Genomic DNA, 72,089 nt, shown 5'->3' with positions numbered 1-72,089 from the left:
ATGAGCTGAATAGGTTAGACGGTTTCACCAAGTTGTTTCTCTCTTACTTTAGTAGTGCACCTTCAGATGATCCCCAAGACTTATTGGAACGTTTCCATGAGATTTTGAGTAAATTAGGACTAATGGAGTCCAATTCACTCTTTCAGATGCATAGTTCCTCCAAGAGGTGGTTGTAGGTTTTATGAGCTGCGCAGGCCTGCGAGATCACCTCCTCTCACATGGGCTCAGTTCTCGTAGTTGTTTTTGGAGAATTTTATTCCCTTTACATAGAGAGAGGAGTTGCACAGTCAATTTGAGTGACTTTAGAAGGGTAGCATGACCTTTACTCAGTATGAGTCTAGATTTGTTCATTTATCTCGTTATGCAGCTATCTTGATCCCTGTTGAGAGCTAGAAGGTACGAAAGTTTATAGGGGGTCTTACAATGGCATTAGACTTTAGATGGCCAGAGAGGGCGAGACCGAGATTTCTTTAACTCAGGTAGTGGAGATCGCTAGGAGGATTAAGCACATTAGCGGTTAGGTAAGAGAGAACGAATTTGATAAGATCCCTCATCATTTTGGCAGATTTAGTGGTGCCACTTCTAGAGGCAGGTGTTCCTTTGGTAGAGTCCATCCTATCAGGCCGGTACATCCAGCACTATAGGTCACATTGGGTATATTAGGTACCCATGGTGCTTATGGACCTCGTTCTGAGCATCGAATATTTAGTGTACCTCCAACTCCCATTAGTGCACCATAGATTTAGAGCTATAACAGTGGTCATTCGGGTCGTCAAGGATAGTTTAAGATTAAAAAGCCACTCCAACCGAAGGGCTACTTTGAGTGCAGAGATGCGGGTCATATCAGGAGGTATTGTCCCAGATTGCAGAGTAGTATGCCACAATAGGGTGCTCATGTCATGATTCCCGAACTGGTTGTTTCACCACCCACTAAGCCAGCTAGAGGCGGGGGTCAAGTAGCCCGAAGTGGAGGCCAGTTAGATAGAGGTGGAGGCTAGTCAATGAGAGGTCATCCTAGGAGTACAGGTTGGTGGGGCTCAACGTCGTTGTTATACATATCTAGGTAGGCCTGAGGCAGATTCGTCCAATGTAGTTATTACATGTATTATCTCAGTCTGTCATAGAGATGATTCTGTGTTGTTTAATTTGGGTTCTACATATTCGTATGTGCTTCCCACTTGAGTATGCCTCTTGATTCTCTTGATGTTCATGTTTTGATGTCTGTATCGGTTGGAGATTCCATAGTAGTTGATCGAGTGTACCGGTATTATGTTGTTACTATTAATAGTTTTGATATTATAGATGATCTTATGTTGCTGAATGTGGTTGTAATGACCTGGCTGGTCATTGTGAGCATTTGCATTCAGTTTGGTGGTTTTAGGTCATAAGTATCTTCAAACAGTGCATTATGACTTGCATTTATCATCAGTTTTGGTTTTGAGCGGTTCGGGATTGATTTAAAAGAATAATTCTCAACTAGGATGCTTTAAGTTAGAAGAGTTGACCAAGTTTGACTTTGGTACATTTGACCTCAAATCAGAGTTTTGATGGTTCCATTAGGTCCGGATGGTGATTTTGGACTTGGGCTTATGCCCTGATTTGCATTTGGTAATTCCTGGAAGGTTTCGGGAGTATTTGATGAAAGTTGGTAATTTATAGGTTTGGAACGTTCATAGGTTTGACCAGGAGTTGACTTTGATGATGTCGGAGTTGGAATACGTTCATTATGCCATTTGGAACTTTTGTGCAAAAGTTGAGGTCATTCCGAGTTCATTTGATATAGTTCAACACGAGTTTCGGAAGTTGAAAGTTCAAAAGTTCCTTAAGTTTAATTAGAGGTGCGATTCATAGTTTTGATATTTTTAGGTGTAATTTGAGGCCTCGGGTAGGTCCGCGTTCTATTTTGGGATGTGTTGGAATGTTCGGATGGGGTCTAGAGGTGCTCGGGTGAGTTTCAAACGAGTTTCAGCTCATTTTGGAATATGTTGGTTAATGTTGGTCTTCGGCAGAGATCTGGTGTGACCGAACTTGCAGAACTTTGGGTGCAGGTACGTAACTACAGATATGGCACTCGAAGCGCAGAAGCGCAATTTGAAGCTGGGGGCAGAAGTCCGTAAATGTAGAGATTTCAGCGCATCTGCGATAACACAGAAGCGGTCTATTTTGCGCAGAAGCGAGTGGGGGCACATATGCAGAGCTTTCCTCACACCTATAATGTCGGAGAAACGGAAGATCTTCCGCAGGTACAAGTGGTTGATATTATATGTGTTACTCATAGAAGCGAGGTTCTTGTCGCAAAAGCGACACCGCAGGTGCGGCATTTTGTCCGCCAAGGCAGATCCTACTTATTTTGGGTTATTTTATAACATTCTGGGATCTAGAGCTCAGATTTGGGCGATTTTGGAGGGGATTTTCACAACATGGATTGGGGTAAGTATTTTTGACTCGGTTTTGATAAAATTCATGATTCTATCTTCGATTTTGGAATCTGATTGATGGTTCTAAAAGAAAAAAATGGGGGGTTTTGTCTAAACTTTCCTAAAGAATAATTGGGTTTTTATCATCGAATCAAAGTTGTATTTGTGTGAAATTAGTATGGTTGGACTCGTAATTGAATGGTAGTCGAAATTTGTGCATTTTGTCAGGTTCCAAGGTGCGGGCCCAAGTTGACCTTTTGGTTGATTTTGAGTATTTGATTAACGATTTGATCTTTATAGTTTGAGTTTGTTTCATTTGGCATTATTTGATGATTTTAAGTAGCTTTTGGCTAGTTTCGAGTCGTTGGGAGGTCGATTCGCACGAGATGGCATTTCTAGAGTATTGTTTGGCTTGATTGATTTTGGATTTGGCTTACTTGAGAGAAGTATCTTACCTAAACATGGTTGAGGCACTAGTTGCCAAAGTTATTTGTGATAGCTACATGCTATAAGTGGCGTACACGTGTGGGGCTAGGCCCATGTACGCGCACAGGGTATATTTCATGCTTGGGGTAGTGCTTGGCTATGATATGCCTTAAAGTGATTGTTATGCTTCATGTTGTGATGTTTCTCTTATTTGTACCCAAGTTGTGAGCTATTTGAGCATGGTTGAGGTTGCATAGTGGTTAATCTTCTGATTGAACTTGATAATTTCTAATTCCGTGATGAAATTGCCAATTTGAGCTACGATAGCACACTTTGCACATGCATACACATTAGTATGTCATTTATACCAGCCAAAGAGTATGAAATCTGATATTCGTTGATCATATACATGTATTCTTGCATAGATGCTTCTATGTGATATTATTTGGACTAGATGCATATGACCACACCGAGTGAATTGTATTGTTATGCTTGTGACCATGCCGGGCGAATTGTGTTGTTATGCATGGGCCCATGCCGGGCGTATTGTGTTGTTATGCTTGTGACCACACTAGCTGGATTGTGATATAGCATGTGACCATGCATGGCAGATTGTGATATTGTGCCTGTGACCCCGTCGAGTGGATTGTGATATTGCATGTGACCACGCTGGGCCGATCCGTGATATTGAGCATATGACCACACTGGACAGATTATGATATTGAGCTTGTGAACACACCATGCAAATTATAATATTGAGCATGTGACCACACCGGGCTGATAGCAAGTGAGCTTTTCGTGCTGCGTGTGCATATGGATCCATCACCCTAGGGTCACCCTCTCATGTTTCTCTCTTGATGGCGTACACGCAGATTGTGAGAAATCAGTGGGTTTCTGGTTGATGTGAGCTATGGGAGAGATGGTTATTTTTTTGGTTCAGTTACTTAGATTCTGATGCGGGCCTGAGAGCTGTGATGTGATTTCTGTTTGGATCGGGTTGCGCACCGCAACAGAATGATATTTGGTTACTGCATTTCATCTTTACTTGCAATTTCCTTGGATGTTTACCTAATTTATTTACATATCTTCCTTATATGCTGGATTGTTGACTGAGCAGAATACATTAAGAAAGTTGAAAGCACCAAGTTGGTTTTATCTATGATTTCATGATTTGATCATATTACCCATTCTGTACTTTTTGGAATTTATAAACCTTAATAGGTGATTGGTAAGTATCATTTACAATTCTTGCTTATATTACCCCGTCGAGGTCTGTTATGATATTTATTGAGTATATGGGGTCGGTTGTACTCACACTACACTTCTGCACCTTGCGTGTAGATTTTGGAGTTGATGTTGTTGTGTATGGCGGGAGCTGGGATTGAATATGTACCTTCATTCCGGATATAGCTACCACTTGTCCTTAGTAGTTTAAGATTTTAAATTATGTTTAGTATATTCCAAACAGATGTTGTATTATTTCATACCAGCTTGGTAAATCTAAGTCTTAGTGGCTCGTGACTTGTACTACTAGTCCTTGGATTATTGTGTAAAAGTTCAGTTTAATTCATTATTGATTTCTTATTAATCTTATTTGGATTTTGTTGGCTATTAGTTGGATTACCTAGTGGGTTGGGTTAGGTGTCATCACGACTATCTAGGTTTTGGGTCGTGACAAGTTGTTATCATAGCTCTAGGTTCATAGGTTCTATGAGTCATGATCAAGTATCTAGTAGTGTCTTGTGGATCGGTATGTGATGTCCACACCTATATTTGAGAGGCTACAGGACATCTAGGATAAATTTTCCCATCTTTCATTCCTTATCATGCGGCATTGATTCAGCTTGAAACGTATCTCTTGAATTCTTTCACTCACTCGTATATATGTGAGTGTTCGGTATCAGTTGTGTATCAGTGGATTGCGATTTCATGGATATGGTGCAAGATGTATTTTCTCTGTTTTGGTGATGGGCCAATTTGGAGGACTTGAGACCACGTTCAGACCACAGCTTGGGCTTGGTTTTCAATTGTGTGGGTATGTGTTTTTTTGGACTTATATGTATGTTCGTGTGCTTAGGAGTGGAACTAATGGCTCAGTGAGTGGTTGGATAGTTATATGATTAGTACTACGTCACTGCGGGATGTGCTTAGATGGTTTGGTTGTGACAAGAAGAATTTTTCTACGGATGCTTGATTTCCTTCTTGATGTGTTGTACGGTTCTGAGCTATGAGTGTGTTGAGGGATCTTTTAAATGTATATTTGTGAAACAAAGTGTATTCTCATGTCTTATTGTCGAGTTTAGACTCGTGAGGACTAAGTTATTGCATTGTGGTTGTTACTATGATAGGGCATAGTGAGATGCTACTCTAAGGCTAAGCAGGTGGGTTATCTCCTGCAGGGTAGTCAACAGATGTGTGATCTTTGTGTTGTTTCTGTGGAGAGTTTTCTTTCTACCAGTGGGTTATATGTATTGCAATTTGAGTTCGGATCTCTTGCGGAAAGTTGCAAGATTGTCACAGGATGGATATGTGCTTAGTGGATGATTTGAGGTATCTTATGATTAGGGCTACATGGGTGCATGAAAGATTTAGTTGAATTACAGTGCAAGATTATGACATTTATGGAATAAGGGTGTTGTGGGTTATCAAATGTTATGTTCTACGGCTTTGATCCAGGAGGGGTCTACTATCGATAATCAGATTACATAGTTATGTGTTATATTGGTTTCGTTCTAATGCATATTTGAGGGTCAGTTGTGATTTGAAGAGGTTGGCCTTGAGGATGACTTGAGCAAGGAAATTGTTGGATACATGATGTGCTATACATTATCGGAATACTGGGAATCTTATAATGATTAGGGTTTGTTATTCGTGATGGAGGTAATGTGCAGGGAGTAGTCAATAGGTCTTCACTCGGTTACTTAGAGATGTGGAGTACTTCTTTAGGTATTTTTGTGCTAATAGAGCACAGATCGTTCGGGTTATTTTGGCTATGCATTTGCAATTTGAGTAGGGTGGATGACTCTCGAGAAGGTTCTAATGGGATTCTCTTGCTTTCATATGATGGTATGATAGAGGCGATGCGTCGTATGGGATTGAGGTTTGCACGTACGAGGTTGCAGTTCCGTTCGAAGAGAAAGTCATCAGTTCTAGACAACATGGATGATTTCGGATATTTAGAAGAATGTTGGCACTATCTGGTACCACCTGAGAAGGGTGCGCATTTCAAAGGTGTAATGTATTTTGATTTGGCGGATGCTTGGCTGGTATTACGGTAATCACCTAGTAGCTCGACTATCGATGTTCAGATTTTGTTATGTAGCACGAAAGAATCATGAAAGTAGTTCTCATGAGATGATTGTGACTGAGGAATGTTTCAGTTTGGCAGACTGTTCTTTGGTTGTGAAGGAATGTTAATAGGATGATGGCCGATTACATATGTCATGGATTTGTTACTGTGGACTTTTTGGAGGTTGTCTACTTATTTTGGTGGGTGGGGGTCAGAATTGATTTGGAGGCCATTGGTAGGCCTAATGATAATGTGTATTAGACGTCGGGTCGGAATTTGGTTACTCAGCACTGTTGCACCCTATTTTTCACTAGTCAAAATAAAATACAGCTCATGGTTCTCTGAAGTTGATAAAAGAGAGTCGCCACCCAATATTTTAAGGTATTTGAGGGTACCTATAGGTTTGTAAGATTATTATCCTAATGGTCTACTAACCAGTGAGATTTGGGAAAAGGTTCTAGTTATTCTAAGGGAAAGGTGTTAGGCCCTCCTCAAAATCTACCTAAGGTAACTCCTTAGGCTTAGGCTAGGTTCGAGGAAAGAAATGTATATATTCTTCTTAATCATATGTTTAAAGTCTATAAAATTATTCTAAATATTATCTAAAATTCACTTTCTGAGAAAAGTGTTGTATATATACTTTGAAAAAAAGTTATAAGTTTTGAGGTTTTATAAACTAGGAAACCGCCTTTAGAAATGTGTATACTTATTAAATTGAAAACTTAATATGCTTTATTTTTTAGAAAATATCTTGTAAAGAATTCTTTGTTTGACAGAAAGTTGAGTATGTGTTTAAAAGGAAGGTGGTTACTTATTTGTAACTTGATAGAGTATGAGATTAATTTGAAAATATACCTTAAGTTGGAATGGGTGCACCTTACTTGAAAATCAATTGTAGTGAGAAAGTTTTGCGTTTAAGACTTGTGAGATTCATTGTTTTGTAAACCTGATTGCACTTGGCTTTTACTTTCTTCAAAACAGCTTCTCAAATTTATTATTCGCGATTTTGATTTTTAAAGAGAGTCGTCTTTTGCTTTTGCATCTGCAAGGTTTAAAATTTTGAAAATCGTCAGTGATAACAAGATAAGGCTTTTGCTGAAAAAGACTAAGCTTGAAATCAGTTAGTGATCAAATGTTAGAGGAATTAAAGTGAGTAGAATTTCTAATTTAGCTTTACCTAAGAATCATGGTTTGCCTATGTTCCTAGACAATCACAATATTAAAATTATCAATAATAAAGTTAGTCATTCAGAGATACATATATATATATATATATATATACGAAATAACAAACAAAAGCGAATAAGGTTTAAAAATAAATAAGGGAGAGAGGCTTGACGCTTGACTATTGGGCTAATAAGCAAACCAGGACCAGCGGGTTTTAGCTTAACAGTAGAAGACTCCAACTAAGTGGGGAGAGGGAGCAATCTAGATTTGGAACTTGGGCCTGAGTCACAAAGGGACTCAATAGGTCCATATCGAAGATTCATGAAGGGAACAGGGAAATAATTTGTGAAAATCAATAAAAGATAAAATTATAACAAGTAACAATAATAATACAGGGATGAGGGGTACAATGAAGCCAGTTTTACTTATATTAATCTTATGAGCATTAATAAGAGTTAATAACCAAAGACTTAGAGTGAAACCTTATTCGTGGATAAAATCCCTCTGTGGATACCTGACACTTCAGAGTTCACAAGATTTTCAGGGAACCCGAGAAGTGTCCTATCAGGGAGCCTAGTTCACACTCAAATAACCCTTAATCATCCATTCTTACTCTTCCTCAAAGGTTTAGACACAAGTAAAATGTCAACTTAGAAATTTTCATACTGCCAGAAATAGGCACAAATTTCATGATAAACTTTTCAAAGATTCAGATGTATATAAGTTCAGCACATTTGCAGACAACTATAGAAGATGTTGCACTACCATCAAAGTACCAAAACATGAACAGTTCATGAATAATTGTAACATTGACCCCAGAATCCTGTATCATAACACTAATACAAAGATAAATCATACCAAGTGGACTAATATAGTCCAATAACATTAGTGACCCCAAGAATAAATCAAAACACTCAGAAGGATCATTATTAAGATGTAGAAGGTTAATTGCATATTATCAGTAGGTAAGTATCATTTCTAATCAGTTCAGGTTTCAAAGAGGTCAATTAAGTGATCTCAGTATTAGTAAGTGACACAGAAAGACATATGCATTTATTTTCATTAAATCTACCGAGGATTTAATATTTTAGGATCATTAACTGGTTACATAATACTTTGGACATGTCAACAAACATTTCAGTGATCTTCAGATCAGTCCAGAGCATAGATACACACATCTGAAACCTTACTTCACTAAATACCTATTCTAACAACTTTGTTCAAACTTCCTGGAGATGATAACTACCACAGAGACATCAATGTTGATAGGAAAGTAAGATTTCACTAATGACATAATGTGTACTTATAATAAAACATGGTCTATCAAACTTTCAAATTGCCAAGTCCAAACTATTTCAGATTCTCAATTAATTTCTTCTATAAATAGTGATGTCATCAACATGTGATGGCAAACAATTACACTTTTTTCAATTTGCAAAAGGTAAGGCAAATAGGTCAAAATGAGTTTATGTGAGTAGTTCTACTAGCAAGTTACACCAACAAACCTTCATTTTAGATCTTACAGGCATAATACATGTTCAACCACATTCAGTGAGTTACTGAGTTATTGAAGCAGTCTATATTCAAATTGACAAAATGATATCTTCCTAGACAGTGTCTTGAGCATTACATGGACTTGAGAGAACCAGAAAACATAAGTGGCCAAAAGAACTAGTAGATCAATGCATAATATCACTCTAGATCAACAAACATTATTATAGTGATACCGTAGGTCAACATTTGTCTAGTATTCACATTTTTATGAGGCTATTATGATAGACTGCATTCCTTCAGCTGAACAGAACCATTATGAGACCACACATGGTTGGTTTTCAAAGTTTCTAACTTAGGCAGACTGTAACGACTCGGTCAGTCATTTATAGAGTTATAGCCCTAATCTCCTATATACTGCTTTTCCCATATCTGTTTCAGCTTATGTGACTTTCCGGAAGGTTTTATTTTGGTTTTTTGGGTGTTTTGGGACACTTAGTCCCTAAACGGAAGTTTAAGTCTTAGGACTTTATCCGTAGTCAGAACTATGTAAAGACGAACTCGGAATAGAGTTTTGTCACTTTCGTTAGCTCCGTTGGGTGATTTTGGACTTAGGGGTGTGTCTAGATTGTGTTTTGGAGGTCTGTAGCTCATTAAACTTGAAATGGAGAAAGTCAAAATTTTGGAGATATTGACTGGTAGTGGACTTTTTGATATCGGGATCGAATTCTAATTCCGGAAGTTGGAATAGGTATATAATATCAAATGTGACTTGTGTGGAAAATTTGGGGTCAATCGGACGTGGTTTGATATGTTTCAGCATCAGTGGTAGAAATTTTAAGTTTCTAGTTCATTAAGTTTGAATCGGAGGGTGATTCATGTTTTAGCACTGTTAGATGTGATTTGAGGGCTCGACTAAGTTCCTATGGTATTATAGGACTGGTTGGTATATTTGCTTGATGTCCCGGGAGCCTCGGGTGTGTTTCAGATGCTTAACGGATTGAATTTGGACTTATGCAAATTGATGAAGTTTCTGGTTTCTAGTGTTTTCGCACCTGCGGTAGGGTGACCGCAGGTGCGGGCTCGCACGTGCGAGAGGAGGATCACAAATGCGGGTTGGAGGAGTTTGTCCTGGGGTCGCAGGTGCGACATGAAGGCCGTAGGAGCAGAGTCGCTTCTGCGGAAGCTTGAACGCATGAGCGGAGTCGCTTCTGCGGAAACTTGAACGCATAAGCGGAGAGGCCTGGGAGGTTTGGGATCGCAGGAGCAGAAGGGTCTCCGCAGAAGCGAGATCTCAGGTGCGATCCCTGGTCCGCAGAAGTGAAAAGCCTGGCCATAAGTGCAATCCACACCTGCGATGGTTTTTCCACAGGTGCGACTAGAGGTCCGCTGGTACGGAAATGCTGGACAGAACACTTAAATGCAAGGGTTCGCGATTTTTGCTCATTTTAAACATTTTGAGCTCAGGTTTGGATATTTCTTGAGGTAAGTCCCTTGTGCTTATTTTTAATCAATAATCTCGCTTCCCCATTTATTTTTCCACCTAGGTAGTGTGTATTCAAGGTGGAATTTGGGAGTTTGAGGCTAGGTATTTGGACAATTTGATTTGAGGATTTGAAGGTCGAGTTGATGTTGGATATTTGTAATTATGGTATGGTTTGACTCGTGAGTGGATGAGTGTTCATATTTTGTTACTTTTACCCGATTCCGAGACGTGGTCCCTTGTCGACTTTTCAGGATGAATTTCAGAATTTTTGTTAAAGTCTTGATTTTATTAATTAGATTAATTTCTTATAGTTGTATTTATGGTATATAATTGATTTTGGCTAGATTTTGGCCATTTGGAGTCGGATATTCATGGAAAAGGCATTGTCACCAGTTGATTGAGCTTGGTTCGAGGTAAATGGCTTGCCTAACCTTGTGTGGGGGAAATACCCTTAGGATTTGGTGTTGTTATGATATGTCTATTTGTGAAAAAACCTGATTTTTATTCAGTAATAGTCTGTTTTCATCTTATCTTAGTGTACTATCATGTGTAGTTATCCTGTTAGCCTAGATTAGCATGTCTACGTGTCCTAATTGCCTATTTGAACTCTTTGCAGCATGTTTAGTAAGTCTTGTTTCTTTATTGACTTGTACTTAGCCTAAATTGTAGGTTTTCTTGTTGTAACTGTTATATTCATTTCTCTGAGTTGCATATTTATTTTGGGTCTACGGGACGGTATCCCTGGAGATTCCCCATGTACTGCATATTTACTTTAGGACTACGAGGCATTTACTCGGGAGATCCCCCACTACTGCATATTTACTTTGGGACTACGAGGTACTTACTTGGGAGATCCACCTGTACTGCATATTTACTTTGAGACTACGAGGCGATTCCTCGGGAGTTCTCCCTGCACATTTACTATTGAGACTACAATGTGGTTCCTCGGGAGTTCTCCCTGCACATTTACTATTGAGACTACAATGCGGTTCCTCGGGAGTTCTCCCTGCATATTTACTTTTGAGACTATGAGGCCTAACCTCAAGAGTTCTCCCTGTATATTTACTTTTGGGACTACGAGACGGTATCTCGGGAGCGCCCATGTTATTGTATCATTATGCGGTGTTGTTATTGCTTTGTGAATACTTGTTATTGTCTTCTCTATTTTACTTCATGTCTATTATAGCATCTGTCTTAATATTATACACCAGTAAGGCACGGACCTGACCTCGTCACTACTCTACCGAGGTTAGGTTTGGCACTTACTAGGTACCGTTGTGGTGTACTCATGCTACCCTTCTGCACATATTTTATGTACAGACGCAGGTACTTCTTATCAGCCCCGCTACTAGCTGAGAGTGCTTGCTATTGTACGAAGATTTCAAGGTATATTTGCCGCGTCCGCAGACCTCGGAATCCCCCTCTATTATATTCTATGTCATCTACTTTCTGTATTTCTTTTATTAGACTCTGGTGTGTATAGATTTTAGTTTCCTTCTATAACTTGTGACTTATGATGTTTCGGGTTTTAGGAATACCATGTATTACTAGAGTGTTGGTTATTATACATGCCGAGCAGCATTGTTATCAGTTATCTATTTTCAGTTAGTTGTTAAGTTTTACTTCCATTTGTTTATTTCTACATTTTTGTTAGGCTTACCTAGTCGTAGAGACTAGGTTCCGTCATGATATTATATGGAGGGAGAATTGGATCGTGCCAAGTTGGTATCAGAGCTCTAGGTTCATAGGTGTCGTGAGTCACAAGCAAGTTTAGTAGAGACTCGCAGATCAGTACAGAGACATCTGTATTTCTCTTCGGGAGGCTATGGAATTGTAGGAAGAATTTCACTTCTTTGATTCCTTGTCGTGCGAAAATTGTTGACTTCGAAATTCTAAACGTCTATATTCTATTCTCTCATAGATGGTGAGGACACGTACAGGCGGATCTGATGACCAGGCACCCGCGCCCCCTGCTAGAGCCGCGAGAGGTCGGGGTCGGGGTAGAGGCCGAGGACGTCCACACGGTGTAGGCACAGTACCCACACGAGCTGCTACAGAGGAGCCCCCAGTAGCTCCAGTTGGAGGGCAGACACCTGAGGTACCTGTTGCTACACCAGCCCTCAGGAGACACTAGCACAGTTTCTGAGCATTCAGCACCTTAGCTCAGGCTGGATTGATTCCACTTGCTCCTGCCACATCTCAGGCAGGGGGAGGAGCACAGACTCCCGTCACCGGCACTCCAGAGAAGCAGGCTCGGGTCGACCAGGTTCCAGAGATTTTACCGATGCAGCCGGTAGCTCCAGCTCAGCTCGAGCTTAGGGCAGCAGTTTCTGAGGCGGAGCAGCTTGGACTTGAGAGGTACAAGAAGTACTTCCCTCCTACCTTTAGTGGATTGGCGTCGGAGGATGCTCAGGGTTTTCTGGAGGAGTGTCACCATATTCTCCGTATTATGGGTGTAGCGGAGTCGAGTGGGGTTTCTTTTACTACATTCCAGCTTAGAGAAGCAGCCTATCAGTGGTGGCGTGCTTATGAGTTGGATAGTACGGCTGAGGCAGCTTCACTTACATGGACTCAGTTCTCGAATATGTTTTTAAGAGAGTATGACCCTCAGAGCCTCAAGGACTCATGGCGCATGAAGTTTGAGTAGTTACGCCAGGGTGCTATGACTGTGTAAGAGTATGCAGTTCATTTCAGTGATTTGGCCCGACATGCACCGGCCTTGGTTATCACAGTTCGAGAGAGGGTTCGTCGGTTTATTGAGGGACTCCACCCCAGTATCCGGATCAGTATGGCCAGGGAGTTAGAGACGGATATTTCTTATCAGCAGGTTGCAAGCATTGCCACAAGATTGGAGGGCATGCTTGCCCGGGATAGAGAGGAGAGAGAGGCCAAGAGGTCTTGAGAGACTAGTTCTTATTCTGGTGCTCGTGCCCCCGTAGCTCACCATGGTAGGGGTTATATGAGTCGCCCCGTTCATTCAGCACTTCCAGCTGCCAGTGGTATTTCGGTCCCTTCTAGGCCCCAGGATCCTTATTACGCACCGCCAGTATCTAGTATGCCTCCTGCACGGGGTGTTCCCAACAGCCATTCCGGCAGACCTGGCCCAAGCCAGTCACAGCAGTCACGATCTCTGAGAGCTTGTTTTAAGTGTGGCGACACCCGCCATATGGTGAGGGATTTCCCCATATTTAGGGGGGTGCACCTCCACACACTTCTCAGGCATAGCGTGCTCCACCAGGGCCTTAGACTATGATTCCAGCACCAGCTACCGCCCTACCTGCTCAGCCAGCTTGAGGTGAAGGTCGGGGAGGTTGAGGTCGCCCTAGAGGGGGAGGCCAGGCCAGATATTATGCTCTTCTTGCTCGTACAGAGGCAGTTGCTTCCGACTCTGTCATTACAGGTATTGTTCCGGTCTGTCATAGAGACGTGTCGGTCTTATTTGATCCAGGCTCTGTGTATTCCAATGTGTCCTCTTATTTTGCCCCGTATTTGGGCATATCTCGGGATTCTTTGAGTTCACATGTTTATGTGTCTACTCCTGTGGGAAATTCTCTTGTTGTGGACCATGTGTATCGGTCGTGTCTGATTGCTCTTAGTGGTTTTGAGACCATAGCATATTTATTATTACTCATCATGGTAGACTTTGATGTTATCTTGGGCATTGACTGGTTGTCACCCCATTATGCTATTCTTGATTTTCACGCTAAGGTCATGACGCTAGTTATGCCAAGATTACCGCGATTTGAGTGGAGAGGTACCTTAGAGTATACTCCCAGCAAAGTTATTTCATTTCTTAAAGCTCAACGAATGGTTGAGAAGGGGTATGATGCGTATCTAGCTTATGTGAGAGATGTCATTATTGATACCCCTACAGTTGAGTCAGTTCCAGTAGTGAGGGGGTTTCCAAATGTGTTTCTAGCTGATATTCCCTTGTAGAGATATTGATTTTGGCATTGATTTGTTGCCGGGCACTCAGCCCATCTTTATTCCTCCGTATCGTATGGCTCCTCCTGAGTTGAAGAAGTTGAAGGAACAGTTATAAGAATTGCTCGATAAGGGCTTCATTCGGCCCAGTGTGTCACCTTGGGGTGCTCCTATCTTATTAGTGAAGAAGAAAGATGGCTCTATGCGGATGTGTATTGATTACTGCCAGTTGAACAAGGTCACAGTGAAGAGCAGGTATCCTTTGCCTCGTATTAATGACCTATTTGATCAGTTACAGGGTGCCAGAGTTTTTTCCAAGGTTGACTTATGTTCAGGCTATCATCAGTTGAAGATTCAGGAGCCAGATATCCCGAAGACTGCTTTCAGGACTCAGTATGGTCACTATGAGTTCCTTGTGATGCCTTTTGGGTTGACCAATGCCCCAGCAACTTTTATACACTTGATGCACAGTGTGTTCCGGCCTTATCTTGACTCGTTTGTCATTGTGTTTATTGATGACATTATGGTGTACTCCCGGACTCGGGAGGATCATGAGCATTATCTGAGGACTGTGCTTCAGACCTTGAGAGAAAAGAAGTTATATGCAAAATTTTCAAAGTGTCAATTTTGGCTAGACTCAGTGGAATTCTTGGTTCATGTAGAATCGAGTGATGGGATCTAGGTGGATCCGAAGAAGGTGGAAGCAGTGCAGAGTTGTCCTAGACCGTCATCAGCTATGGAGATCTAGAGTTTTCTTGGTTTGGCGGGGTATTACCATCGTTTTATAGAGAGATTCGCATCCATTGCAGCACCTATGATCAGGGTGACCCAGAAGGGTGCTCCGTTCAGGTAGACAGAGGAGTGTGAGGAGAGCTTTCAAAAGCTCAAAACAGCTTTGACTATAGCCCCAGTATTGGTGTTCCCTACAGGTTCGGGGTCTTATGCTGTATATTGTGATGCATCGCATATTGGTCTAGGTGCAGTGTTGATGCAGGATGGTAGGGTGATTGCCTACGCATCCAGACAGCTAAATGTGCATGAAAAGAACTATCATGTCCATGACCTTAAGCTAGCAGCTATTTTTCATACCTTGAAGATATGGCGGCACTATTTGTACGGTGTTCCTTGTAAGATTTACACCGATCACCGGAGTTTGCAGCATCTATTCAAATAGAAGGATCTTAACTTGCATCAGCGGAGGTGGTTGGAATAGCTTAAGGATTATGATATCACCATTTTGTACCATCCCGTGAAGGCCAATGTGGTGGCCGATGCTTTGAGTCGCCGGGCGGAGAGTTTGGGGAGCTTAGCATATCTACCAGCAGCAGAGAGGCCCATGGAGTTGGATGTTTAGACCTTAGCCAGCCAATTAGTGAGATTTGATATTTCTGAGCCGAGTCGTGTATTGGCTTGTGTGGTCTCTCGGTCTTCTCTTTATGATCGTATCAGGGAGCGTCAGTATAATGACCCCCATCTGCTTGTCCTTAAGGACACGGTGATGCTAAGGAGGTCACTATTGGGAATGATGGTGCATTGAGGATGCATGGTAGATTATGTGTGCCTAATGTGGATGGTTTCCATGAGTTGATTCTCCAGGAGGCTCACAGTTCACGGTACTCCATTCATCCGGGTGCTGCGAAGATGTATCAGGATTTGAGGCAGCATTACTGTAGGAAGAGGATGAAGAAGGACATAGTGGAACATATAGCTCAATGTCTAAATTGCTAGCAGGTGAAGTATGAGCATCAGCGGCCAGGTGGATTGCTTCAGAATATAGAGATTCCGGAGTGGAAATGGGAGCGGATCACTATGGATTTCATTGTTGGGCTCCCACGGACTCAGCGAAAGTTTGACACAGTTTGGGTGATTGTGTATAGGCTGACCAAGTCAGCTCATTTCATTCCTGTGATGACTACCTATTCTTCCGAGCAATTGGCTCGAATTTATATCTGCGAGATTGTCAGGCTTCATGGCGTACCTGTATCTATCATCATTGACCGGGGTATGCAGTTTACATCACAGTTCTGGAGGGCTGTACAATAGGAGTTGGGTACTCGGGTTGAGCTAAGCACAGCACTTCACACTCAGACGGACGGACAGTCCGAGCGCACTATTCAGATACTGGAGGATATGCTCCGCGCTTGTGTGATAGATTTTGGGGGTGCTTGGGATCAGTTCTTGCCACTTGTAGAGTTTGCAAACAATAACAGTTATCAGACGAGCATTCAGATGGCAACATATGAGGCGCTGTATGGTAGGCGGTGTCGGTCTCTAGATGAAAAGAGAAGAAAAAGAGAAGATGCCGGATAAAATGACGGACGAGGAGTTTTCCGTCATAGACAAAAAGGAAAAAGTAGGTATTATTTTAAATCTTTCAAATGAGGTTTTGCGTGAAGTTGCAGCAGAAAGCTCAGCCAAAGGCATATGAGAAAAACTTAAAACCCTATATATGAAAAGAACAGTAGAAAACAGGTTTTACCTAAAGCAAAAATTCTACACTTTTCGTATGGCTTAAGGTACCTCTATACTTACATATCTTGATGCTTTTGATTCTCTTCTTATGGATTTAAGTAACATAGATGCTGAAATCAAAGATAAGGATTAAGCTGTGTTATTACTTGTTTCCTTACCCCAGTCGTTTAAACATATAAGAGATACTATGCTTTATGGAAAGGATAATATCTCTTATAAAGATATCAAATCTATTTTGAAATCAAAATAACAAATAGATAGAGATATTACTGTGGAAACTAGTGGGAACTAATGGGAAGACTTATTCATAATGGGTAGATCCAATAAGAAAGATTCAAGTAGTGAGAAACCTAAATCAAGGTCAAAATTCATATACAGAAATGTCATGTGCAAATATTGTCATAAGAAAGGTCACATTATTTCTGAATGCTTTAAATTGAAAAACAAAGAAAAGCATACAGAAAAGAAAAATGAGCACAAAAGTACTGACACTGTCGAAGCAAGTATAGCTGCTGATGACACTGAGGGAACTATTTGTTTTAGCAACTAATAATAGTTTCAAATCTAACAATGAGTGAATTTTAGTTTCGGGTGGTTCTTATCATATGTGTCCCAGTCGGGATTTATTTACCACATATGAATCTATTGGAGATGGAGTTGTCTTGATGGGCAACAATGCTGCCTGCAAAGTTATTGGAAAAGGTACAGTCCGAATCAAAATGCACGATGGTGTGGTGAGAACTCTCACCGATGTTTAGACATGTTCCTGACTTGAAGAAAAATCTCATCTCTTTGGGCACTCTAGAATCTTTTGGGTGCAAGTACACAGGTGAAGGTGGAGTTCTGAAAATTTCTCACGGCACTCTTCTGATCATGAAAGCACGCAGAACTGGTACGTTGTATACTCTTTTGGGATCTACTGCTATAGGTGCTGCTGCAGTTTCAATATCAGATAAATCAGATTCTGACATCACCAAATTATGGCATATGCGGTTGGTGCATATGAGTGAAAAAGGGTCTTTCCATCCTCAGCAAAAGAGTTCTCTTATGTGGCCAAAGTACCGAAAATATGGATTTCTATGAACATTGTCTGTTCGGGAGGCAGAAAAGAGTCAGCTTCAAATCTCTAGCGATTCATAGAACAAAAGGTACTTTGGATTACATTCATTCAGATCTTTAGGGTCCTTCACGTACCCCATCAAAAGGTGGTGCTAGGTATATGTTAATTTTCATTGATGATTATTCAAGGTAAGTTTGTGTTTAGTTCCTGAAAAATAAAAGTGATGTTTTCTTAAATTTCAAACAATGAAAAGTTTTGATTGAGAAGCAAACAGGAAAACAGGTTAAGCGGCTTAGAACAGATAATGGCTTGGAATTTTATAATGATGAATTCAACAAATTTTGCAAGAATGAAAGAGTTGCTCGACATCGTACAATGAGAATGACACCTCAGCAAAATAGTGTGGCAGAAAGGATGAATAGAACTCTTTTGGAAAGGGCTCGTTGTATGATTTCAAATGCTGGGTTGACAAATGCCTTTTGCGCAGAAGCTATCTCTATAACTTGTTATATTGTCAACCGAGCTACTTCTACACCTGCATACATGCATGTAAATGATGGAAAATTAGAACCAAGGGCTAAAAAGTGCATTTTCCTTTGGTATGCATCTGGGGTGAAAGGTTACTGACTATGGTATCCTGATCCCACGACAAAAAAATTTATAATTAGCAGAAATGTAACCTTTGATGAATCTTCTATGTTACATTCTAGAAAAGAGACTTCTAGATTTTGTAATATAGATAAAGGAAAGAGTACACATAACTAGGTGGAGATTGAGATTGGCATTCCTTCTGAGCCAAGCTCATCAACTTTGGAGCAAAATACAGTTGAAACTCCTGAAGTTGAACTAGAAGAAGAGGAGTATTATATAGCCAAACATAGACCAAGAAGAGAAGGTAAACAACCATTAAGGTTTGGAGATTATGTTGCATTTACTTTTTCGGTTGCACAGGAAACTGAAGAAATTGGAGAACTATCAAAATATTCAGAAGCAGTTTCAGGTGCTGACTCAGCCAAGTGGCTGATTGCAATGAATGAAGAAATTGAGTCTCTCAACAAGAATGGTACTTGGTCTTTTGTGAAGCCGCCATCAGGAAAATGAATTGTTGGTTGCAAATGGGTCTTCAAGAAAAAGGATGGCATTCCAGGGGTTAAAGATGCGAGGTATAAGGCACGATTAGTTGCAAAGGGCTATAGTCAGGTACAAGGAGTTCATTTTAATGATATTTTCTCACCTGTTGTTAAACATAGCTCTATTCATGTCTTGCTTGCCTTCGTTGCCATGTATGCTTTGGAATTAGAACAACTTGATGTTAAGACAACTTTCTTACATGGCAAACTTGAGGAATAAATATACATGCATCAACCCGAAGGATTTGAAGTTGAAGGAAAAAAAGATCATGTTTGCTTGTTGAAGAAATCCTTGTACGGATTAAAGCAGTCTCCAAGACAATGGTACAAAAGGTTTGATTCCTTTATGTTGGGTCATGGTTATTCGAGGAGCATGTATGATAGTTGCGTTTACTTTCGGAAGTTAAATGATGGTGCATTTGTGTACTTATTACTTTATGTTGATGACATGCTCATTGCTGCTAAGGATTTAATAGAAATTCACAATTTGAAAAGTCAGCTGAAAAGTGAATTTGAGATGAAAGATTTGGGAGCAGCTAAGAAAATCCTTGGCATGGAGATCAAAAGAGATCGAAAAGCCAACAGGCTATTCCTGACCTAGAAGAAGTACTTGGAGAGGTTGGGCATGAAAGATGCTAAACCAGTTAGTACCCCTCTTGCTGCTCATTTTAAATTATCAGTTGCTCAGTCCCCGCAGTCAGAGGAAGAAGAGAGGTACATGAAACAGGTTCATTATTCCAGTGCAGTCGGCAATATTATATATGCAATGGTTTGTACATGTCCAGATATTTCACAAGCAGTAAGCGTGGTAAGTCGGTATATGGCTTGCTCTGGTAAATCACATTGGCAGACTGTGAAATGGATTCGCAGATACTTGCGAGGTACATCAAATACACGTTTGGAGCTTGGGATAAATACTAACACTTTGGTTGGTTTTGTAGACTCGGATTATGCAGGTGATCTTGACAAAAGAAAATTACTGGAAGGTTATGTATTTTGCATTGGTGGTTGCGCTATTAGTTGGAAATCTACATTACAACATGTAGTAGCTTTATCTACTACCGAAGCAGAATATATGACAGTGACCGAGGCAATCAAAGAAGCCTTATGGTTGAAGGGTCTATTTGCGGAACTCAGTTCACACCAAGGTGGTCTTACCGTTTTCTGTGATAGTCAAAGTGCCATTCACTTGACTAAAGATTAGATGTATCATGAGAGGACGAAGCACATTGATATAAAGTATCATTTCATCCGAGAAACTATTGCTGAAGGAAAAGTCTTTGTTCAGAAGATCAACACTAGAGACAATCCTTCTGGCATGTTCACAAAACCTCTTCCAGTGTCCAAGTTCAAGCTTTCCCTGAACTTGATTGGCATTTATGAAGAATGATTTTGCTTATTTGAGTTTTTGCGGAGAAGGTGGAGCAAATTTACTATATATAAGACGAAATTAGGCCAAGATGAAGATTTGTAATATGGCCAAATTTTTATGACATTTTCCATGACATAATATCTATTATAACAAAATTTGTGGATCATGACATTTGCCATGACATAATATCCACTATTAGGCCAAGGATTTCTTGCTATAAATAGAGGAGCTTCTCCTCATTTGTAAATACACCAATTCAAGAGCTTTTCATTTTTGTCTTTCTTTCTCCTTCTTTATTTCATTATAGAGTATTTTGTAAGAGAGTGAGTGTTGGGAAACACTTGTGTGAACCCTTTTTTTAGAATGATCTTGTGAGGTTATTTTCTTTGGGTATTTGGGATTAATTAGAGTATTTACTCTAACTTTGTACTGTCTTTTGTACTCTTGTTGGTATAGTAAAATTGTTCCTCTCCGCTTGTGGACGTAGGTCACCTTGACCGAACCACATTAAATTTGTGTCTTCTTTATCTTCTTTAATTGCCGTTATTATCAACTTGCATTGTCTTTGTTATTGTCATTATAATATTGTTTGGCTAAATTTCGCACTACCCGGTAACCCAATCCTAACAATTATATTTTTTTTTCAATGGCACAGGGGATCATAAATTAAAAATAAGGAGAGTCTTAACAAAAGATTAATCTGTCACATTCTGCAAGGAGTTATCTTTTAGCATAAAATACAAAAATGTCTCAAAAATTATATATGCATTATAAAGTCATAGAACTTATGAAGTGCATGCACAATGTTAATGTTGCTTCTAGACAGTGCAGCTATATAACAGTGAAAGTTCTATAATCTTCTCAGGTTGCATTGGTGGCTGTGATGATATTCTAAGGCAACTGGTGGAAATTTGCGGAACTGGTTCTCGTAGTAGTTCAAATACTTTCGGTATGTAAGGAACACCCGTCTAGAGCTTTTGTTTCGATCTAGTTTTATTTGCAATTTTAATGATTGCTTTCCTTTTTGAGGTTATCTTATGGCCCATAAAACGATTGTTTGTTTTTCTAAAACAGAACATGCTTTCCTTTTTCTTCCAAAAAAATAGTTGGAAAACAAAACAGGAAAACGAAGCTCCCTTTTTTTTCTAACGAAAAACGAAACTTCCATTGCCGTTTTTGTTTTTTGGAAAACAGTAGGCTGCCTGTGGGACCACTCTCTACAAAGGCTGTGTTGAGTTGTCCCACGTCGGTGGGATTTGAGGTTCTTGGTCTCCTTATATGGTCTTGGGCAATCCTCACCTCATAAGCTAGCTTTTGGGGTTGAGTTAGGTCAAAGTCCATTTATTATAGTATCGGAGCTACTCTTGTGTCAGCCTTGCCGATAGTGAGTCATAGTTCGACTGAGTTTAGGCAAATCTCGGTTAGGCGGGGCAAACCTCAGTGCTGAGTCTAGGCAGCAAATCCCGGTTAGGCGAGGCAAACCTCAGTGCTGAATCTAGGTGAATCGCATAAAGAGGGGGTGTATGTAACACCCAAGACTTTAGACAGAGTCCCACATCGGCAAAATTTATAAGTTAACAAGCCTTAGACCCTAGTAACGCATTTTAAACCCGTGAGGGCCTAGGTCCAAATCGGACAATATCACTAGCGGGTTGGGCTGTTACAGATGGTATCAGAGGCAGGCCCATCCTAATTATTGTTACTGATGTTGGCCCCCATTTATGTTGTTCACGCTCCAGTTTGCAACCCTGGGCGTGAGGAGGGGTGTTGAATTGTCTCACATCGGTGGGATTTGAGGTCCTTGGTCTCCTTACATGGTCTTGGGCAATCCTCATCTCATAAGCTAGCTTTTGGGATTAAGTTAGGCCCAAAGTCCATTTATTAGGCTGAAACTCTTGCTCAAAAAGAATTATTTTGTCTGGGTTTGATTTTTCCCCTTGAAATGAAAAATAATTTATTTGGAAATATGATTAGTAGCATCTGCAGATGTTTAATCAGTTTTAATCTAATTAATTTCACCCATATGAAAGTTCTAAAAAAATGCTTTAGTGTTTTAGGGTACCAAACCAAAACGAAGGCAAAGCCATCCATTTTCTATATCAAATGCCCTAAGTTAGATACCTTTGAGTTACAGTCAAATTAATACTATGAACTTTTTCTTCTGATGTTTCGGTAGTTTCATTCATCAGAATTAAATTTGAAATATGATTGAATGCAGTTCTTACTATAATTTGGTTTAACTTCAAATTACGCTCTTCATTGAACTGTGTGAGGAACTTCTCTGACATGTAAAATACCGAAGTTGGAGTTGCTGTTGTCCACATGTAGGGCTCATGAAAAAGAATCAGATCCATATGTGAGGGGCCATGTTGAGATACAATATAATTAAATAATTAAAAGTGTACTCTCACTCTAACAGTTTAAGCTTTTAGATGAGATTTTCAAACACTTCAACTCTAATTTTCATATGGTTCAAGTTTGAATAGTGGTAGCGATTATGACTTGCAAATATTTCTGCTTTTACTTTGCTAGATCACTTCCCTTTTGACTGAGCACAAAAATAAGAAATAGAGAAAGATTTTACAAACTCAAACCATAGAAATTTGTGTGGCTAGAAATCATCACATTAAGGGTGAAAAGGAAAATTTAAAGTTGAATTGTTACTAAATGTAGAAAGATATCATTCTTTTTGCGGCTGACTGACAAGTAACAAGGAAAGAGTGTCTCATAAATTGGGACAGAGGGAGTGCAATGGTACCGAATTTTGAAATTAAACACAATGGTATTGCAACTTCGCCACTTCTATGACAAAAAAATTGAAACTTAGAGAGTCAATGGTTTTCTTCTATTGCTTCCCTAGTTTATTTTTGGAATGACAAAAGTTATCCTTTGGCCCACCAAATTGGTCTGAGTATGTGATAACGCGGATGTTCATGAAAAATTGAAAACCAAACCAAACCAAACCGATAAAAAACCGACAACTTTTTGGTTGGTTTGGATTTTGAATTTTAAGAACCGATCAAATTTGATTTTGTTTTGGTTTTAGTTTTAAGCAAAAAAAACCAAAAAACTAAACCAAACCGACTATAGAAATACCTATTTAAAACTTATTATTATACACACACACACAATATATATATATATATATATATATATTATAAGTTTTTAAATTTTATGGTATACATATTAATTGTTTGCACTCCTAGTTGGTATTGTAGTTCTTTGCCTTCACAAAAATGTAGTTTTTTGTCTTAATTGGTTTGGTTTCTTTTTAGGAGAAAACCGACCCATAGTGAACCATGAACACCCCATATCCATGGAATTTTGGTTATCCCGCTATTTACCTCCCTTACTAACCTGAGGATGTTCTCCAGTTACTTTTACTCTCTATCCTTTCCAATTCTCACCCTATCAAATAGAATATTGTTAAAGCAACTAAAGAGTACATGAAGTGATACTGCAAGGACAGAAATCAGAATGCGAAAAAAATATATTGGTATGTGATGTGATATAGGATAGATCCTGCTCTATTGTTAATTACAAACTTTATAGCTAATCCTTTCTAACAATGCAGGAGAACCTTCAATCCCTTGTAATTCATGTGGAGCGCCTTGCAATTTGCGCACTGCCAATACTGCCAACAACAGGGGAAGAAAGTTCTTTTCATGTCAATCACGGGAGTGCAATTTTTTCGTGTAGGGAAAACTATATTTCAACATGATATTTAATTTTTGGAAATAGTTTCCACCTGAAAACTTACTATATGTAATCTTTACTATCTTGTTGTACCTTCTCTCTCCAGGTCTTGATTATAAAGCTAAAAACACCATGATCTAGAAAGATATAACTCTGTAAACCTTGACAACTAATTATATAGCTCACCAAAATATTGCCTCAGATAGTTGATATTCTGTTCAGCCAACCTGTAAAAAACTGCTACAACACTTATAGCTGACGCTCATTTGCAAATAGAATTCATAGCATTATACTGCTGGAAAATCATTTGTATATTGGAGTAATTACTGTCCTAGAGGACGACGAGATTGAATTTCTGATATTGGAACTTCGTTATAATTGCTTAGATTTATCTGTATTACTCAGAGCTCTTGATAACATTTAAGTAGTTTGCTAGTTGATACACCTTTTTTGCCTGGCATTGCAGTTGGGAAGATACTCTCAATGGAGGTGAGCGTACAAATACTTCTGCGTTCACTAGCAGCAGAAGAGGTGGCCGTGGCCAAGGTGGTCCAAATACCAGTGGTGTGTCATTTGTGTCAGCAACAGGTGAACCAATAACTGGCAGATGTTTCATTTGCGGTGATCCAGGTCACTTTGCTAATGTATGTCCACGTCGTGGTTGATGAATTTTGAATTTTCTTGCATTAAAGATGTTTTTGCATTGAATAGGCCAATCTTAACTCGCAGAATTAGGTTCATTCTTTTTATGGTACCATTATGTGTGCTTCGTCACTCTAATTGTTGGTTTCTTCTAAGTAGGATGTGAATGTAACGCCGCTTCTTGTGGTGTATATAGCATAGTAGTTTTAGGAAACTTTTTAACTCTGTTCAGTAGTTTCTGTAGTATATATGTATTGAGACATTTCTTTTGGAGTGAAATGTTAAGCTTTGCACAATCTCAGGACTCCGGTTTTACATATGGACCTTTGCCTATTGAATGAACTCTTTGAGCTTTGTTTATTACTCTCTCCATTCTAATTTATGTGGCGGTATTTGACTTGTTACGGAGATTAAGAAAGAAAGAAAATCTCTCGAGAAACTTACGGTCTAAAATAAGCCATAAATATTTATGTGGCTATAAATCATCTCATAAAGGGTAAAGTAGGAAGTTTTAAGTTAACTTGTTTCTAAATAAGGAAGTATGACATTCTTTTTAGGACAGACTAAAAAAAAAAGTATGACACATAAATTAAGATAGAGGAAATATTGTAATACTTCCGGTTCTTGTTGTAGCAAGTTACTTGACGAACGTGTATAACTTTCACTGGGTTTTATCAAAAAGATAATTTATAAAGTTTTAAAACCATGGTAAGCTTGGATTTTCTTTCAGTCCACTAATTTTGGTTTGAATTTTGTGAAATATCTCTTCCATTTCCTTTAATTAGAGTTTGAAAGATTTAGGTTCCAATTCTTACACGCAAAACTGATTAGAGTTTAGTTTTGGGTCCCTTTTCTTTTCTAGTTATTTAAAAAAAAAAAAGATATAACATACTTTCGGGTGCTTTGTAGCGCTACTTCCCTTGTTGGTTTGGGATATTACACTTACATTTCTTTAGTTGAGCCTATATTTCTCTCGGACATGTATTTGTGTTAAAAGATTCATGTATAAGTAATATATTTTGGACCTAATAAATCGAATGGGTTGTGGAATCCCTTTTCTGCTTCTGCCTCCCTTATGTCAATATTTTTGTAATGAAAGTTGTTTTAATGGATAAATTTTTGGGTTAATTATATTAAATATCCTTGTATTTTAAAATTAAATAATTACACCTCCTATACTATGGAAATCCTACACGTACACTCCTTATGAGGTATAATAATTAATTTTATTAAAACATAATTGTTAAAAGATAAATTAAAATCATAAATAAAAATTTCTTATATATTTATTTTTTATAAATTTCAAAAAAGAAGCTATTCGTGTAAAAGGAGAATATTTTTAATGAGATTTTATAATATTTTTTTATGAAATTTTTTAATAAGATATTCGCGTTCCTTAACTACCCGTTTTAACCTTTAATACTAAATTCTAAGTTGTAACATGAATATCTTCTTTAAAAAATAGAAGAAGTTGCTATAGTAAAAGATTAAAATCAAGAAATAAAGCAGTAAAGCAAAGTCATAGTAAAATACAATCATTTTATTAAAGTATATTTCAAATTGAAGTGATTATAATATTTTGAGCAAGTTATTCTTTCTTATATCTATGCACTAGTGATGGTATGGCTCGGGCCCACGATTATTTAGTATTTTTGGTGATAAATTTAGGAAATTGTACCTCATATAGTATAGCAAAGGTATACACCCTATTTATTATAAATCAAAATTATTTTAAAATATTATTTTCTATAGCTACCTTTTATATTTTATAACAAAATAAGTATTTATGATATATACTACCATTGAGGCATGAAATATGCTATTTATGTTTTTCCTCTCTCTTTCTTTCAATTAACACAAGATTCTCTGTCAGAGTTTTTATTCTTTCTCTCTCTCCCTTCTCTCTCTTTCTTTCAATTAACACACTATTCTCTCTCAAAATTCCAACAAAATTTTTCTTCTTTCTCTCTCTGTTCGAGCAGAATACCTGCTTAGTTTATACGCCGGATATTACAATGGATTTGTACTGCTTAGTTTTTACGCCAGATATTTGCAATGGATTTATACTGCAATATTAGAAAGAAAGAGACTGCGGCTTTCTCTATGCCGGATATTGCAATGGATTCCTCTACACGGATACTGCAATATTTTTTTACGCCGGAGAAGATTTGAAGGCCGGGGTTTTTGTTCGTCTCCATTTTTAGTTTTAATACAATGTATATAATATTTTGCTTGGCTGAAAAATGTCATATCCGACGAACTTTCTTCCTTTCTTTGCTAGTTAGTCACATACAATGATACAAACACATTGTATTCTGTACAAATTCACTCAATTTTTTTTTTTGTATAAATACATTATTTTTGTCTGTATTGATGTATTTCGAAGGTTTATATATTTTTTAATACAACTGAATACACATGTATTCATGCATGAATACATGATATAAATATTGAAATACACTGAATACAAACATTAAAATAGAACCGAATATAAACAGTGAATACATTTAATTTTAAAATACAGTAAAATACAGTAAATATACTGAATACAAATAGAAATACAGTGAATACAACCAATAAAATATACTGAATACACTAGTAATAACATGTATTAGGAATAACTAAAATGCTGCTAATACAAATTCATTTGAATACACTAAATATAAAATAGCGAATACAGTAAATACAAACATTGAATCTAATGAATGCAACAATAAAAAAAAATATTGAAACACACTAAATACTAAAGTTAAATACAACAGTTATATACAACTGAAAAATCATTCTAATTAATTGGGTTGATAATGAGGCTTGTAAGAATTGATTTTGTTGAGTTATATTAGGAGTGTATCACGCTAATTGATATTATTTTCGTTATTAGACAACTGGACATACCTATTTTTAAGGTGATTGCCGTTACTGTATTCATGAATACATGGCGCGAATACATTTGAATACATGTACGTACAGCTGGACTGCCCTGATTTTAGGCGCTTTTTGCTGCTATATTCATGAATAAAGCAGCGCGAATACGTGTGAATACATGCGCGTACAACTGAATTGCCTTGATTTTAGGCGCTTTTTGTTGCTGTATTTGCCGCACGAATACATCGAATACACTACCGTAACAACTGAATAGTAACTATAGCAAGTAATTATGTATATGGTAGTTATAGAAAGTTAACAACCACAAAACAATAGTGATTTTTGAAAATTCCTCTTTAAATTTACGGGGAAGGACAGAGATGCACCGGTGGCAAAAATTAATTCCAGTCGGTGCTCCCAAATATTGAAATTACTGTCGTTGCCCCATAAAAAATTGAAGGGAGACCCAATTTCTAATGCAAACCCATGAAACGGCTCCCCTACTCAATCATCTATCTATACTATATTAAGAACACGAAGGCGCTTAACGATATGTGGTTTATCCCTTTAAAATATAATGCACATTATACAAAATAGTCATTTGATTATCCTAATATTTAGGACCTAAAAATTTATTGAAATTTGGTTATTAAATCTTTACTTATTTAAACTAGGTACCTAAAATGTAGAACTTTAAAATCGATTAAAATTTTACCTTAAATAAATAATTAAGAAGTCAATTACTTGGATCATTAGTATAAAATTTGTAGCCGTTCTTTTGAAGTAATTTTTATATGGCAATTGGAAAATGACGGTACTTTATCACGATGAACAAAATAGTTTTTTAACATCAATGAGTAATTTTTTAGAAGAAATTTTTACTCCACTTAGTATTTGCAACAAAGCATATTAATTTATAGTAATTACGTGGTAAATAAAAATTTAAAACTATTAAATATATAGGAAAATCACGTTTCACTTAATTTTGTCTTCTTCAATCAATCGAGACTATTATAAAAGTACGAAACTTAAATGCAAAATTGGTCGACCTTTTTATCATATAAAATAAATTTTACATTGGATAAAATTAATATTTAGTTAATATTTAGGACGTTAAAATTAAATAAAATTTTGATTATTAATTTTTTTTAATTTGAACTATATAAGAAGTTCTAATATTTAGGAATGTAATCCCAATAAAATTACTTATATAAGTTGATTAAGTTAATTTTCACAAGAATAGATAAGGAATTGTTATTTCACCTGGAATACCAATAATTAAGGTGACATTAAAAGTCTTAACTTCAAGATACCAAGAGATGCAAACTTAAAGCAAAACTCAGGAGCTCACAATTATTTTCAAATTAGCTAAAATTTTAAAGATTTAAGGTGAATAATGTAAAAATGTTAGCTATTTGAAAATATTCTTTTTTAAAAGAAAATGTTAATAAAACACTTTCCAAAGGTGTTGTCATAGAGTTTCATAATTTTTCATAGTGTCGATAAATCATTCAGCTGATAGATATTGCATGTAATCGCAAATAAATATCAATTTTAGGGCTATGTGGCTAACTGATATACCCATCTTTATTGATCTAAGGGAAGTAACGATGTTTATTAGTATATATAATTTCTTTATCATGATAATGATTGAATCAATCTCTTTATTAGGATAAATCTATCCCTAACAAAAGTTCAATTAATAAGGTATTTTGTAGAGCAGAAATGTTCTTTTATTGAGTTAGATAAATGTGATTAATGTTCATCATTTTTTCGGGGATTTGAATTTTTTTAATTTTCATTTAATAATTCAGACACTTTTGTAAATAATATCTATGTAATTTTTATAAAATTTATATTTATTGATATAAATTACACACGCAACGTGTGTACTCTAACACTAATACACAGAAAATTGACTTAGATCTATTCTCCTTCACTAAGAAGTCGCCGTTCACCACATCGCCCCATTTTTGTCTATTTCAAACATTGGAAGAGTTCCAAGGAGAAGACTATAGACATTTCTTCTCCCATTATCTTCACAATCACAAGCCCATGTTTTTCTACACATGCGTTCACTATTATAAAATTCCAAGATTTTAAAATAAAAAAAATTACTACTAGTTGATTATGCACGCAGGGAAAGCAAAGGAGATAAATATATGCTAAAGACCCACTTCACAAAATGCTGGACATGAGAAAGGGAAGAGTGCAGCTGAGAAAGAAAAAAAAACTTTATTTTCAACGGGCACAAAGAAACGCTATACATAGCTACTGATTCCGACAAATTAAAGTATTAGAGAAGTAAAAGTTGATGGAGTTTTGTGATACCACGTGAGTTATATAGTATATTCGCGAACACAATCCTGTGTACAGGTGAAACCAAGCCCGTGGGACGCCTCAGTTTTCGATGAAGTAAACGGAACAAGAGACCTGACTGCAAGGAACCAAAATCGAGGCAAAGAGCCCCTCGAGTCGGGGTCCGGGCAATACGCCTGCCCTTGGAAGCATCGGGGCCACGACCCCCAGGTTCGATTCGAATCCCAAAAATCTCTGAGAGCATTACCAGATAATCGAGCACGACCAAGAAAGGGTCGTGATATCTGTGACCAGCCGTATGTCACGACGTGAATCTCGGCACGTATCGGCAGAAAATTGATGATTAGTAAAACGGAAGATTTTACCTTTTATGGAGTTGTACTTAGGGTAAAACTCCCCTACTATATAAAGGGGGAGTCTGATTATACATTAGGAACACTGTAACATGCATATCAAGGCAATATACTCTTATTTCTCTATTATTCAAAGTTCTTACTTTTGTTCATCAGTTAATCATTAAAGTGATCCCGGGATCGAAGGCAGGCATTTCATTAAAGCTGTTACTGAGTCCGGGATCAATTTCCTTAATTGGTTTGACAATTTATTATGTCCTTGAAACCACTTATTTGTATTGAATTCCCACATCATTTGTATTGAATTAATTCGCGTATCCTTGAAACCACTTATAAATTTAATTGTTATCCGTTTTTTAGAGTAAACAGTTTGGCGCCCACTGTGGGGCTAAGAATAATAGTGGCAATTTGATACAAATTTTCATAACACACTCTATTTTATACTTTTTCTTTGAGTTTATTATTTCAGGTCAAAATTAAAGATGTCAAACTCCCAATCTGCCCATTTGAATGTGGATGTTGAGTCTGACTACCATGGCGAGAACAACAACGTGGTACCCAGCAACGATGCGCCCCCTGTTGACCCCAACAGAGTCCCAGTCGCTGATCCGATCGATGCTAACTCACACGTGGCTATCGAAACAAACTTGTCTACTGACCCCGAAAACAGCATTCACGGGGGAGCCCGGTCGATAGCCCGGAGTACACACAACGACGAAGGTGACGGGATCAATTTGCGCGTGATCTTCAAAATGTTACAGACTCAACAGGCAGCGATATCCAGTTGCAGAACCAAAGTCGCGCCCCCCAGTAGGGTTGAGCCCGAATCATCCCGGAAAAATGCTCGTAGAAATGAATCGGCCACAGAAAGGCCGGGTGAAGCAGAACCCGAGACCAACCCCGAGATAATAAAGATGCTTGAGGAGCTGACAAAACGGTTGGAGTCGAGAGAAAAGAAAATCTAAGCCAACGACAAAAAAATGAAGACCTATAACTCTAGGGGTGATCAAATCCCAGGAGCACCATCGATATTGAAGGACCTGGATGCTAAGAAATTTGTCCAAAAGCCTTTCCCTCCGAGCGCAGCACCGAAGCCGATCCCAAAGAAGTTCTGTATGCCCGAAATTTCGAAGTATAATGGGACAACTAATCCAAACAAACATATGACCTCCTACACATGCGCCATCAAGGGGAACGACTTGGAAGATGATAAAATTGAGTTCGTTCTGCTGAAAAAGTTCGAAGAAACCTTGTCAAAAGGAGCTATGATATGGTATCACAACTTACCCCCTAATTCTATTGACTCATTTTCTATGCTTGCAGATGCCTTTATAAAAGCGCACGCTGGGGCCATCAAGGTCGAGATTAGGAAGTCAGACCTTTTCAAGGTAAAGCAAAGAGATAACGAGATTCTCAGAGAATTCGTATCGAGGTTTCAGATGGAACAGATAGATCTGCCTCCGGTTGCAGACAATTGGGCCGTTCAGGCCTTCACCCAAGGACTCAATCCCCAAAGCTCATTGGCTTCAAAGCAGTTGAAGCAAAATTTGATAGAATACCCGGCGGTAACTTGGGCTGACATCCATAACATGCAACAATCAAAAATCAGGGTCAAAGACAATCAGCTTGGGGCCCCTTCCGGGTCCGTTTATCCCGTCAAGACTAGTGACGGATCCAAAAGGGCCATCGATCATGAACCAAGATCGAACAGAGACCGGTATCAACTATACAATGGAGATCGAAGGGGTAATGGGTCCAGATGCAACACTACAAGAAGTGAAAGAAGAAGCGACCAAGGTCATAATAACCGGGGACTCATGAGCAAAAACATTTTTGAAAGACCCATCGGGTCTAAGGAAGCACCAAGGTTATCGAAGTACAACTTCAACGTTGATGCTGCCAGCATCGTATCATCCATCGGACGTATCTAAGATACTAAGTGGCCCCGATCATTGAAATCCAATCCTTCCCAAAGGGACCCTAACCTAATGTGTAAATATCATGGAACTCATTTCCACAGAACCGAAAACTGCCGACAACTAAGAGAAGAAATAGCCCGGTTACTCAATAACGGGACCTCGGAGAATTTCTGAGTGATCGAGCCAAAAATCACTTCAGGAACAGGGACTCCAACAAGCAGATCGAGCAAGAGGAACCTTAGCAAGTCATTAACATGATCATTGGTGGGGTTGACGTCCCCCAGGGGCCAATGTTAAAGCGCGCTAAAGTGTCCATTACAAGGGAAAAACGGACTCGAGATTATGTACCAGAGGGTATCATATCTTTCAACGACGAGGATGTTGAAGGCATCGTGCAACCACACAATGATGCACTGGTAATATCTGTACTCATCAGATGGAGGGTCGTGGAACAGATCGGTCTACAAGACCAAATTGTGCTTGCAGTCCGAGCTTTAAAAGGGTTTAACATTGCATGTGAGACCACTAAAGGGGAGATAACCCCGGTAAACACTGCCGGAACCGTTCAGGAAATAAAGTTTTACATGATTGAAGGAGATATGAGATATAATGATCTATTCGGGAGGCCATGGATTCACAACATGAGGGAAGTACCCTCGAAACTACATCAGGCATGGAAATTCCCCACACCGAGAGGGATCAAAACAGTTACGGAGAGCAACCGGCTGAAAAAGAGATGTTCGACATCGATGAGGTGGTCACGATTTCTGCACTCTCGACATCGAAGAACCCGAGTTCTGTCACCAAGGAGGAAAGCAAATAGCAATCACCGACACTGACCCCAACCAAAACACAAAAGCAGGGGACAGGCGAGGATGACGATTACGGAGTCCCCAGGTCTTTCATAGCCCCCGACGATTCCGATGCCACCAAGTCAACGGTTGAGGAGCTGGAGTAAGTCATATTGATCGAGCACCTGCCCGATTGGAAGGTATACCTGGGCACGGGGCTAACTCCCAAGCTCAAGAAAAAACTCATTAAATTATTTATAGCTAACATAGCTTGCTTAACTATTGACAAGCTGAGATTAGATCCGAAGTTTCACCTGGTTAAACAGAAGACGAGGCCTCAGTCTGAAGTCAAACACGCATTCATCAAAGACGAGGTATCCAAACTCCTTAAAATAGGTTCCATTCAGAAAGTTAAGTACCCGGACTGGTTAGCAAATGTAGTGGTAGTGCCTAAAAAGGAAAATAAGTTAAGAATGTGTGTAGACTACAAACACTTGAACAAGTCATGCTCTAAAGACTTTTTTACTTTGCCTAACATCGATCGCATGATCGATGCGGCGGCCGGCCATGATATACATAACTTTTTCGACGCCTATTTTGGGTACAACCAGACCCGGATGGATCCGGGCAACCAAGAAAAGACTCCCTTCATCACTAAATACAACACCTATTGTTATAACGTAATGCCATTCAGAGTAAAAAATGCTGGTGCCACTTACCAACGCCTAGTAAATCGGATGTTCGAAGAGCAAATAGGAAAATCAATGGAGGTTTACATTGACGGCATGTTAGTTAAGTCCCTCCAAGCAAAGGACCATTTGGAACATTTGCAGGAAACCTTCTACATACTGAAAAAATACAATATGAAGCTGAACCCTAAGAAATGCGCATTCGGAGTCGGGTCCGGGAAGTTCCTTCGATTCATGGTGTCCAACCGGGGAATCGATATCAATCCCAACAAGATCAAGCCCATAAAAGACATCACCATCATGGATAACGTTAAGGCCGTTCAATGGCTAACCGGGTGCATAGCTTCCTTGGGTTGGTTCATTTCGAGGTCCTCCGATAAGAGCCATCGGTTCTTCTTGTTATTGAAGAATAAGAATATCTTCTCGTGTACCCCGGAGTGCCAACAAGCTTTGAATGAAATAAAGCGGTACCTTTTGAGTCCACCTTTGCTTCATACTCCGAAGGCAGATGAGCAGTTGTACCTGTACTTAGCAGTATACGTGATAGCGGTAAGTGGAGTCTTAGTCCGGGAAGAAGAAGGTACGTAATTTCCTATATATTATGTTAGCAGAACTCTAGGCAAGGCCGAAAAGAGGTATCCTCACCTGGAGAAATTGGTGCTCGCTTTGCTAAGCGCCTCCAGGAAGTTGAGGCCATACTTTTAATGCCATCCCATATGTGTCGTGACTACTTACCCATCGAGGAACACAATGCACAATCCCGAGCTCTTGGGACGATTGGCCAATTGGGCCGTGAAAATTAGTGGGTACGATATTGAATATCGACCCCGAACCGCCATCAAATCTCAAAATTTGGCAGACTTCGTGGCTGACTTCACGCCGGCCTTAATACCCGAAGTCGAAAAGGAATTGTTGTTAACCTCGAAGACCTCCTCGGGGATCCAGACCCTCTTTACGTATGGTGGTTCGAACGCAAAGGGGTCTGGACTCAGCATCATGTTGAAGCTGCCCATGGGTAACATAGTTAGGCAGTCTATTAGAACTGTGAAATTGACTAATAATGAGGCCGAGTATGAGGCCATGATTGCAGGTCTCGAACTGGCTAAAATCCTGGGGGCCGAGGTGATCGAAGCTAAATGTTATTCCCTCCTTGTGGTGAATCAAGTCAATGGGATATTAGAAGTGAAAGAGGAACGAATGCAAAGATACTTGGATAAACTATAGGTAACACTACATCGATTCAAGGAGTGGACCCTGCAACACGGACCCCGGGATCAAAACAGCGAAGCCGATGCTCTGGCTAACTTGGGGTCGTCGGTTGATGACGATGAATTCAGTTCGGGAGCAGTCGTACAACTCATGAAATCGGTAGGGGAAGAAGACCACGCCGAGATAAACTCGACAAGCTTAACCTGCGACCGAAGAAACAATTATATAGATTACCTAAAAATCAGGAAGCTTCCCTCGGATCCTAAAGAATCGAGAACTCTGCATATGAAAGCGTCTAGGTTCAGCCTGTCCGAAGATAACACCCGATTAAGAAGAACGTTTGATGGCCCACTCGCTATATGTCCGGGACATGGAGACACCGAATATGTTTTGAGGGAAGTTCACGAAGGCAACAACGGGAACCATTTGGGGGTCGAATCGTTGGTTCGTAGGATAATAAGAGCCGTCTATTACTGGATCGACATGGAGAAAGATGCGAAGGAGTTCGTGCGAAAATGCGACGGGTGTCAAAGGCATGCACTGATGATCCATCATCCCGGGGAGCTACTACATTCAGCCTTGTCACCTTGGCCATTTATGAAATGGGGAATGGACATCGTCGGTCCCCTTCCATAGGCACCCAGTACGAATTAATTTATATTATTTATGACTGACTGTTTTTCTAAATGGGTTGGGGCTCAGGCATTTGAGAAAGTTAGAGAAAAAGAAGTTATTGTTTTTATTTGGGACCACATAATATGTCGGTTCGGGTTGCCAACCGAGATCGTATGTGACAACGGGAGCCAGTTCATCGGCAGCAAAGTAATCAAGTTTTTGAGGACCATAAGATAAAAAGAACCTTGTAAACACCCCATCACCCTAGTGGGAACAGGCAGGCGGAGTCTACAAACAAGACCATACTCCAAATTAAGAAAAGGTTGACCGATGCCAAAGGAAAATGGAAGGAAAGTTTGCCCTAAGTCCTGTGGGCATACCGTACGACCTCAAAGTCTAGTATCGGGGCCACCTTATTTTCGTTGGTCTACAGTGCCAAAGCACTAATACCGGCCGAGGTAGGAGAACCGAGTTTCAGGTTTAGATATGTGACCGAAAAGTCGAACAGTGAGGCCATGTGCATGAGCCTAGAACTATTGGATGAGAGGCGCGAGGCCGCCCTCATCCGATTGGACGCCCAGAAACAGCGGATCGAAAGATATTACAACCGGAGAGCCAACCTCTGGCACTTCAATATCGGGGACTTGGTGTTAAGAAAGGTGACACTGAACACCTGGAACCCGAATGAAGGAAGCTGGGACTGAATTGGGAAGGTCTATATCGAATTATTGAGATTACTGGTAAAGGTTCATACAAACTCGAAGCAGGGAACAGTGAGCGGCTAGCACATATCTAGAACGTGACCTACTTAAAATGATACTACTGCTAAGGTACGACCCCATTCATTCTTTCTTGATATATATTGTGAATTGGACTAAAACTGGCAGGCAACAACTAAAGGATGATGTAATTGTTAGGCCTGAAAGCACGCGTTGCACTCTTTTTCCTTGGAACCGGTTTTGTCCCAAATGGGTTTTCTGGCAAGATTTTTAACGAGGCAACAATGGATCCTGCTAACTTAGAATCAAAGATCGGTTTTGAATCGGAATAGATGGTCACCTCGACAGTATCTGAGCCCTCTCGTCGATCAACCTCAAATACTGGGGGCCATCACCCTTAGGTAATGATTTTTAGCAAGGAAGGAAATTTTGTGCTTGAACAGTCTAGGCTCGGTGGATAGGATTTATTGTAAGGGCCAAACGGTCAAATAAGCTGTGCCCACATAGACCACCTAAGACATAACACGAAGCTTCTACACACTCACAATCTTGTATATTATGCACAAGAATGAAAGAAAGTTTCTACCTTGCAGATACATATTTAGTCCCTTAAGACTATTACATTTTGTTCCTTAAGAATATCGAGCCCAAGGGTCGCCTCTATCCAGATCCGATATATTACCCCACTCGGGGACTGCATCCAAGACAAACTCGGACAGCTTGGGATATCGAAGCCCGGAGGTACAAAGCCTATCAGGCAGTGCCTGAACTTAAAAAGCTACGGCCACCCCCACTCGGGGGACTGTCGTTGAAGACAAACTCGGTCGGCTCGGGCTATCGAAGCCTGGAAGTACAAAGCCTATTATGTAGTGCCTAAACTTAAAAGGCTATATCCACCCCAAAAACGGCTCAGAGATGTCCAAAGCTCGTAATTAAAATGCAAGGCCTTCAAAATTCCAAACCAGTTCAAAGGTTAGCCTCGGCAAAATTATAGTCTAAGAACATTTAAACAAGCAATTTGGGGAAAGCTTCCGGTCATACCGAGCCCCCATAAGTTTCAAACAAAACTTACATCGAGAAAAGGTCTTGTTTGGACCTCCGAACAACAACTTATTACTACATTTTACTCCTTGCTAAGGCATTTGAAATCTTTGCAATCGTAAAAAGGATGCTAAAGGTAATAGACTGGAAAATTACCAAAAGGGGAAAAACCTTATATATACGTTCCAATATATCTTTACAAAGGCCAATAAAAACAGCCTCAACAAAATAAATGTACAAAATGCTAAAACAAAGACAAAAATTCCTAACGCACCTATGCCTAATCTCCACCGGAACCCGCCTCGTCACCAGAGCCATCGGGGTCTTCTCCAACTTCGGGTTCACCGAAGCCCTCAGAGCCTTCTTCACCCTCGGGTTCAGCCAGCTTCTTGGCCTCTACCTCGAGCCTTTTCGCCTCTTCGATCTTAGCCGACAGGTCGAAACCTCGGGCATGGATCTCCTCGAGGGTCACCCTTCGAGACAACCGCTTCACGTACTCAATAGTAACTTTTAGGCGGGCCTCGGCTGCCTCAACATAAGCCTTCTACTGGGCCACCATCTCTTCAGCATCAGCTATGACTATTTCTGACTCAGACCTCGTTATTTCGGGCTTCTTGCTAAGGCCATCCCGTTTAGCAACGGCCGAGCCCAGTTGAGCTTGGAGGTCCTCGATTTGCCGAGCCCATGTATCGACCTTCCCTTTCACCACTCGGAGTTGGACCTCTACCGATGCCAGCTGATCCCGGGCGGTCTCCTTCTCCGAAGCTAGTTGATCCATTTTTCCCTTCCAGTCATCGGCCATGGCTTGGACCTCGTTCATTTCAGCCCGAAGTTGGTCGATCCGATCAATCTTCTGCTAGACCTGCGAGGTTTGGTCGTTAGTCACCAAGGCTAAGTCGTCATTGCTAACTTCCAAAATCTTTACCTATTCCACTAAGTCGGCATGCTCCTTCTGAGCCATATCCAACTCAACCCAAAGACTCTTGATGGCTTCTTCGTGTTACTCGCTGAGAAGCTTATACGTGTCCCTCTTTTTGGCGAGCTCCCTGGCCTCAGCCTCAAGTTGGTTAACCTCAGCCCTGTACTGGAGAAAATTTTCATGATGGAGTACCGAGGCTTGCGAAAAGATAAAAGAGAGAAGACATGAGAAATATCAAAAACTAAGTCAGAGGATGGAGAAGCGTAATGATTCCTTACCCGATTCAGCGCCAGCTGCGCTTCGTTGAACAAGCACGACACATCTACCTCATTCATTTTTGCCTGGTCTTCTTCGGTTACCAAGCACCGAAGGTGGCTCGCTACTCCAACGGGGGCAGAAAGAACCCGGGCATCCTCCGGGACAGTGATGATTATTAACCTCTTTCGGTCGGGATCTATGCTCGAGGCGGGAAACTGGTTGATTAATTGTGGGCTCGAGTTCAGCCCACCAACCTCTGAAGATGGGTCTTTCCTCGGCATGTCCAGGTCGCCCAACCCGGAGAAGTCTTCCAGAATGGTCGAGTCCATACCTTCAAAAAAGGAACGAAAGGTGTCGTCCGCACCATGGGCCCCTTCGTTGGATCGCTCCTTTGAAGCTCGGGCTTCATCAAACATGGACTCGGTGAATGAAGGTGACCCCAAAATCTCTATGACACCTGGCAGAGCGGAGCCGGCATCTAGAGAGGTCTCAACTCTCATCTCTACATCGGCCTCCCAAACCTGGGAAGGATCAACCTCCGTTGTTTCCCCATCAGTTGCCGTACGCTCTTCGGGGGTGGTCGGCTCACGGGCCATAAAAGTATCACCTTCCTCAGGCTCATTCCTGAGCCGAAAAAGCGAGTCCGAGTCGGGTGCTTGAGAGCTAGAACTCTCCTTTGGCTTACGGGCCAACCTTCTCCTTGGCTTCTTCTTCTCTAAGCTCGGGGAACCCAGAGCCTTCCTTTTCTTTCTCTCCTAATGCAACCCCGAGTTGCCCCGAAGCGGAGGGATCAACGGACATGTCCTCGTCCCCTATTGAAGGCCTAAGCTCAATGGTCTTAGGCAAGCATGCGAAAAGAAAAGAGAGAAAATGCAAATATGGTGCTAAAAAGGGAGCCTAATGTTACTTATTCGGGAGAGAGATCTTACCGTGAGAACGGGACTCGCAGCGGCCATTCGAGATTTTGCGCCATGTGCTCTCAGAATAAGGCATCTGCGAACAAATGCCCTCGAACTACTCCTTGCACCAAGGAATGGCGTTTGGGACCCGAGTAACAGCTGCACCACCACAAATACTGGTGAGGAAAAAGGAGATGAACGTAAGAGATCAATAAGCTCGGGGAATGGCATAAGCTCGGAGAGGATCAAGTCTGCGGTCTACACCTAGATGAAGCGTCCCTGCCAGCCCCGATCCCAATCCTCATCGATGCTTAAGAATGGGGCTTCGCTACTCCGGCGTGTGAGCTTTATCAACCCCCTTGAAAGATTCAGGGACTGTATAGGCAGAGTAGGTGATCGATGGTGAACCGACGGGATGCGGTCTTGTTCACGAAGTATCAAAGAAGGATTACGATCCTCCATAACGATTGGTAAGTCTGACTGAGGCATACCTCATACCTCTCCATATGGGTAGTAATGGTATCCTCAGGCTCGAGGACTACTACGTCCTTAGCCACCCAGCCGCAGTCCTTTCAAACCACAGGAATGACGTCTACGGTGATGGAGCAAATATACCTAGATACTGCCTCACATCGGCCCTGCACCGACAAGGGCTTTTCGACCTTAAAGTCATCGGCGACCGAGCACCACCTGGGGACGAACATTTTCAAGGGAGGCTTGATAGCTGGTTCATCGGTTGCCGCGCTCAAAGCGGATCTCTCGAGGATGACCACATCGGGAGTGGTTTCCTCGACTTCGGCGGTCGGTTGTGAAGAAGAGGAAGCGACTTTTTGAGGTACAATTTTGGAAGTTTTAGCCATTGTTATCTGGAAAAAGCTTGAAAAATATGAAGACAAGTTGGAAGATGAAAGGTCAAGTGCGCTGGTTTGGGTAGAAAATAAGTAAAAGCTTTCAATTTATTGAGAAATCTTGAAGAACAGAGGTAAAAATATTATAGTATGAAGAATGGCAGTGATATCCTGAAGACTCGAAGGTAGAAGCTTGGTCAAAAGGTAAAAAATGAACGAAGGAGGGGAGTATTTATAAAGGCTTCGCGTCGTTTCACATCCAGGGATGACTTGCTGATGGATGACATGCATTTGAAGTCATAATGACACGACTGACGGGATGTTTCGAATTCTTTGTCGCTTCTGTCACGGCGTATTGAAGAAGGAATCGAAGTGCACATGTCGTTTCTTGTCGTTTCCGTAAACTTACTCTATGAGATATGAGGGGACTATCTGTACATGGGTGAAATTGAGCCCGTGGGATGCTTCGATTTTTAATGAAGTAAATGGAGCAAAAGATGTGACTGCAAGAAACCAGAATCGAGGTAAGGAGCCCCTCAAGTCGGGGTCTGGGCAAAACACCTGTCCTCGGAAGCATCGGGGCCACGACCCCCAAGGTTCGATTCGAATCCCAAAAATCTCGGATAGCATAACCAGATAATGCAGCACGACCAACAAAGGGCCGTGATATCCATGACCAGCCGGATGCCACAACGTGAATCTCGGCACGTATCGACAGAAAATCAGTGATTAGTAAAAAGGAAGATTTTACCTTTTATGGAGTTGTACATAGGGTAAAACTCCCCTACTATATAAAGGGGGGTCTAATTATTTATTAGGAACACTGTAACACGCATATCAAGGCAATATACTCTTATTTTCTCTGTTATACAAACTTCTTACTTTTTTTATCGGTTCATCATTAAAGTGAGCTCGGGATCGAAGGAAAACATTTCATTAAAGCTGTTACTGAGTCCGAGATCACTTCCTTTAATTGGTTTGACAATTTATTACGTCCTTTATTTGTTTAATCTAACGCAATTAATCATTTGTATTGAATTAATCCGCGTATCCTTAAAATCACTTAGAAAATTAATTTTTACCTGAGGGTAAACAAATCCATTAGCATCGTGAATTATGTTCGACAACATATTTTTCTTTTATAAAGTCTCTCGTGGTGTCCATTTTCTTTGAAGGCGACAGAGCGTTTGGCAGTAAAATAAAGGTGGGGTAGAAAGTGTGATTGTGGTGTATTCCGGTGGTGGGCTTTCTCTTTGGGTTGCTGGCTTTAGTGTAAAAATTGCATATCCATATTTTTAAAATTATTTAACCTATACCCTAATTTTGAAAACTTCAGATCCTGCGACCTATGCGCTCCTTTCTTCCTCCTCTTCTTTTCGTCTTCTTCTTCTTTTCTCTCTCAAACATGTTATCTTGTAAGTTACACATGTTATCGTTTCTGAAAATCGGACAAAGCGACAAATCAAGAAGAAAGAAAGAATCGTTACTGCCTCTCAAACATTAATACATCCCAATACAAAATACGTAAATAATAAAATAAGAGTTTATTGTCAAAACTCGAAGAAGCATCAACTGAAGTTTGGGACTGCAGGGACAAACTTCAGACATTACCAGGTTAAATGTTGTCTGAAGTTTGCAACTATCATGCCAGGAAATATTATCTTAAGTTCAAATATAATAAGCTGATTTTGTCTGAAGTTTTCACTACAAACTGTAGAACTTCAGACTAATTTGTCTGAAGTTTGCACTACAAACTGAATAACTTCAGACTAATTTGTCTGAAGTTTGCACCCCAATACAAAGTACGTAAATAATAAAACTCTGATCTCCAATCATCTTCTTTGAACTCCAAATTCCTATGACGAACATCCGAATAAGACTTCTGACGACTCTAAGCAGTCTTCAACCGCTCCTTAATGATTTTAACCTTTTCCATAGTCTGATGCACGAGGTCTGGCCCTATTAACTCTGCTTCCCCAATAATCTACATCTCCTACCATATAAAACCTCGAACGGTTCCATCTGAATGCTAGCGTGATAGCTATTGTTGTAGGCAAATTCTATGAGTGGAAAATGATCATACCAACTACCTTTGAAGTCTAGAACACAAGCACGCAACATATCCTCAAGCATCTGAATAGTCCGCTCTGCCTGCCCATCAGTCTGTGGGTGGAAGGCTGTACTAAGATTCATCTGAGTACCCAAGCCTTGCTGAGATTTCTTCCAAAAATTAGCAGTGAATTATGCTCCCCGATCAGAAATGATGAAAACTGGGGTGCCATGCAACCTGACTATTTCTTTGATATACAACTGAGCATATTGTTCCGCTGTATCGGTAACCTTAACCGACAAGAAGTGTGCTGATTTTGTGAGTCGATCCATAATCACCCAAATTGAGTCAAACTTATGAGGAGTACGAGGTAATCCTACCACAAAGTTCATATTAATTATTTCCCACTTCCACATTTGAATTTCTTTGTTATGTGCCAACCCACCGAGCCTTTGGTGTTCGGCCTTCACTTGCTGACAATTTGGACATCTCGCCACAAAGTCCGCTACATTCCTCTTCATATCATTCCACCAGTAGACTTCCTTAAGATCATGATACATTTTTGTAGAACCCGGGTGCACGGAATACCTAGAAGTGTGAGCTTTAGTCATAATTCTTTCTCGGAGACCATCCGCAATTGGAACACATAGCCGTCCTTGGTACCTTAGTGTACCATCATTCATGCCAAGAGAAAAAGCCATGGTCTTATGTTTATGAATCCCTTCCTTCATTAGAGTCCGCAAGAGGAACTCCCAAACTAGCCAATCGGTGATCTTCCTTGGTCAATGGCCTTTGATATGCCTCCAAGTGTGCTAAACTGCACATAGATTTTCGGCTAAGAGCATCTTCCACAACATTAGCCTTCCCCAGATGATATAGAATATCAATGTCAAAATCCTTGAGTAACTCAAGCCATCTTCTCTACCTCAGATTCAACTCCTTTTGTTTGAAAATATATTGAAGACTCTTGTGGTCCGTGAATACATCCACATGGACCCCATACAATTAATGACGCCAAATTTTCAATGCAAATACCACCGCCGCAAGTTCTAAGTCATGTGTTGGGTAGTTCTTTTCATGATTCTTGAGTTGCCTAGAAGCATAAATGATCGTCTTGCCACATTGCATCATTAGTGGAACATCTATATCACATTTATCTTTCATATGACCTCCTAGGAATTGAGTTCTAGAAAAATTTCCTTGATATGGTTACAATGTTATTAGTACTTGCAACTTGTTTTTCCCAAATTTCTCAACAAAAGACATTACTAGGTCAGTTTTCTTATACGACCATCTATTTCAAATGAATAACATCTACTAGTTTGTGCGCACACCCTGATAACATCAACCCGCATGGCATTACCTCAAATGTGAAGTAACATCGTGCTCATACCTTTCTTAGCCACCCTCTTTCCTTCTTATAAGTATTATAGGATTTTAAGAAACCACTCTACTTACCTAGTGAACATTCTCACGACCCCTCTTTACTGCTAAACACTTACCAAAACACATATCAACACCCTTCATATATATTCACTTCAACAAAAGTCATTGGCCCGAACAAGGCTTTTTCTAAAACTTGAGATCCACCTAAATTCTTCAACGACGACTTCTTGTCTTCCCTATAAGTGTAGGATTTAGTCCACCTGATTCCATCCTTGATGAGTAACTCACCTTATTCCCTGTATTGTAGTCACCAATAGTGTTTCCTGGTATTGCAGTCTAAGAGCTATCATGTTAAATATGCTTGGTTCGTAACAAGTGTTCATCCTCTCTCAATCTGTTTCGAAAATTTTCCCCCTTTTTTTCTTCCTTTGGTCTAGACAATATGCTGGTACTATATTTCCTTTGTGACTGGAGCATTCATTCCTATCCCATTTTTCCCTTAATTCATAGTTGACAACCTTATTGTGCCACACACTTGTCTGCCTTCAATGAACTCGTAGTATCATTGTGCCTGGTTTGTTGAGTTTATCACACTACCACTTCATCACCAATAGTCTCACTTTCCAAAGTAATATGTAGACATGAACTCCCTCTAAATCTTTTAGTTGATATTCGGCGTCACTCAAGTCGGCTGCATTACAGTTGATCCTTTATGTCTTCTATTAACACTTGTGCTCTAGGCGAGTCCACCATTCTTAATTGAACTATTTTGCGATAATCATGACCATCTCAATTTATAGATTTTCTTCCAATTCTTCTCGCCTCATTCCTCCTAGTTATTGAATAGTTATGTGCACTTCCATACGTTACGTGGTCTTTTCTCTTAGCTGGGAATTCATCCTGCTCGCTTCTCGACACTTATTGGGATATCCGTGGAAAAGTGTGTTAATCCATGTATCACTTAACACTTTCTTGGGTTCCATTGTCCCTGACTCTATAACAAGTATAAAACCTTTTTGCAAACCTTACTCTTAGTTTCTAGTATCGTTGAGCTTGTCATGTATATTGCCATGTACAAAGAATTTACATTTCTTAACCTTCCACATTATTTTTGTACTAGTGGTTTATCTTTTGCATTTCGTTTCAGAGAATCACGTTATCCCTTGCCACTTTTCTAGACTACACATGTATTCAACAAAATATCCAAACATCATAGCTACATGGCCCTACTCTTGTTTTATTGTACTTAAGTAGCCTCACCATGGTCCTTCCCTCCCCACTTGGGGTGAATGTTTCACATTTCGACACAAGTCTTGAATTTAGCAATTTGAGGGACACATGTTTCACATCTCTAGTCCTCTTGTATATGATTGACTATTAGGGAGATTTAAGTCCCCATGGTATTAACCTCATAATTTCTCTACTCTCATTCAGCCACACAGGCCTGGGATCCAAATCCCTCGTATCAATATCCTTTTTGGAGTGTAACACAACTTCGCACATTCCTGGGATTTTTATAATATTCCTAGTGCTAGGGTCTTCTCATTGTGGGTTCAATTGACTCTCCTTTCATAACTTCTTGTCTCCCATGCGAGACCTACATATTTATCATCACTCTCCAGGCCATGCCTTTCATATATCAGGTGCCTATGTAAATTTATTTTTACATCTTAAAATCATATACATGGTTCCCACACTATCCACATGTACAAGTTAAGCTTAAGTCTCATTTATCACGTCAATGCCTCTTTGGAGGTGGGTAATCACTTCTAGCACTCTTCTCATATAAAGTATGCTCATGGTACTATATACTTATTGTATATGGCCATACCATTCATTCAACATGATACATGTTCCATCTATTTAATATTCAAGCCTTTACCCATTTGTCACGTCATATGACAACATTACTTAGAATGAACAAAAGAGCGTTTAAACTTTCCTTGAACCTCAACGCACGAGTTAAAAGACAATATCATAGTCAAGCGCTATCGCACGATCTGGAGTGTTGAAGAAGAGTAACATTCCTAAAATGTCCATATAGCCTCCAACTTATAGATATGGTCGACAACACACCGATAAGAAGGACTCTACTAGACACAGCTCCGAGACATCCTAGGACACTTTAAAACCTTATGCTCTGATACCAAGTTTGTCATTCCCCAGAACCGAGGAGCGCGACCGGCGCTCAACCGAGTGAACCCGACCGAGCAAGCCTGTTAGATTTCCTTCTACCCAATATCATCCACGAATGAAGATAATACATATTTTCATTAATTATACAAAAACATGATCATGTCTCTAATACTAATCTATTACCAATAGTTTTCATCATTTTTAAAGTCTCAAATAGGAGAAGTAATACAGCCACAACATAACATAGTTTGTCTTTCCCAGCACCAATACACAACCCACACTATGTCTACGGAGCCTCTATAGATAAAGAAGAGTCCAATGATAATGCCGGCAACAAGGCCCCGGCTATACCTCAAACAAAATACACAAAGAACAAATGATACATGACCCCGGGATGAAGTGGGGCTCACCAAGTCAGTTGGGAAGAAGGTTTACTGCTATCACTGATCAATACCTCCTGCTGTGGAACCACTTACATCCATTTAAAGATGCAGCGCCCCCGAAAAAAGGGACATTAATACCGTCGAATAGTACTAGTATGAAAACCAAACACCAATTTAAGAATTTATAAATACAGTATGAATATGATAAATCAGGGCAGCAATAGAATAATATAGATAACTGTTGAAACCCGAGTAAGCTTATCAAGAGCTATCAATAACATTTAGAGAATTTAAGATGAGATCCTCTATAACCATCTTCACACAAAGCGGCCCCGCCGCCTCATTCGATGTATGCGGGTGAAGGTGTAAATAAAATACCATAACTCTACTCAAGCGGCCCCGAGTAAGCTTATCAAGAGCTATCAATAACATTTAGAGGATTTAAGATGAGATCCTCTATAACCATCTTCACACAAAGCGGCCCCGCCGCCTCACCCGATGTATGCAGGTAAAGGTGTAAGTACAATACCACAACTCTACTCAAGCAGCCCTGCCGCCTCACCCTAATGTATGCGGGTGGATATATAACCACAGTACCAAGAACCTACACAAAGAGGCTATGCCTCCTCACCCCAATGTATGCGGGTGGAAATGCATCAATGATACCAATACCAACACAAAGCAACTATGCCGCCTCACCCCAATGTATGCGGGTGGAAATGCATCAACGATACCAATACCAATAAAAATCTGTTACATCCCATGTTTCCGTATGTGAAAGTACGTCATAAGTAAATTGATGTAAGATCAAAAAGGATGAAATCCTAGAGTCTTGTTTATGGGTGTGTCGTGCACCATACTTATAAGCAGAAGGCTACAGGGCATTTAGGACTGCCACTCTTTCTTCTTACTCTAGATCGTGTGATAGAGCTTAGTTGTAAGAACTCAATTTCCTAAACTCTATCTTATTCATAATATGACGATGCCTATATTAGAAAGACAGTTGGTAAGAGATTGCATGTGGCTGTGGAAGAGTTAAGCCAGAGGCACTCGATTTTGCATCATGCTTATGATGAGTAAATGTGAGGCCTTTAGCAGATCATGTGTGTACTAAGACATGTAAGCCTCTTGATAAGGAGCCTTAAGGCAAGAATATCTATCCACCCCTACGGTAAAAAGGAATAAGAGAATCAAAAAGTAGACATAAGTTCGAGTAAGTAAAAGAAGCAAGGTGAAAAAGGGTACGAGGTACCCAGTTAATGAAGATTATCGGTATTTTCAACTCAGGCAGAGAGATATAAGCATTTTGAGTTACCTTCAATAGTAACAGAGGTATGTACAATTGGTCATACCCATTCCAGTTATGCCCTATGGGGGTTAACAGAAGTAGTTTAAAAAAGGATAGGATATCAGGATCCAGTTGGGGATAAAGTAACCCAAAATGGTTAATGGATTATTTGTGTTAGTTGACATTTCCAAAGGATAGTGCAAATATGCTAATATATCTCCTTGTGAGACACCCAGATGGTGCACTCTAAAATAGTACAGCTAGATATGAGTACTATAAAGATGGGTACTGGAAGCCTGGAAGGGATAAATATTATCTTAGTATGGCTCCCGTCCCTAGTAGAGAGAGAATGTTAGGCAACTCGAAGAGCCAATGGATAGAGCAAGGGGGCTAAGAGCAGAAGAATTTCTTGTTCGCATTTTCAGAATAAAGTGATAGACATAAATATTAGCCGAAAATAAGAAAAGAGTTAATGAAGCATTATGAGTAAGATGCGGTACATGGATGACAACGGTGGAAAAAATAATGAAATGACAGTATTACACAGTCTATAATCGAGGGAAGGAAAAGATGAGAGGTGCCAGGCCTGAAGGCAACAAAAGAGTATAGGCCATAAAGTCATATCCTCATTTCAAGAAATAAGTTTGTGACTCTAACGTGATTACCAGAAAGAAAAGTTAGACCCCAGAAATAATAGAAATCAGTATGGGCTGGTGAACAAGATAAGCTAAACATGAATTAGGGACTGAGTAATTTGATAATGGTCGACATCATAAGAATTTTAGATTTCGTTCCGGCAATAATAGAATAGACAACAGAAGAAGATTCATGAGAAATTCAGAGAATGGTCATTCAGGAAGGCGCTTCCCTAAAGCAAGCAATGTGAGCAAAGTTCAGCTTAAGGGACGGTATGTGCCAGTTACACTAAGTGCCACCCTCGCGAGTAAGGAATTTTGTAATCCTTGGTACAGAAGGATTACCGTAAGGCGAGTAAGGATTATCAATGATGTGAAAAGACAACAAAGATAAAGAGATAAAACATCTATAGGTAGATCGTCTTAGCTCTAGATTTTAGTACTCCCCTAAATGGGGGAATATGAAGTGATGTGGCATGAAGTCAGAATTAAGTGGTTCTAGTAACTACGGAATGGTAAAGGAAGAATGCGATAAAAATGAGAAAGGGATGAGATTGCACTTATTCAAAGCCTACAGATATGCTACGAACATTATGCAGACACGACGTCAAGGAGAGAAAGTGAGGGTTCCGGCCCGGGATGTTTTTCATAAATAAGGAGCCAGTGCGAATGGTAAGTTAAGATAAAAGAAATAACCCAAGAATGATTATGCGGAATACTGGTATGAGAATTGGCCAACGAGTAGTCAGTAGTTGATTCAGGAAAGGCCTAGTTATGGCTAGACAAGAGGATACAGATAAATCAACAGATCATGCAAGATAAACATAATGAACCCAACATGAGGCATTCAGTCTTGCAGATATAATATCGTAACCTTGAGAAATCTTAAGATAGAAGTTGGGGTAGTAAAGGTACCGTATGAGGGTTACAGCGATAAAAGAGAGTGCCATTGGGAAGACAATCAAAATATCAGCTCAGAAGAAACCCTACGAGCACAAGTGCATGAAGGTAAGTAAGTAAGGATAATTACAAGTAAGAAAGAACATCAAAAATTCCGCTGGATAAATGCTGTAATAAGCTCGCAGCCTTGCAAGAATCAGAGGGTCCTCCCTAAGTAGTACAATGAAAGACTAGCTGAGAAAATAAGGGAGAATGCTTCAACCTAAGCACAATGACCTAAAGAGGAAATGGTCATGTAACAACAGTCTCACAACAAAATTATATGCACTCCAAAAAAAAGTGGCACCTATCGTGGCTAATGTACGGGGAGTAAAAATCAAAAGTAATATTCGAGACCATATGAGTTGCACAAAAAATTTGGCATGCATGGGAACTAAGATAAGCTAAGTATGTACGCAACAAGGGGACAGAAAGACAAGGAAAAGTAATTACCTACGTTTAAAGAAAGCTGAGATGGAACGAAAGGAATTATTCGATCAATGATCCAGCGCTAGTTACGTTCTGAATGCACTTAAGATTTCAGAGTATTATCCATGCAGCATATATGTTGACAATCATATAGCCGTAGAAGGTTCCGGTATAAGTTAGAAGGAAGAATTGAGCCCGGGTCATAGACAAAGGATTGAATTGTTAAAGGATTGTATCATGGATATTCCATAGCGCCCATAAAAGGCTAAAGTAATCACTAATACCAGGAGCCACAGATCGGAAGATAGCTTAAGCCTACATAAAGGCTGATTAGAAGAAAGAGGAAACTAAAGAGTTACGTCAACCAAGTGTATCACGAGTCTGATTATTGGACCCAAAAAATTATAGATATCATGATTGAGAACATTGTAGAATCACTCTTAATATCAGAGGTACAAGAGAGATAGCACAATAATTATATTCTATAACGGCTCTACGATAAATCTAGTTATAAAAGTACGAGCCTCATAAGAAGTCAGTATGAAGCCCCCACCGGATTGTTTATGCACCAGAGGTGCAAGTATTGTAATAGAGCTTCAAGTTGTGGATGTGAATTATAACTATGTGGAAGAGAGGTCATGAAAGAGATAGAAGATGTGATGCGAGACTTTAAGGTAAGTAAGGTAAAGGTGAACAATGTACAAGATACTCAAATACAGAGGGTTGTGAATAGTCCATACTTCGGATAGAAGGCTAGAAGCACGGAGATTCAGTATCCAGGAATGATAGCGGTGTCGTCAGTAGCATATCTTCTAGCCTATGGTTTCTAGGTACCGAAAGATCTAGCCAAGAGAGTAAGGAAGAGTTAGAGATGATTTAATATCTTGCTTGATGTTCCAGAATAACATCAGAAAATTTATGGTGCAAGCAAGTTGAAGGAAGGTTACGAGTAGTATAAATAGATATGTATAGGTCGCAAGCTAAAGTATAGAAAAGCGATAAGGTTTTAAAGGACAGGAGTAAGGATAAGAAAGGGAAAGTAAGAAGGTGACGAGAATGGATAAGTCCTCAGGATTGAGCCTATGTAAAAAAGAGAGTTGATGGTTTCTCTAAGTTGTAGAAAACTCAGTATAGCCGAATGAACTCAAAGGAGTTTAAGACTAGTAGCATTTAGAAGAGATGGAATGCTGCCCTAATAATAGAATGAGGGTGTAATTGTGATAAATAAAGGGATTTCAAGAATTGTACAGGATTAAAATACTCACGTAAGTGAATCACATTGGGATGCTATGAAATACGGTTATGGAAGTATAGTATCGTATCGCCCCAGGTGGATCAGAAAAATCACTTCAAATGTTCCACGATGCAACGTGAGCCCAAGTGATTACGTAAGAGGTTTCAAGTTATTAGTGATAGATTGTAGATTAATATTGAGGTGAATAAATAATGGATGGACAAAAGTCACAAAGTATGAGATGAGGTTTGGCCATCATTCTTAAGATGAACAATAATGAGGAAGCATTAAAGGACTTAGACTTATACATATAGGATAAGCAATGAGATTAACCAGGAATTTGGAAGCAGACCTCAGTAACAATAAAGCGAAGTAAGAGTTATGGTATAGTATGCCCTATCTAGATGCAGTAAAGTCATACGGATAGATAACTGTATCTATGAAATAAGATATAGCAATATTCGTAGGTTCGACAAAGTATCGAGCGAAGAACTTTAGTATACCTATAGATGCCCAGAGAGACATCTTGTCAAGCTATGTATATGTTTACAAAGTGAGGCCTAAAGATTGGCTAAAAACTGGAGGAAAAAGCTGGAGGGAAGAGTCGCATAGGCGCACGTACAAGGAAAAAGTGGTACATGCTACATGATAGAAGGTAGCAACAGTTACGAGATTGGGAGAATTCCGACCACAAATCATGGTGTGAGAAAGAGGCCTAAAGGGGGGAATGCCCTGGCCTTTGGAGTTATTTGCCGAGCAGTTGCCTATATGGCAAGGAAAGTACTAAAGTATTCGGAAGACATAAGTTATGAAAATGATAATTGCATCAATCAACATTCGAGGACGAATGTTTCAAAGGGGGAATAATGTTACACCCCATATTTTTGTACGTGGAAGTACGCCATAAGTAAATTGATATAAGCTCGAAAATGAGATGTTACATCCGTACGTTAAAATTTCGTCGTAAGTTAAGCGACAGAAGTTTGGGAATGAGATTATTTTGGGATTATAAGTATTACATTATTTCAAACAAGTGATAAGTAAATTTGTGAAGGTGAGAGGGTAAGCAAATCGAAGAAGAAGAGTTTCGTTGAAGTTTGGTAATTTGAGATAAAATACGGTCCAAGCTATAATACCCAGTATTTATGGACTAGTGCCATACAAGGTACCACATGACCGTGATTATAAGGTGTATAAAGTGATTTAAAAGTATGTGATATTTTAAATAATTTGAGATAATTCTTAATTATGTGGGTAATTGGTAAATTATTGGATAGTAGGAGATTATTAAGTTAATTAAGAGATTAGTGATTAATTAATTATAATGTTTGGATAAGATTAATTAATCCAATGTGGCAGCAATTGGAATAAGGATCAAGACCCAAATTATGACTCTTATATTATATAGCAAGGTGGCACTTTTTAAGAGAATTAAGTGGCCAAATCATCATGCCATGTGGGGCCCACACCTAAAGGCTTAAAAACCTTTCTAAACTCAATTTGTATCTCTACAAGGTGATGAAGGATGCTTCAGCAAGTTCATATAAGAACTTATGTAATAGTAACGTGAGTTATCCAACAATTCATACGAGATTGTGTCTTAAGCAACGTGAGGTTTTGCGATTCTAAGGGAGTACAGTGCAACCTTTCCCAAGAATATCATACGGATTTTTTCCTACTCCAGGTATGTTAAGGCTGTGCCCTTCTTTCATTTTTGGCATGATCTCATAATTATATGTGTTTGATAATGAGGCATAAAGAGAAGTTCATACTCCCGAATTTATATACATTATCCTAGTCTCATAAATTACAGTATTTTCCTTATCGGGACTTTATATTTAATCGAGTATTGTCTTCTTCCAGTCAAGAGAGTAGAGTGCCTATATATACAGTATTACATTATATTCATTACCATCGAGCTATAATCGATTGGCAGGCCCCTATTGGGCAACCTCTGATCAGATGGTAAGTTATATACCGAGCCTACTATGGCTGAGCACCTATGAGCGATCCCAGTTGGCCGAGATATAAAGCCTAGTATGGTCGAGCACCTATGAGTGAGCCTACTACGACAGAGCAGTTATATATATATATATATACCGAGCCTTATAAGGCCGGGCAACTATTTTACTTACTATATTGAGAAAGTGAGTCAGTATCAGCAGGTGAGCATATCTTCAGATTATCTTTGACTTCCAATTACTTTCAGTTATTATATTATCAGTTCAGTTTCAGCTTTCAGTATATTGACTTACATACTCGGTACATTATTTTGTATTGGCATCCCTTTTCTGGGGGCGCTGCATTTCATGCGTGCAGGTTCAGACAGATAGACGGGTAGATCTCCTCATTAGGTGTTGCCCGAGTTCAGTTTGATCGGTAAGCTCCTTGCCCTTCACAGTTGCCGGGTCTAGAGCTTTATGTACATCTTATGTATATATGTAGATATGTTATGAGTAGGTCGGAGCCCTATTCCGATCACAGTATATCTATCAGTAGAGGCTTGTAGACATATCCTGTCAGTTAGTGTAGTATGTTGGGCTTGTAGGCCTTGTATGTATATTTGGTTGATTTGTCAGCTGTAGTAGTTATGACGGCCTTGACGGCCCAACTTTATATTGATGTTTAGTCCGCTTTGGTTTCCATTTAGTTTTATATCTTGCTTCACAAATTGTCTTGCAATGTGGCCCATGGCCAAAGTATGACATTATATGTTCAGAGCCCCTTAGTCGCAAGTTGGTACACAAGGATATATGAGGTACTAGGTGCCGGTCTCTCCCCTCAGGCTCGGGGCGTGACAAAACCACAAAATGCAATAGGGATTAAAGTTTCCATGAAGATATGACAGTCATGACTTTTCATATGAGTCAGCTTTCCTTCAACCATATCGGTGCGTTTTCCCAGGTTTGAAGCATAGCCCTCGGGCATCTTTAGGTTTGCAACCCACTCACAAATCTATCATCTTTGTTACAAAGTGAATGTGTAGCTTTACTTGGGCTTGAACACCTTACCATTGTTCGCAGACTGCAAATGTAATTCAGGCCGCCTGCAATATTCTTGTAAGTCCAGTCTTGCCTTCGGGTTATCTTTTGTCTTATTCTTATCATCCATCACTGTGTTGAAAAAATTGTCAAAATAGTTCTTCTTAATATGCATGACATCAAGATTGTGTAGGAGAAGATTATCCTTCCAATATGGCAACTCCCAAAATATGCTCTGTTTTGTCCCGTTATGAGTAACACCATATCGAGGAAATCTAGAAGGTGGGGCCTCGGTAACTTTAGTAAAGTTCTGAACCTTCTCCAAAATTTCCTCACCGTACAAAATTGGAGGCGGCAAATCACGTTCAATTGTATTCATAATTTGGATACGTCCTATCAAAATACTTCCAAGCTTCCCCATCTGAAGGATGACACATAACACCAGGCAGCCTTCTTTTTTCATAGTGCCATCTCATATGAGGAGAAGAACTTATCGATGCGTACAATCTCTTTAATCTAGGAATATGAGGAAAATAATGCATCGACTTCACAACAACCTTCTTCCCGCTGTAAACCCGCTTAAAATATGGTTTTTTACAAAATTTAGAACTTTCTAAATCTGTATTTGTAATGACCCAACCGATGGTTTTGAGCATTTTCACTTCTCTTGGTAGTTTAGGGCGTGAGTAGCTTCGTATAATGTATTATAACTTATGTGAATCGTCAGTTTTGATTTTCAGGTTATTCAGAATTGAATTGGAAGAATGAATTTAATTGTTGAAGTTTTAAAGTGGGAGAGTTGACCAAGTTTGAATTTTTGTGAATTTAAACCCGGAACGGAGTTTTGATGGTTCCGGTAGGTCCGTTGGGTGATTTTGGACTTAGAAGCACGTCCGGATTGTGATTTGGAGGTCCGTGGTTGAATTTGTCTCGAAATGACAAAAGTTGAAATTTTGGAAAGTTTAACCGGGAGTGGACTTTTTGATATCGGGGTTGGATTCCGATTCCGGAATTTGGAGAAGGTCCATAACGTCAAATGTGACTTGTGTACAAAATTTGAGGTCAATCGGACGTGATTTGATAGGTTTTGGCATCGGTTGTGCAAGTTTGAAGTTTCAAAGTTCATTGAGTTCGAATTGAGGTGTGATTCGTCGTTCCGATGTTGTTATGTGTGTTTTGAGGCCTCGAGTAGGTCCGTGTTATGTTATAGGACTTGTTGGTATGTTTGGACGTGGTCTCGAGAGGCCCGGGTGTGTTCCGGACGGGTTTCATGCTATTTTTTTCCTTCATTCTTCACTGCTGGTTCTGCTGATGTCTCGTGCACCCAGTGTTCTTCGCGATCGCAGACTGAGGGATGCGATCGCGTAAGGGAAAAATTGAGGCTGAGTGTTTCTTCATCGCATTCGTGAATATGGGAACGCGTTTGCATAGGTTACTGCAGATCGAGCATCGCGTTTGCGTAGGTGTGCACGCGTTCGCATTGTAGAGTTGAGCTCGGCAGGTTTTCATGGCTTCTTCATCGCGTTCGCGAGCCTGGGGCCACGTTCGCGTAGGTTCTTTTTGAGACTGAGTAGTTGGAGCTTCGCGATCGCATAGCTAATTACGCGATCGCGTAGTGTATTTTCAGGTCCAGTGCATTTTCTTCTTCGCAATCGCGATTCATTGATTCGCTCAGTGATTATAAAGTACTCTATTTCGAGGGTTTCGACCATTTTTGCATTTTGGGAGCTATGGAGCTCGGATTGAGGCGATTCTTGAAGCAATTTTCACCTTATGGATTGGGTAAGTGTTCTCTACTCGGTTTTGGTTATATTTCATGAATATATCTTTGATTTTAGCATTTGGTTGATGAATTTTAAAGAGGAAATTAGGGGTTTTGGCCTAAAGTTTTATAATGTGAATTTTTGAGTTTTGAACATCGAATTGGAGTCGAATTTGAGTGAAACTAGTATGGTTGGACTCGTAATTGAATAGGTTGTTGGATTTTGTAAATTTTGTCGGGTTCCGAGGTACGGGCCCGGGTTGGGCTTTTGGCCGGTTTTGGACTTTTGATTCAAGATTTGATCTTTTTCAATCGGGATTGGTTCCTTTAGCATTGTTTGATGTACTTGAGTTGTTTATGGTTAGTTTCGGGCCGTTCGGAGATCGAAATGCGTGGGATGACATTTTGGAGCATTGCTTGGCTTGCTCGGCATTGGTATTGGCTTGTTCGAGGTAAGTAACTCTTCTAAATCTTGGAGCTGAGGGTATGAACCCTGAATATACGTGTTATTTGCTTGGTTTTTAGGTGATGCACATGCTAGGTGACGGGCGTGTGGGTGTGCATCGTATAAACTGTGATTTCCATTATTTTTGTGGTACTGTGTAGTTACCTGAACTTGTCTAAAATCATGAAATCTCTACGTACTAGAGTTATTGAGCTATGATTATGTTAGAAACCATGTCTAGGCTACATGCTTATCCTGTTGGAACCCACTGAGGTCATTTCTATTGTTGAGTGATCTGCTTTCATTGCATTACATGCTCAGTCATACGCATTCACATGCATATCATATCTCAGTCTCTATTGTTATTTATTGAAGCATCATATCATTGTTTCGAGCTGGTATCACGACATTGTGAGCCCGAGAGACTAGAGAGATTGATGATTGAGTGAGGCCGAGGGCCTGGTTGTGAGGATGGTTATGGGATCGTGCTGCACGCCGCAGTGGGTCAGATTGGCTTACTATAGCATGTGAGTTATCCGTGTAGCACGTGAATTATCCGTGAGATTCCAGATATTGATATTATGACACGTGAGTTGTCCATGCGGATTATAGCGCTTGGGCTGTAGGAGCCCCTCCGGAGTCTGCACACCCCCAGTGAGCGGAGGTACCTACTGAGTGAGAGTACCGAGTGCTGATTGACTGGAAGGACAGAGTGAATTGTTACTCTGAGAGTATGCATATGATATTTATCACTGATTTGCATCACATTTAGCATGCACACTTGACATACAGGCATATAGATGCATTTTTCCTCATGCTGTATAGTATCACGTCATTTATGACTTCTCATACATTTTTACATATAGGCATAGAGAGACATCTTACACTTGCTATCTGAAAGGAAAATGAAAAATCTTATTTATTGTTGAAAGGATTTTTGGGAAAAATCACAGTTTTCAAACTTACTCGTATTTTGGTTTTTTCGGTAAAAGATTTGGGTATTCACTGAGATACTTGAAATGAAATGTCTATTTTTCTGGAACTGTGAACGAACTGAGCATTTTATTTCCGAGATACCTCTTTTGTTACTTGTACTATGTTGTTATGAACTGTTGTGAAATATTGGTGTTGGACCTGACCTTTGTGTTAGCTCGTCAGTACTTTCATCCTAAGCTTAGGTTTGTTACTTATTGAGTACATGGGGTCGGTTGTACTCATACTATACTTCTACACCTTGCGTGCAGATACTGACTGCTGATGTTGCTGTGTTCGATGGGAGATGGATTTGAAGATGTACCTGCGTCTCGGTTGTAGCTGCATCTTGTTTATGGTAGCCTTAGATCTATAAAACTCTGTTAATGTATTTTTCAAATAGATGATGTATTTACTTCATTTTCGCTTTGTAAACTCTATTCTTAGAAGCTCATGATTTGTACTACCAGTCCTTAGGGAATGTATAAGATTCGGATATTTCTTTACTTAATCGCTTTATTAATTGTTATTGGAATTTGTTAGTGGTTAATTGGCTTACCTAGCGGGTTGGGTTAGGTACCATCAAGACTAGTGAATTTGGGGTCGTGACAAGGTGGTATCAGAGCTCTAGGTTCATAGGTTCTACAAGTCATGAGTAAGTGTCTAGTAGAGTCTTGCGGATCGTTCCTGCAACGAGGAGAGAAAGAAGAGCATTTGAGTATGATGAAATCCATACCTATCTTTGAGAGGCTACAGGAAATTTAAGATATACTTCCCATCTTTCTTTCCTTATCGTGCGACATTGATTCAACTTGAATCGTAACCCTTTGAATTCCTTCCACGCATTCGTATGCATATGTGAGTGCTCAGTGTCGGTTGTACGCCGACGGCTTGTGATTCCATGGTTGAGGTGCGAGATGAGATTTTGGCGTGTAGATGATGGGAAATCTGGAGGACTTGAGGCCGTGTTTTGACTGTAGCTTGAGCACAGAGATTTCGATTATGTGAGCACGTTCTTTTGGGACTTATAGGTCCGTTGGGGTCCCTATTAGTGGAGTTTATGATTGGATGACTATGTGGTGAGTATGATGCGACTGCAAGATGTGTTCAGAATGTTCGAATGTGACGAGAAGAGTTTACTTGAGATGTAGCAAGTACTATTGGGTGTTTATTTTCTGTCTTGATTTGGTGTATGGTCTCGAGTTATGGGTGTGTTGAGGGATCTCTCATGTTGTTTAGTTATGGAGTAAAGTAGATTCTCATGTCTTGTTGATGAGCTCAGAATCAAGAAGATTAAATGATTGCGTAGTAGTCGTGACTGTGGAAGGGTATAGAGAGGTATCAGTTTGAGACAAAGCAGGTGGGTTGTCTCCTGCGAGGTGTCCTGAGGTTGTGTGATCCCTATGATGTTTTGTAGAGAGTTCTCCTTTACCAGTGAATGATATTTGTGCGATTTGAGTTTGGATCGGTTGTAACAGTTGACCTGACTATCACGAGGATGAATGCGAGAATTGCAGATGATTTGAGGTATTATATGGTTTGTGTTACATGAGCTTACGAAGGATTTAGTTGAATTTTAGTGTGGGATTCTGGCAGTAATAGAGTATGGGTATTGTGATGTTATCGAGTGTTTTGTTCTGTGGCTTTGAGCCAAGTGGGGGAGTCTGCTATTGATGAGTTGATTGCACCGTTATGTGTTGTATTGGTTTCGGTTAGGGGTATACTGGTGAATCAGTTATGACTTGCAGAGGTCGAGATCGAGGATGACTCGGGTAAAGGAAATTCGGGATACAGATTATATTACACTCTATGGGTATATGGGAATCATAAAATAATTGAGTGGTTATTCGTGAAGGGTGTAGTGTACATGGAGTAGGAATTTGCGCAGTTGCTTAGGAGTGTGGGTTACTCCCTTGGGTGTTGGTGTGCTAATGTGGCACAGGTCATTCGGTCCGTTTGGTCGGTGTAATTGAGATTTGAGTAGAGTGGATGACTCTCGAGAATGGTTCTAATGGATTCAAGATTTATATGTAGCGATTTGGAATTTTCAAGATTTGTATATGGCTAGAAACTGAGAGTTACATTGGATGGCGTCGAGACTTGTGGCATTTTTATACCATTGTGGATTATGCATTTCAGAATCAAGGAGGTGAAGGAAACATTTTTAGGTTCACATAAGGTCTCCTTAGAGTGGGTGTCGCGGTTGTGGTGCTTTGGGGGTGCTTAAGAGGGAAGTCAGCGGCTTAGGACAACTTGATAGTAGGTTGGATCAGCACAGTAATGAATATAATCGGTTCTTTGGGTACTTATGATGTAGCTAGTCTCCACAGGTGTTTCATGGCAATGCTCTTGGGTTTTGGCGACCTGTATGACTGGGTTGAGTTAGAAAGATTCGGTTCTGATAGCTTGGTTATGTGCAAATGGATTTCAAAGAGTTCTCAATGGTGTTTACCACGGTTCGAGGAGTATATTTCCTATCGGCGTGAGGAATATGTTGCGTATTGGGATTTTCTCAAGGATGAGATCAAATGGAAGGTTTCTGACTCATCGAGTATGTATTCTTCTTGGGACTCAGAGTTGATTATGAGATTCTTGTACTCTTCGCAGGATGGCATGGTAGATGCGGTGTTGTGTGGGATTGAGATTTGCATATGCAAGGTCACAAGTTAGTTTGGAAGGGAATGGCATAGATTCGTAGGCAGCATGGACGATTTCAGATGACTAGGTAACTGATATTACTAATCGGTATGGCTTGATGAGAGTATACATTTCAGAAAGGGCAATGTGTTTTGATTTATGGATACTTCACGGGTACTACGGCACTCTCCTGGTTGATCGACTGCTGATACTCAAATTTTGCTAGGTGGCACGGAAGAATTTTAGAAGTATTCCTCGTGGGATGATCGTATATGAGATGTGTTAGACATTCGGGTGGTGGAGATGGAATCAGATATGGTGATTCGTGTGTTTTATGGATTTGGAGGCTAGGAGTTCTCAGGAGCAGATTGTTTCATGGTTGTGGACTGTGAAGTCATAGCCGAAGCTAGCTAGACAATAGTATGTGTTATGATTCAGTCACTGTGGGCTTTTGGAGGGTTATTTATCCATGTGTGGGTGCCCGGAGTTGATTTGGGAGTCCATTGGTAGGCCCAATTAGGATGTGTATTCTACACCGAGCCGGATTGGTTGGCCCCATACTGCTATTGTTGAGGGATGTGCCATTTGGTTGTTGAGCTTATTCGTGTTCTAAAATGATCTGTGAGTTACTCTTCTATGCTACGAGGAGTTGTGATTCGTTGGTTATATGCACATATGGTGCGGTTCTATTGGGGGCCTTATAGCGGAATTTGAGCGAGATGAGTATTTGGGTATTGCATGATTGATTGCATATTGGTTATGTCCTTTCGAGTTTTGGGTGGCATTGTGTCATTGGCTTCTCCGTGGTTATGGTAATGCATTTTGGGTACTTGATGTCGAATTGTGCGTGGTTATTGATTTTGAGCATGGTGGCTGAGGTATTTCATATGGATTAGTGTTTGGATGGGGTCGCGCATGGCGGCAGAGTTATGTTGAGATATTATCCTTTGTGTTAGATTCGTGTGTTATGGTTCTACGGTGTGATGGATTCTTAGCATTGCGTTGGGGTGGCACCCATCGATCTTGCGGGACGGTTCTCTTATTTGAGTCATTTTTGTGATTAAGTACATTTGGAATGTTGCTTATTGGTGCACAGATTGCACGGGTTATGGCTTTAGATAGTATTGGTGTGGCATGTCAGTAGAGTAGCTGGTATTTGATAAGGTGAAGTCGTCGGATCTAAGATGGGTGCTCTCAGGTTTGATTGTGGTATATTTGGAAGGATAATATCGAAAGTCGGCTTAGAAATTTGCTATGATTCTTCTCGAAGGAGAGGGAGCTCCACGACTGGTTGATCTGATGAATGGTTATGAGTTTCTGCGTGTTCCTTTCATCATCGGTAGTGTACGAATGTTTCGGAATGATGTCTTGTTTGATATGAGGTTTATTACCGGCATTGGGTTGTTTTGAGCAGCTATTGTAATTAGAAATCATTGCTTCAAGTATCTGTGTTATGGGATATATCATGCGATTGTATCTTAGGTTATGGTTGCGTCTTGGTACAACTTGTTCAAACTTATACAGGGTGTAGGTTGCGAGATTCAGATCTTATAAGAAATTCCTGATGTTAGAAGTTAGATTCTAAGGCTTGTGGGCTAGGTTGAATTGAGAAATATTTGCTATGTTGTGTTATCAGACCTATATGGGATAGGGTGACGTGGGATCACCCCGGGTATGTGCATGGCAAGGTTATACAACGGTTTGATGACTTTGAGAACAACTCTGGACACGTTCGAGGACGAACGTATGTTTAAGTGGGGGAGAATGTAACGACCCAACCGGTTGTTTTGAGCATTTACACTCCGCTCGGTAGTTTACGGGCGTGAGTAGTTTCGTATGATGTATTATGACTTATGTGAATCGTCGGTTTTAATTTTCAGGTTATTCGGAATCGAATTGGAAGAATGAATTTCATTGTTGAAGCTTTAAAGTGGAAGAGTTGACCAAGTTTGACTTTTGTGAATTTGATCCTGGAACGGAGTTTTGATGGTTCCGGTAGGTCTGTTGGGTGATTTTGGACTTAGGAGTGCGTCCAGATTGTGATTTGGAGGTCCGTGGTTGAATTTGGCTCGAAATGGCGAAAGTTGAAATTTTGGAAAGTTTGACTGGGAGTGGACTTTTTGATATCGGGGTCGGATTCCGATTCCGAAAGTTGGAGCAGGTCCGTAATGTCAAATGTGACTTGTGTGCATAATTTGAGATCAATCGGACGTGATTTGATAGGTTTCGGCATCAGTTGTGGAAGTTTGAAGTTTCAAAGTTCATTGAATTCGAATTGAGGTGTGATTCGTCGTTCCGATATTGTTATGTGTGTTTTGAGGCCTCGAGTAGGTCCGTTTTATGTTATGGGACTTGTTGGTATGTTTGGACGTAGTCCTGAGAGGCCCGGGTGAGTTTCGGACTACTTTTTTCCTTCATTCTTCACTGCTGGTTTTGCTGATGTCTGGTGCACCCAGTGTTCTTCGCGATCGCGGACTGAGGGATGCGATCGCTCCAACATTAAAACTCAATATATATATAATTTACTAAGGCCAACAGTACGCCCGAAGTCGTCAGTTTTAGCCAAGATCCAAATTATAAGTACTATTTAATATTTAATTATTTTTGTACGTATACACACACACACGCATATATATATATATATATATATATATATATATATATATATATATATATATATATATATATATATACACACACACACACTCCAATCGTGTGATTTGACCGAGTATATGTTGTTGTTGCTACAACTTATGTTTTAATATAGCACTACATCTTATAACACTATACATTTTGTTTTTAAATGTGTTATAGCCGATACTTAGACTCGATCGCTCCAACATTAATTATAGGTACTATATAATATATAATTAATTGTGTGTATATATATATATATATATACACACACACACACACACACACACACATATATACATATACACACACCCACACAGTGCAAGGAGCCACCCTTCTTAAATACTCGAGCCTTCTTTATTATCTATTTACTACGACACTAATTGTATCATAGCATGTTGGATATAACGACTATTTCGATTAAACTCGATCAATTATATTTATAATGTTTATCATATGTGTGCTTTCATATAAATTACACTTAATATCCGTATACGTGTAGTAGATTATTATAAAAGTAAATTTTATTAAAGAAAATTTATGCAAGTAAGTATCTTTATTTCTCAAACTTTAAAGTGAAATACACGGAAAAATAAATAGCGTAGTAGCTTAGCTGGACTTAATCACTTTAAAGTATCTTTATTTCTCAAACTAGTATAGAAGAAGAAAGTTAAAAACAGAATGTAATGAAATGAAATTTAGATAAACTAAGAGGAACTAAAAGGAAAATTGCTAGCTGTAACAATTGAACCATCTGTTCTCCAAAATTTTGGTAATTATGCTGCAGCATACTATCAAAAACATCAATAATAGGCTTTTCTTGAAACATTAATTGTCTCTCCAGATTTCAACATATCCTCTTCCCAGCATCTTTATACAAAACATTTCCCTTTGCCACTCTTATTATATAAAAGCTTATCTAATCATCCTATACTATATTTTGTTGCTTTTGATATTTAGGGTAAATAAATATCCACACGATATTCAAAGAGATGCAGTAGAATGATATGCCCAGAAATCACGATGCTGTTAACACAATAAACTTGACAATTGGCAATTAGACTATATAATTAGAGGAAACTAAGGGTGTTCTTAATAAAACTAGAGGTATCTTGCATCTATAGGTGATATGTAAAATTAGAGGATACCATTGTTGAGGTTTTATTTTAAGATGTAATATTCTTAAAATGAGGGTGAATGGGAAATGGAGGGAAAATAAAATTTTGAGTAAAATTTTAAGTTTTCCCCTCTTAACAATGAGACATTGTCCCATATTGGAAGTGGAAGACATTTTTGGTGGGTATATATATAATTGCTCTTCTTGTAGCTCTTAAAGAGTTAAGAAGAAAGCAAGCCTCGCGCCGTCGTCGTCGTCGCTCGCTCGGCTCGGCTTCGGCTACGGCTACGGCTACGGCTTCGGCTTCGGCTTCGGCTTCGGCTTCGGTTTCGGATTCGGATTCGGATTTGGATTTGGTCAAATGATCGATCCACCATGAAGGGTGGACGTTTGGTCTTGCACTCCTTCTTGGCTGCTATATATATGAGCAGCAAATGTTGAAGAGATACAAAAAAAACTCAACATACAATTCGCTCAACAAATTGGCTATACATTGCATTCCTTCCTCTCAGAACTTCCATACGTTTTTCTGAGTATATACTCCTTCGTTCTGCATTGTTTTTTAACTTCAAACAAAGCAACTGTAAGTGTGATTTGCTACCGAACTTTGTGTTCGCCGAAACACTGGGGTTTGAAGTACCGCTACACCAGTGTGTTATTCGTTCTATCCTGGGAGGAAATAATCCATTACCTTGGGTACTAGGAGGGGATTAAATTCCTTAAGGAAACACTGTGAATTCAGTGGGCTCGAATTTATTATTATTGTTTCATTACGTTAACTTATATTTTGCAGAATTAATATTTACAAATACAGGAATATTGACCGGGAATAACAATCTTAAGGAATTTAATATTTATTTCTGTACTTGTGTTATTCTTATTATTCTGCAAACTAAAACCTTTGTGGTTTGTGTACTCCCGTTTTGGAGAGTTAAGCCTTCGTGGCGTTTTGTTGGATATTAAAATCTACGTGATTTTTACTCCAGTTTGAAAACGTGTATTAAACGTTTGTTTGTGTCATTCTTTTACAGAAAAGATGATGACTGAAAACGAAAACCAAGCTGTTCCGATGGCGACTGCCAACGCAACGACAAGCCGAACACCGGCGTTGGCACCGGCAGAAAAACCCGGAAAATTTTCCGGGAGTGATTTCAAACGCTGGCAGCAGAAGATGTTCTTCTACTTAACTACGTTATGTCTACAGAAGTTCATCAAGGAAGATGTTCCTGATCTGCCGGATAAAACTCCAGATAATGAACGCTTTCTCGTGATTGAAGCGTGGAAGCATTCTGATTTTTTATGCAAGAATTATATTCTTAGCGGACTGGATGATAATCTGTATAATGTATACAGTAGCATGGAGACATCCAAAGAATTGTGGAATGCGCTTGAAAAGAAATATAAGACTGAAGATGCCGGGATGAAGAAATTCGTTGCCGCAAAATTTCTGGACTACAAAATGATAGATAGCAAGTCTGTTATTACTCAAGTCCAGGAATTGCAAGTGATTATTCATGATCTACTTGCTGAAGGTCTTGTAATCAACGAAGCATTCCAAGTAGCAGCAATGATTGAGAAGTTGCCTCCGTTGTGGAAGGACTTCAAAAATTATTTGAAACACAAACGAAAGGAAATGTCCCTTGAAGATCTCATTGTTCGGTTGAGAATCGAAGAGGACAATAAAGCTGCTGAAAGGAGAGGCCGTGGAAATTCAACAATAATGGGAGCAAATATTGTTGAAGCTAACAAAAAGAGGAAGAAGGCTTCTGGTCCGAAATACAACCCAAGCAAGAAGCGGTTCAGTGGAAACTGCTACAACTGTGGGAAAACCGGACACAAATCTACGGAGTGTCGTGCTCCGAAGAAAGACAAGAAAAGGGGTCAAGCAAACATGGTAGTAAACCATGATGATGTTGATAACTTGTGTGCCATGCTCTCTGAATGTAACTTGGTGGGAAATCCTAAACTGTGGTGGTTTGATTCAGGAGCCACTCGCCATGTTTGTGCAGTTAGAGAGGCTTTTGCTACCTATGCTCTTGCTGAACCCGGAGAGACAGTTTATATGGGAAATGCTTCAACAGCAAAAGTTGAAGGATATGGGAAGGTATTTCTAAAAATGACTTCTGGCAAGGTCATGACTTTGAACAATGTCCTTCATGTTCCCGAAATGAGAAAGAATTTAGTCTCTACTGGACTTCTTGTTAAGCACGGTTTTAAGTGTATTTTTGTATCCAACAAGGTTGTAATTAGTAAGAATGGAATATTTGTGGGAAAAGGTTACCTCACCGAGGGCCTTTTCAACCTAAATGTAATGGTTGTTGAAAATAATAATAATATTTCAGCTTCTTCTTACTTACTTGAGTCAAATGATTTATGGCATGTACGTTTGGGTCATGTCAATTATAAAACCTTGCAGAAAATGATTAACTTGGAAGTACTGCCCAAGTTTGAATGCGAAAAATCAAAATGTCAAATATGTGTGGAATGTAAGTATGTTAAACATCCTTATAAGTCAGTTGAAAGGAATTCAAATCCTTTAGACTTAATTCACACAGATATTTGTGACATGAAGTCAATACCATCTCGCGGTGGAAAGAAGTATTTCATAACTTTTATTGACGATGGTACTCGATATTGCTATGTTTACTTACTGAATAGTAAAGATGAAGCAATAGACGCATTCAGGCAATACAAAAATGAAGTTGAAACGCAACTTAACAAGAAAGTAAAAATGATAAGAAGTGATAGGGGTGGTGAATATGAATCTCCTTTTGAAGAAATATGTTTAGAATATGGAATTATTCATCAAACAACAGCCCCTTACACGCCCCAATCTAATGGGATTGCGGAAAGAAAGAATCGCACATTAAAGGAGATGATGAATGCGTTGTTGATAAGTTCTGGTTTGCCACAGAACTTGTGGGGGGAAGCCATTCTTACGGCTAATCGAATATTAAATCGAGTGCCCCATAGCAAAACACAATCCATTCCTTATGAACAATGGAAAGGAAGGAAGCCCAACTTGAATTATTTTAAAGTGTGGGGGTGTTTGGCAAAAGTGCAAGTTCCTAAACCCAAAAGGGTAAAGATAGGACCGAAAACCGTTGATTGTGTTTTCATAGGATATGCGACAAATAGTAAAGCATATCGATTTCTGGTTCATAAATCAGAAAATCCCGACATTCATAATAATACGGTTATAGAATCAGATAATGCTGAGTTTTTTGAAAATATATATCCGTATAAAAAGGAATGTGAGTCATTTGGTGAAGGATCTAAACGACCTCGGGAAGAAACAAAAGAAAGTACATGTAATCAGGAGAATCCAAGACGTAGTAAACGTCAAAGAACGTCTACTTCATTTGGACCAGATTTTGTGACTTTCTTATTGGAGAATGAGCCTCAAACATTTAAAGAAGCTATGACTTCTTCGGAATCATTGTTTTGGAAAGAGGCAGTCAATAGTGAAATAGAATCCATATTGAACAACCATACATGGGAATTGGTTGATCTTCCTCCTGGAAATAAACCTTTGGGTTCTAAATGGATTTTTAAGAGAAAAATCAAAGATGATGGCACTATTGATAAATTCAAGGCAAGGCTCGTAGTCAAAGGGTATAGACAACGAGAAGGTCTAGACTACTTTGATACATACTCTCCAGTTACAAGAATTACGTCCATACGGATGTTAGTAGCATTAGCTGCAGTGTATGGTCTTGAAATTCATCAAATGGATGTTAAGACGGCCTTCTTAAATGGAGAGTTGGAGGAAGAAATTTACATGGAACAACCTGAAGGGTTTGTGGTTCCAGGTAAAGAAAAGAAGGTATGTAGACTTGTTAAGTCTCTTTACGGACTAAAACAAGCACCCAAACAATGGCATGCGAAATTTGACCAAACAATGTTGTCAAATGGTTTTAAGATAAATGAATGTGATAAATGCGTGTACATTAAAAATGTTCCAAATCACATAGTCATTGTTTGCCTATATGTGGATGATATGTTGATAATGAGTAATGACATTGCCAACATAAATGCTACTAAGCGTATGCTCAATAGCAAGTTTGATATGAAAGACTTGGGAGTTGCTGATTTAATTCTGGGAATTAAGATCAATAAGACTCCTCAAGGTCTGGCATTGTCACAATCTCATTATATTAAGACAGTACTTAAAAAATTCAAGCACTTGGGCTTTAAAGTTGCAAAGACTCCAATTGACGTGAATCTTGCATTAGCAAAGAACAAAGGCCAAAGCATATCACAATTGGATTATGCTCATGTATTGGGATGCTTAATGTATATCATGAATTGTACATGACCAGACATAGCTTGTGCTATAAGTAAACTGAGTCGATATACGAGCAATCCAGGCCAATCTCATTGGATGGCAATGAAACGAGTTTTGGGATATTTAGAACATACCCAGAACTTTGAATTGCACTACAGTAATTTCCCTGCGGTGATTGAGGGATACTGTGATGCAAATTGGATCACCGGTTCAACTGATTCTAAGTCCACGAGTGGATATGTATTCACTATTGGTGGAGGAGCGGTATCTTGGAAGTCGTCCAAACAAACATGTATTGCCCGCTCTACAATGGAGGCTGAATTCATAGCCTTAGATAAAGCCGGTGAAGAAGCTGAATGGCTCCGGAATTTCTTGGAAGACATTCCATTTTGGCCCAAACCGTTGGCACCAATATGCATACATTGTGATAGTCAAGCGGCAATTGGAAGGGCTGGGAGCGTCATGTATAACGGTAAATCTCGTCATATACGACGAAGACATAAAACCGTTAGGCAATTACTCTCTAGAGGAATTATCACAATTGACTATGTAAAGTCAAGTGATAATGTGTCGGATCCACTTACAAAAGGCCTAACTAGAGAGGTAGTTGAGAAATCATCAAGGGGAATGGGGCTATGGCCGAGAACAAGTCATTGTGGCGGTAACTCTACCTAGAAGACTGGAGATCCCAAGATCTAGGTTCAAAGAGATCAAACAAAGTCATTAATGACGGTTCAACATTGTCAAATAAAATTTTAGTCCATTCTCGTGATGAGACAATGTTCAGTACCAAGGATAAAGCATTAAGGCTTTTTAATGATTTCTAAATTTGATACGGGGTATATCAAATAGTGTATCTACAGGATGACACGTTTAGGAATCACCTATTTAAGTGTGAAGTGTGAGCCGCTTCAAGGAGAACTTTGTAAGGCCAGTTTTCTACGCACTTATGAAACCAGGCGGTGTTCATGGCTGAAACGAACACAACAATGAGAACCAAAGACGGTTAAGGGTTGATTGTGTGACTTATGGTTGTCTAGGTATACACCAAAGATCGACGGTTCAAAGATATCAAATCTACCGATTGACCGAGTATATCCGACATAAGTTTACTACGGAAAGTTCAAAGGGAAACCTACTTATCCAGATGCAATTAATCCTTGCTTGTAAATCACACAGTTTTTCATGCATACTTCCGTGATATAGCCATTCCCCATTCATGTGGGGGATTGTTGAGGTTTTATTTTAAGATGTAATATTCTTAAAATGAGGGTGAATGGGAAATGGAGGGAAAATAAAATTTTGAGTAAAATTTTAAGTTTCCCCTCTTAACAATGAGACATTGTCCCATATTGGAAGTGGAAGATATTTTTGGTGGGTATATATATAATTGCTCTTCTTGTAGCTCTTAAAGAGTTAAGAAGAAAGCAAGCCTCGCGCCGTCGTCGTCGTCGCTCGCTCGGCTCGGCTTCGGCTACGGCTACGGCTTCGGCTTCGGCTTCGGCTTCGGCTTCGGCTTCGGATTCGGATTCGGATTTGGATTTGGATTTGGATTTGGTCAAATGATCGATTGATTGATTAATTTTTTGGACCAAATTTATTTGTTAATAGTAAATATTAACGTAAGATTATCCGTATTTGTAAACAGATATTTTCCAATCCGTGTATTGATAATTTGGCAGCCGGATAATGGTCTTCCCACCATGAAGTGCTTGCTCCACAAACATGTAATGCTTGCTCCACCATGAAGGGTGGACGTTTGGTCTTGCACTCCTTCTTGGCTGCTATATATATGAGCAGCAAATGTTGAAGAAAGATACCAAAAACTCAACATACAATTCGCTCAACAAATTGGCTATACATTGCATTCCTTCCTCTCAGAACTTCCATACGTTTTTCTGAGTATATACTCCTTCGTTCTGCATTGTTTTTTAACTTCAAACAAAGCAACTGTAAGTGTGATTTGCTACCGAACTTTGTGTTCGCCGAAACACTGGGGTTTGAAGTACCGCTACACCAGTGTGTTATTCGTTCTATCCTGGGAGGAAATAATCTATTACCTTGGGTACTAGGAGGGGATTAAATTCCTTAAGGAAACACTGTGAATTCAGTGGGCTCGAATTTATTATTATTGTTTCATTACGTTAACTTATATTTTGCAGAATTAATATTTACAAATACAGGAATATTGACCGGGAATAACAACCATAACTCCAACAGATTTCAATATGGCTATTGACGAGCTATACATAACCAACCACACGATTCAGGTATACAGAAAAAATGACATCTTTATGCATTGGATGCAGAAAATTTACCAAGATTGCAGCAAAACCAACCCATTATAAATAATCAGATAAGGTTCATAAAAGAGTTTTTTCAACATGCTGAATCCATCACAACCACTGCTTTTAATAAATTTACCAACTTCTAACCACACCAATCAAAGTAAGAGAGTTTAGGTAATATAAAGTCATTAGCCTTATCAAATATTGTTCTAGAAGATGATATCAATACAACCAATTAACTAAGTCCACATTTGATCTAGAAAAAAGAGATGCATGTTGAAGAGCAAAAATCATGATTTGTAGCACATACTAGTTAGAAGTATGAAAAGTTTTCAGAGGCAAGAGATCCCACCATTTGACATTCTAATCTCCATCCAATCAAGAAATCAATTTAAAAGATAGTGACTTGAGAAACATGATTTTAACTTACTAAATTCTCAGCACCAGGAAGGTTTCCTTTTTTGGCAAGATTGACAACAAGCTCAAGATTATTCAACTGCAACAAAATTTATACAAAATTTTATGTCTTTCATGGTCATAGATTACCAAATTTTACAGTACTGGAAATGCATCTACATAAATATATTACACCAGAAAGATACGAAAGCATACGTACTTGGCCACTGACAAAAGGAACAATTGTTGCTTCATTTACTGTGGCTAAGTAGAAGGAATTCATTAGACTTGAAATTCAAGACTATCATCAATCACAAAATCATGACAATAAAAGTCCAATTTTTGGGGCATTTTTTCTTAAATTTCCTTTCATATTATTTGATTTTTGGGCCATTTTTCTTAAAAATCCATTCAAGACTATCATCTATGATTTGAGCGTTTACCTATTACAGATTCTTGAATAGCTATTTCATATCATCTATGATTTGGTTTATGATTTTTTCTTTCTATTGCTTGGATTCTTCAAAAAGCATACAAAAATCGAATGTACAGCTGCATTTCAGAAACATGTTTGATTTTGAAAGTGGAAGTCACATTACCTCTATACAACTCCATCAGCAACTACGGAAATTGGAAAATGAGACCTAGAAATTAAAGAAATTGAGAAAGAAAAGAAAGAGGGCAACTTGATTCAGTTCACATTAATTTTTTTAAACCTAGGATTTGAAGCAGTATAAAATTCCTAAATTTCAAAGTACTTTGGGGGAAATCATAAACGAAAAAGGAGAGGGTGAGTGAGAAAGAGAGAAAGGGGGAGGGAGGGAGGGGTCGAATTACCTGGGAATGGAGTGAAGTGAGAGAGAGAGTTAGGGAGGGAGGCGTCTGTGGAGTGGAAGATACAGGGGAGAAAAATACGATGTGAATAGAATGAGGGAAAACTTAAGTTACGTGAATAATAATAATAATACTTTCCCACGACTACCTCTCTATGGGAAATATTTTTCATAATTATAAGAAAAAATTTAAAATTTAAAAAATATCTGTTCACACTGAGTCTATGGGAATATGTAAAAATATTTTTATTTATTGTTTAAGTTCCCACTGTCTTCACTGGGAAATTTTTTTATTTTTTATATAATTATTTTTTTAATGACTTTTCCCACAGAATTAAAGGGAACTAAATTATGCGCATTTTTACGCCAAACTGTTCCCACGGATAGTCAATGGCAAATGTTATTATTTTTCTAGGAATTATTTTTTAATTTTCCCATTGTATTTCGATGGGAATTTCCCTGTGATGACCCAAAATGTCATCTTTAAATTTAATAAGTAATTCTGTGTGATGAACCAAAATGTCATCTTTAAATTTAATAATTAATTATGTATTCTATGACCTCAAAAAGCACTATTTATCATTCCTCGACTTGAGTGCGTAGTCCGTAAAATTTTTTAGAAAGTTTTTATGTGAAAAATGGATTAAAATATGAATTGGAGCTTTAAAACTATACTAAATTGACTTTGGTCAATATTTTGAGCAAACGGACTCGGATCAATATTTTAAAAGTTTGGGTAGGTCCGTATCGTGAATTGGGACTTGGGCGTATGCCCAGAATAAAATTCCGAGTTCCCTAGCCCGAGATATGGAATTTTGATGAAAAATTAAAAGTTTAAGTTCAAATAGTGATCGGATGTCGAATTTTGTGCAAACGACCCCGGAATAGAATTTTGATGATTTCAACAGCTCCGTATGATAATTTTGGATTTAGGAGCGTGATCGTAATTTTATTTGAAAGTCCGTAGTGAAATTAGGCTTGAAACGGCTAAAATAGGAATTTAAAGTTTGGAAGTTTGACCGGGGAGTTTACTTTTTGATATCGGGGTCGGAATCCAGTTTTGTAAATTTTCACAGCTCCATTATATCATTTATGACTTGTGTACAAAATTTTAGGTCAATCGGAATTGATTTGATATGTTCCGGCATCGAACGTAAAAGTTGAAAATTTTTGGTTTCATTAAGCTTGAATTGGGGTATGATTCGTGGTTTTACCGTTGTTTGATGTGATTTAGAGGTTC

General features: G+C 39.4%; 2 long non-coding RNA genes across 4 annotated transcripts; one reads left to right on the top strand and one right to left on the bottom strand.

The window, feature by feature from the left end:
* The first annotated feature begins 23,491 nt into the window (after positions 1 to 23,491).
* LOC108948785 (uncharacterized) lies at positions 23,492 to 24,868 on the top strand. Its single transcript, XR_001973561.2, has 2 exons — positions 23,492 to 23,929; positions 24,397 to 24,868. It is a non-coding gene; the product is annotated as an uncharacterized lncRNA (long non-coding RNA).
* Positions 24,869 to 45,809: 20,941 nt separating this feature from the next.
* On the bottom strand, positions 45,810 to 70,931 carry LOC104113134 (uncharacterized). 3 transcript variants are annotated; one of them, XR_011408101.1, is made up of 5 exons: positions 70,854 to 70,931; positions 70,616 to 70,660; positions 70,237 to 70,280; positions 70,051 to 70,116; positions 45,810 to 46,059 (listed from the first exon to the last, which is right to left on the bottom strand). It is a non-coding gene; the product is annotated as an uncharacterized lncRNA (long non-coding RNA). The 3 variants fall into 3 exon arrangements; XR_690166.4 differs by lacking the exon at positions 45,810 to 46,059 and having other exon boundaries at positions 69,163 to 70,116; XR_690167.4 differs by lacking the exon at positions 45,810 to 46,059 and having other exon boundaries at positions 69,163 to 70,116; positions 70,237 to 70,274.
* Between the last annotated feature and the right edge of the window lie 1,158 nt (positions 70,932 to 72,089).

The sequence above is a fragment of the Nicotiana tomentosiformis genome, chromosome 5 (genome assembly GCF_000390325.3).
Source record: "Nicotiana tomentosiformis chromosome 5, ASM39032v3, whole genome shotgun sequence".
NCBI lineage: Eukaryota > Viridiplantae > Streptophyta > Magnoliopsida > Solanales > Solanaceae > Nicotiana > Nicotiana tomentosiformis.
The sequence above is the reverse complement of the archived record's forward strand: the minus strand, read 5'-3'. Positions and strand labels throughout refer to the sequence as shown.